This window comes from Bidens hawaiensis, unplaced genomic scaffold, assembly GCF_021521415.1.
Source record: "Bidens hawaiensis isolate Kalapana, Puna unplaced genomic scaffold, B.hawaiensis_p1.1 tig00014522_1, whole genome shotgun sequence".
Lineage (NCBI taxonomy): Eukaryota > Viridiplantae > Streptophyta > Magnoliopsida > Asterales > Asteraceae > Bidens > Bidens hawaiensis.
In genome coordinates, this window is record NW_027492264.1 from 8,271 (window position 1) to 80,359 (window position 72,089).

General features: G+C 36.1%; 4 protein-coding genes across 4 annotated transcripts; 3 read left to right on the top strand and 1 right to left on the bottom strand.

The window, feature by feature from the left end:
- Positions 1–20,024: 20,024 nt before the first annotated feature.
- LOC143546947 (disease resistance protein RUN1-like) lies at positions 20,025–23,767 on the top strand. The gene is made up of 2 exons (XM_077038488.1): positions 20,025–20,739; positions 21,208–23,767. Exons 1-2 carry the CDS (start codon positions 20,736–20,738, stop codon positions 22,329–22,331), a joined length of 1,128 nt encoding a protein of 375 aa, XP_076894603.1. The 5' UTR covers positions 20,025–20,735; the 3' UTR covers positions 22,332–23,767.
- Positions 22,451–23,825, top strand: LOC143546945 (TMV resistance protein N-like). The gene is made up of 2 exons (XM_077038487.1): positions 22,451–22,675; positions 22,767–23,825. The coding sequence occupies exons 1-2, from the start codon at positions 22,451–22,453 to the stop codon at positions 23,823–23,825; spliced, it is 1,284 nt and encodes a 427-aa protein (XP_076894602.1).
- Positions 23,826–51,951: 28,126 nt separating this feature from the next.
- Positions 51,952–52,590, bottom strand: LOC143546933 (disease resistance protein RPV1-like). Its single transcript, XM_077038478.1, has one exon. It carries the CDS (start codon positions 52,588–52,590, stop codon positions 51,952–51,954), a length of 639 nt encoding a protein of 212 aa, XP_076894593.1.
- Positions 52,591–64,010: 11,420 nt separating this feature from the next.
- Positions 64,011–64,442, top strand: LOC143546934 (uncharacterized). Its single transcript, XM_077038479.1, has one exon. The coding sequence runs from the start codon at positions 64,011–64,013 to the stop codon at positions 64,440–64,442; it is 432 nt and encodes a 143-aa protein (XP_076894594.1).
- Positions 64,443–72,089: the final 7,647 nt, after the last annotated feature.

Consider the following 72,089-nt stretch of genomic DNA (forward strand, 5'->3'; position numbering starts at 1 on the left):
AAACGAAGAAACAAGCGAACAGACGAAGAAAAACGGAAGAAAACACAAGAAAAAGCAAGAAACACGCCCCATGCCTCAAGAAACACGCCCCATGCTTCTGAACACCAGAAAAGACTAAAATCTACAAGAAAAGACAAAAACTGGGAACAAAAGCACGGGGTCGTGACCCTTGATCACGGGGCTATGGTCACCTTCAAGAAAAAGACAAAACGAATTTGGCACATGTCATAATAAAGAACGGGGGCGTGCCCACCAAGGCACGGGTCCGTGCTTTTCACTCCATACTGCCTATAAATAGTGGCTCATATTGCACTCATTTGGTGTGCCTTGAAAAGAGTTCTATACGGTTTTTACTTATAAAAACACCCACTAAAACTCATATTGAAGATCTAGTGAGAGTTTGAAGGCTTGGAGGTCATCACCATCAACCATCATCATCATCCATCCATCATCATCATCATTAAGAAGGAAGATTCATTCACATTTGGTTAGATTGTTCTAGTTTAATCATGTGTTTGTTATCATCATCCATTCTAATGTTCACAACTATGCTCATTATGAGGTAAACTTCATTTACCATCTAAAATCTATGAAGAAGCTTTGTTTTACTTTATAATTATATAAAACATGTGGTTTAGTTTAGTAAAGTACATGGTTATCTTGCAATTATCTTTTGATGAGAAATGTTTTACCATCTTAATTCAACAATTCAAAGTTGGTGATTGTCAATTTATTGGCAATCATTCATGATCGATTCATGTTCTTGAAAGATAGAAATACTTTGATAACTTATCAAAAAATGGATCCTTATATTGTACTTAAAAATGATGAGATATAAGTTATGATCTATTTTTCTAAGTTTTGTTAATCCGAAAATGGCATCGCACGTAATTGCTTAGGATATCATGTTATTTAAAGAAATCATATGTTAACGGAATGTGTAATTATAACCTACTTAAATCAACCAAGGGGAGGTTATGTGATAAACTATAACCATCCAAAGTTGTTAGAATTGGTATTTGAGAAATCGAAGTCAATAATAATCTTTCTACTTTATTAAACTACTTGCCAACTTAAATTGACATTCTCGTGGTAGCATAACATTAGGAAATGGTGGACTTTAAAAGCGTATGCTACTTGCTTTTATGTCATAGATGCTCGCTTTGAAATGAGGGGCTATCTATAATATATTATTACTATCATATATTATTACGGCAAGTTTACCACATTTTACATATTAATCATCAATAATAAAATGTAGTGGATTCTTGATCTTAGATGGTAACCTTCATATAATTGAACTACTTATTTAGAATTTCTCGTCTTGGTCACTTATATATTATATAAGTATTTATATTTTATAAAAAGTTCAAAAATAACCCCAATAATGATTAAAACCTCCAGTTAGATTAAAACAACGATTTATTATTAGAAACATTTGTGTCTATAGATCGATATTTGGTTCTTACCAATACTATTCTACATATACGATAGGTACACTTGCCTAGTTTGTGTGTGTTTAGTTTTAGTAGAAATCACTTTTATAAATTTAAAACACGATCTTGTGCAAGAGTTTAAATCATCCCATCTTTTATATTTAGCCGCTACGCACACAGCACATCAAATTAAAGAATCATTAGTGATGTTAATTTAGTTTTAATAAGAACAAACCATGTACAAAGATCAAGCAAAGACAAACTATACAAAACATTTTACAAAACTGGCTCAAAATAAGAAAATTTTCTAAGTATGGTGTAATCTAATGGAAAGAAAAATGTCTAAGTATAATGGATTCTAATGAGATCTTGTTCGATTACAATCTATTGGAATACATGATACTCAAATTATATTTGAGAATAAATGAATTAGATTACATGATACTTAGCCAATTTTCACACAAGACTCCAATTTAAGACAAATTCAAACTCGATCACAAAGATAAATTCGAATACAACTTATAACTTGAATACACTGTTCTCATGGATCATTCAATAGAATACATCACACTTAACCAAATCTCAAAACCAATTGTGATCACTCATCGAAAACACCTTTGAGAACCCCATAAACTCGACTACAATTGACCTCCAATATATTACTTCATCATTTAAAAGTAATAAAAAACCGCAAAGTGATCGAAAATCATGATTGTGATCGACTAAGACCCAAGTAATTGAAAATCCATTTGTAATCAATCAAGATCTAATACAAACTAAAATCAGTTTGTAATTGAACATACAAATTAAAACCCAAGAATTCGGTTACAATTGAAAATCAGTTACAATTGTAACTAGATTACATTATAAGAACATATAACTCGATTACAATTTGAAAACAGCCAACTCGATTACAATTTGAAAACAGATAACTCGGTTACAATTTGAAAACAGCTAACTCGATTACAATTTGAAAACATATAACTCTTTAAAATCCATAAACTAGATTACAATTTGATCCTCAACAATTGCAACACAATTTTAACTCGATTACAATTGTAAACATGTTACAACTGTAATCGATACAATTGGACATGGATTGTAATCGATACAAATCAACACATATTGTAATCGAAACAGATTGTAGTCTATTCAATTGTAATCGAGCATAGCTTCAGTCGATTACAATTATTAAAAAAACACAAACAAATCAGGGTTTCTTTAGAGTATGATCAAAAAAATCGGGTGCTCAAGAACACCTTCAAACCAAACTGGATTTCAACAACCCTAATCAAAACCCCAAAATTAAGAACTATACAAAAGAACAATTATAACTCAATTAAATCACATAATACATTCTTGAGACCATAGTAAGCCATTTACAATAATCAATTAGATCCGTTATCAATCGGTCAAATGACCAAACGGGATGAACAGTGCCTTCGTTCACAGCCAACAAGAATAAACGACAAAACGAACTTCAAAACTCAATTAAAAACACACGATAACTCGTTAATACATCGACAACCAATTTTCAATCATCAATATGTCCAGTAATGAACATAGACGAGGTTAATTGAGAACAAACAGTCCCGTCGCCCTGTTCATCAGTTCAGAAAGGATAAGCCACATACTAGACTTAGGGCGCGTTCGTTTCACGGGATGGAATGGAATTGGAATTAGAATTTGCATAGGATTGGAATTTGAAAGAATTGGATTTAGAATCTAAACATTCCAATTGGAATTGGGGGGAATTGAAATCCAAATACATTCTTAATGTGTTCGTTTGACAAATGAATAAAATTCAAGAAGTTTTTTTTTTTTAACAATGATAACGGCGAAAATATTTTAGTTTTTTTAGATTTTTTGTTTTTTATTTATATTTTGTGTTATGATTTTTTTTGAATTTTTTTTTGGGTTTTCTATTAAGACAAAAAAATATTTAAAAATAATAATAATAAATGAATAACACAAATTATAAATTATAAACAAAAAAAGTAAAAAAATGAAAATGTTTTGTTCGTTGTCCTCGTAAGAAAAAAAAACTCGAGATAAGATTCCAATGAATTTCCTTGAATTCCTTCACATTTTGGAAGGATTTGAAATCCTTGTAATTAAAGGAATTTGAAGGAATTGAATTCCAATTCCAATTATTTGAACAGAACACACCAAAATGGAATTAAGATTCCAATTCCAGCGAAAGGAACACGCCATGTTATGGGTTTTTAATTCCAATTCCTTTGAATTTTCCACGAATTCTGTGAAACGAACACGCCCTTAAAGAAATTTCAAAAGGAAAGTTTTCCATGGTGGATGAAAATTAAAAGTGACAATATAGAGCAGATCTGAGTGTGATTGTGGTTTTGAGGAGTTAAATTAGGGTTTGAAAGGGAAGGGGGCGTTGGGAAAGGGGAGAAGAGAGAGAAAGAGAGATGGATAAGGTTGTGTTTAGAATAAAGTGAAAGAAAAAAAAAAGGAAAAATACTTATATTGTCAACCAAACTCGCGATATGGTCAAAATAAACCGAGATTTAAACAAATTTTCACTCCCGACCCCGAACTCTGAAAATGTTTTCAATTTAAAAACCCCAAAAATATTTACCGTCGAATCCAAGCACATCACATATACAAGATATAATTTTTTCGGGTCTAGACTTAACAAACTTTGCATGGAGGACCTGTTGTTAGTATAAACCCATTTTTACATGGCACTTTAAAAATTAAAAACAAAGTTTTAAACAAAATTGGAAATTTGAATAAAAATTAAGATTTAAAATGAGTTTAAGGAAAAATAAAATAGAAAGAGAAACTTTTATACAGACACAAGATTTAGATATTAAATTTAAACTAAGTTTAAAATATAAAGAAAAAGAAATGAAACTTAAATTGTAAAAATAACATTAAAATGAAATTGAAAATAAAATTAAGAACAGAAAAAAAAATTTAAAATAAATTTAAATTAAGATAAAATAAATTCAAATATTTTAAATTAACAAAAAAGTAAAATAAAAGTTAAGATTTAAAGTGAAACTAAAAATTTAATATGAACAATAAATTTTAAAATAAGTTTAAAGAGAATTTAAAACTTTTTAACAAAAACACAAGATTTATATAAAATTTAAAATAAGTTTAAAATAATATAGAAAATAAATAAGAATACAAATAAAATTAAGATAAGAATGAGATAAAATAAAATTAAAAGAAATACAAGTTAAACTAATTTTAACATGTAAAATAAAATAAAAAAACTAAAAATTTAAAATTAAAATAAGAAGAAAATTAATATTATATTTATTATATTAATTAATTTACAAAACTTTATGGTACTTGTTTTTTATGAGAAAGATTACGACATGGAATCATATTGTCTATAGTGTCCTAGATCACACTTCTATTTGGATATTATTATGCCAAGAACCCAAAGTCGATTATAGATATATTGGTCCATTTAAACTTAACAAGTATTTTGATTTCACCGTGATACGTTAAGGTATAGTTAGGCACAATACATGTGTGGTCCCTGTTAATCCAAAATGCTACATACTTTATCATACCTCGTGCATACTTTGTGTTCATCAGTATCACCCCGAATTGACTCCGACCTCCTAATGATTGAACAAAACATTTTGAGCTTCATTGACTTTTTGAAAACTTTTCTTTCAAACAATATGTAAAAGTTGAACCATGGACTTACTAGCGTTGTTGACTTATGCCTTCATATAAAGTGTTTAGGACTTACTTGTTTGCCCCATGTTACGTGGTTATAATATACCCTTTTTGTTTGATAAAAGTATCAACATTTTTGTTATTGATTTTGAATACTTTTTGAGTATTTTGCAGTTTTTCTGCTTTTTCAATATTTTTTGATGTTTTTCAATATTTGAAGATAAAGCAAGAAATAATTTTCATTATGACCAATCACTAACGGGCTCGTGTATGGCTGACTAATAACATTTTTGCCTTCATCAATATGACTTATTCTGGAGTCGGCAACCGCTTCATAAGAGTGTAACAACTAGCAAAGGAAGATATTTATGTTTATATCACTCTGATACTTACTCATTTGTTAAGCCAATCTACACATCAAGCAATGATCTTGTTGTCTTTTAATCTACTCTTTTCATATGCTAGGATCACCTAAGACAATTTTCTATCATTTTCCAAAGGTCGGATCGATTTCTCAAAATTTTCTTGTATTTAATATTATCAAAACAGGATCAAATACATTTTAATCTTAACATGAAAACAGTGAGAACCAATTTTTTGTTATTATTAGGTTTATTGTTATAGGTGTTTTCTGTTATTTTTTGTTCGTATTTGCTAATTTTTTATTATGAGACGTTATAAGTATTTGCTGATTCATATTTTGTTGTTATTATTAGATTTTTTCTTTTGCTGTTATATGTATTGTTTGTATTTGTTGTTATTATTTGTTCTTGATTTTGATTCTTTGGTTGTAATTTTTAGGTTTTTTCTTTGTTATAACAAATCATTGTTTATGTATATTGGTATTGTTTCTTACGTTCTCATTTTTTTTTATAAATTGGTATTATTTCCTACGTTCTCATGTTGAGATTAAATTGTACATGAATCTTCCCCTATTATCCTACTCCCTCTAAGCAGGAGCTCCCTCTAAATGGGAAATTATATTTTTAAGTGTTTTTCAGATTATCTTAAATAAAATAATAATATAAAATAGTTTTGGAAAGTCAAGTGACTTAATTTTTTGTTTTTCTTAACAAAGGTAAAATCTTTTTGGTTAGTTAAAATTAGCTCATTTTCTCCCTCTAAAATTGTACATATTTGAAGAATATTTACAATTTTATATACAAAAAGATAACAGAAATTTGAAATAAAATGAAATGAAAATTAAAAAAAATAAAAATAAGATGAAATAAAACCAAGGTTTAAAGTTTAAAAAATAAAAGAAAAATTGAAGATAAAATAACAAATAAACTAAGATAAAAGAAAAATTTTAAGTGAAACAAAAATAAAATAAAATGAAATAAAACAATGTAAAATTAAAATAATTTTAACAAATTAAAAAATTAAAAATAAAACTTAACTTTTTTCAAAAGAGATCATGCCAAGTGACTCAACAAGAAACAAAAATCGGGCACGATCAAAAGCTTTGGTAAATAGGTCGGTAATGTTGTAATCAATTTTGACCTGTTCTACTGTGACAAGCTTTCTGTCATAAAAATCACGAATAAAATGTATTCGGATGTCAATGTGCTTTGTCTTAGAGTGTTGGACCGAGTTTTTCACAATACACAGCTGCATCATTGTCACACTTAATCGGGGTGTTAAATAAATTCAAACTGTAATCCAACAGCTGATGTTGGATCCAAATGACTTGAGAACAGCAAGCGGAGGCAGCAATGTATTCCGCTTCATCAGTGGAGGTGGACACGGTGACTTGTTTCTTGCATTGCTAGGAGATCAATCTGTCACCCAGTAACTGACATCCACTCAATGTTGACTTTCGATCCAAATTGCATCCCGCATAATCGCTATCGGTGTAAGCGTGAAGTACCAAAGGAGAGTCTTTGGGATACCAAAGACCTAAGCAAGGCTTTCCCTTGAGGTACCGGAAGATGCGCTTAACAATAATTAAGTGGGACTCTTTTGGATTACTCTGATATCTGGCACACTGACAGACAGGGAACATGATGTCCGGTCTGCTGGCAGTGAGATACATCAGGGAGCCGATCATAGATCAATAAAGATGTTGATCAACAGGAGTTCCTGATGGATCTGAAGCAAGCACAGGTCGGGTAGCGATCGGAGTGAGAAATGGAGTTGAGTCCTTGAACCCGAATTTCTGAACGATGTCCCGGACATATTTCTCTTGAAGAATCAATATACCATCGTCTTTTTGTTCAACCTGAAGACCCAAGAAGAAACTCATTTCTCCCAACGAACTCATCTCAAATCGATTCTGCATGACCTCGGCGAACTCTCTACACAGCTCATCAGAAGTAGATCCAAAGATAATATCATCAACATAGACTTGGACGAGGATCTGATCGTCCTTTACCTTCTTGATGAAGAGTGTTTTATCGATAACACCTCTTCTGTAGCCATTCTTAAGCAAGTGGTTTGCTAATGTTGCATACCATGCACGAGGTGCTTGGTGCAGGCCATACAGAGCTTTGTCAAGATGGTAAACATGATCAGGATCCTCAAAACCTGGTGGTTGCTTCACATATATCTCCTCTTTGAGCTTTCCATACAAGAATGCAGTCTTTACGTCCATCTGATAGACCTTGAAATTCATGTACGAGGCATAGGCTAGAAATAAACGAATTGCTTCCAACCTAGCCACCGGTGCATAAGTTTCATCATAATCAAGGCCTTCAATCTGAGAGAAACCTTGAACCACCAATCATGCCTTATTTCTTGTAATGACCCCTTTATCATCCTTCTTGTTTCTAAACACCCACTTGGTACCAATTGGTTTCTTGTTCGCAGGCATCCTGACCAATTTCCAAACTTGAAGCTTCTTGAATTGCAACAGTTCTTCCTGCATTACTTCAACCCACGAATTTTCTTTTAGGGCCATCCTGTAGTCCTTTGGTTCAACCTGTGAAATAAAACAAGCAAACAAACATCTGCTAATTGTACCGGATTTCCTTCTTGTTTGGATTCCGGCATATGGAGAACCGATGATGTTCTCAGATGGATGACGTCTATGAATAAGTGTCTGAGTAATGTCTTCGACAATGGTCACTGTTTCAACTTGAAGGTTTATGGTGAGACTATCAATGGGATAGAAGATACGAGGAGCACCTTCCAGAAATCGGCAGCTGATAGAACAGAGCGGGGTTGATAACTCTATTTTCTTGATTTATCGGTTCTTCCCAAAGTTACTCACCATAAGGAACAACTATAGTGTTGATAGGAGTCGAAGTAGTGTTATCAGACTCAATAGTGGCAGGTTCTTCAACATGAGTAGCTATTTCAACAGTTTCATTTGCAGAGGGAGGTGTGGCAACAGATTCCACCACACTTGGAGCTACTTGAAGATCAGCAAACAATTCAGTCTAATGTTGTTCAGCATTGTCAGCAGACTGGAAGGAATCATCTGAGTCAAAATCAGATACATCTTCAACTTCCACCAACTCAGTCGAAACAACAACTTGTGGAGCGGCTTGAGGAGCAGATTGAGGTGCTGCTAGAGGAGCAGGGTTGTATCTAACTTGATTATTGACTTGAGGAGGAGGTTGAAAAACAGGTGGAGCAGGCGATGGAGGCATGTTAGACAGATCCACTTCTGACAAACTGTTGACCAGTGTTTGCATCAACAAAGAATCTTGTGACAAAGATGGAACTTGAACTTTAGAAATATTAGGAATAGACATGCCTCGAAACTAATTAAACAAACTGTCGTAGTCAAATTACCAATCTGGTCATGTGCGAGCGTCAGTAGGATTTAGCTCTTGCTAGTCAACGCTGTTGGATTCCAAGATCAGCTTTGTTTTCTTGTTGTAGACTCGATAAGCGGTTTTGTTGGAAGCATATCCAACAAAATAACACTCATTAGCCTTTTCAGCAAATTTAGGATCAGTGAAGTAAGGTGCAAGGACATCCAAATGTTTTGAAGTAGTTGACCAGCGGCTTTGTCTTGTAATAGACTTCATATGGAGTCTTCTTCAGACGCTTGTTGATAATCACATGGTTTTGGATGAAGCAGGCTGCGTTGATGGCTTCTCCCCAAAAGAATAGGGGTAGCTTGGAATCAGACAGCATTGTTCGTGCAGCTTCAATCAATGTTCGGTTTCGTCTTTCAGCAACTCTATTTGTTGAGGAATATAGGATGCACTGAAATGGCGTTCTATTCCATTTGATCTGCAGAAATCATCTACAGATCAGTTGCAGAACTCAATTCCGTTGTCGCTTCGTATACATTTCACATTCTTGTCTATTTTTCTCTCCACCAGTGTGATGAACTTGATCAAGAACTGTGCGGTTTCATCCTTATGCCCTAGAAGGAAAGTCCAGCTGAAACGGGAAAAGTCATCAGTAATCACAAGGCAATGGGCTTTTCGGCCGACTTCCATAGGAGGAATAGGACCAAACAAATACACGTGTAACAGTTGAAGAATGGAATCTATGGAACTTATCGTCTTGGGTTTGTGAGGGAGCTTATGTTGCTTGCATTTAGAGCCTGCATTTAGAGCATGAAAGACATTTTTCAATGCAAGAGAAAGATTTAATAGGCAATCCCCTCAAATGTTCCCCTTTAACCAACTTGTTTAGATTTTTAAAATTAGCATGACCTAGACGACAATGCCATAGAGATGAGTCGTTCTCCGAGGCCTTAGATAACAAACAAGAGGCAGCTTTACGTGAGTAAGAACTATTCATGTCTATTACATAAGAGTCATTGTGCCTCGGAGTACGCATCATAATCCATTCTTCTGGGACCTTAAAACATGGTTTGAGAATCAAGCATTCATTCTCAGTGAACAGTGTGGAGTAGTGTTTGCTACAGATCTGAGTTGACATCTTCAAATGTCATGACTCCATTTGATACTTTTCCTTGTTTTGAAATATTTCCACCCATATCTACAGCAAAAGAAACGTATCCGCCATCGAACGGTTTAATGTCAAATAGAAAGGATTCGTCTCCTGTCATGTGTCGGGTATAGCCACTATCCAAATACCATATACTATTTACGGAGTGCCTTGGCTAACCCTACACGCATTAACAGCTTAATTAGATAGAGGTTTACGAGACTTAGTTGTCTCGGGAGTATCAAATGCCCTTTTCTAATTATTATTTATGAAGTTGTGGGACGTGTCAGAATTAGAAGAACAGTCTTTAGGGTTCCATGCACAACCAGGTTTCCTGTCATTAAAAAATTTTCGTGACTGTCTCCTTCTTGGTTTTAAAACAATATCCTCAGATTTTTCAATCCTTGGATTTCTTTTTTGCTTTCTTTTTAATGAATTCTCAGACTTTTCAGTCTTCGAGTTCCTTTTTGCTCTCTCCTTCTTAGTTATCCGAAAAAGAGGTTTGTCATTCCTTTCATTTTTGGATCTCACGTCCATTTCACTAGCAGAACTATCAGTTTGATCATTTCTATTACTTGAGCTAGGTTTAGCTCTTGAACGGAATTGATTAAACCGACTGTTCGTTTTACTTTTCATATCATGCCAGTTCTTGCAATGCCTTGCAAGGTGAGAAGGGTTACCACACACAAAACACAACTTTCTTCTATTTTCTTTATAGAAACCGTCAGAATTATAATGCATAAGTGGTGGTGAATAATGAGATGGTTGTATGGGAACAAACAAGCTGTCAGATCTATGACCTCGATCATCAAACACATTTGTATAGAAAGAATTAACATAATATTGTGGATAATAACCATAGTAGCTTTTTTGGACAAAAATCTGCTAAGGATAATGTATCCAAATCTGTTATGTGAGGTTTAGTGCTAAAATGATAACAACGATTATATGAATCAAAATGGAATGAACACCGAGATTTGTTGCGAGGAAAAACCCTTTAATATTGTTCAGATCAAAAAAAAAAACCCGGGTGATGACAAATCGTCTATCACCACTTTATTAATCACAAAAAAGGGTTACAATGGTTTGGAGATTATGATCGATATTACAGAGTAAGCTAGTGCGTAGAGAGAGTAATTGTTTCTGCTCTAGTGTGTGTGAATACAGTGAGTATATCTAATCGATCGTATCTCAATGAATATAAAGAAAATACACGTAACTAAAAGTCGTAACTATCCACCACTATTCCACTACTCTTCCAACGTTCGTTTAACCACGTGCGGGTAGCTTCCAGTAGCGAGATTTAAGGTTGACCAAGTCCTTTAGCCGTTACTCCTGTTGAATAATAATCTACACATATAAAACAATTGTTAACAATATTAACCTCTGAGGATCCTTGATCTTCGACATGAACCTGGAGCTCTTTGGGAGGATAACTGATCCAGACACATCTTCAAGGATAACGTATCCCCAGCAGAAAAATATCAGCCCTAACAGTAGCTATTATCAAATTGATTGTACAGTTGAGGTTGATAATATTGATTTGGGGATTGATAAAAACTTTTTCTATGAGGTGGCACATATTTACTAGATGTACTTACCTTTTCCTTTTCAAAACGATTTTCATTAAATATAGGTTCCTCCACTTTACAATCATTTGATGAACAACTAGGTAAGTTAATATTCACAAATACGGTTTCATGCACAGTTCTATCAACAACGGTTTCATCAAAAATAGTTTCACAATTACTTTCGGAAACCGAAACATCATTTTCAATTTTAATAGAGGTGCCAACATGAACATCCTCGTCACATACATCATTGTTCAAAATGTTTTTGGAAACAAAATTATTACATACAGGTTTGATAATAGATGAACTAAAAAGCAAATTTTTATATCCATAACCCATGTTTGTTTCCATACACTCATTTTCTTCTACACAACCTGGTACAGAAGATGAATCACTATTAACATTCTTGGGAGCTGCAGGAACAAATGTCTTTGATATGGGCACATGACCAATACCATAGACCATTTCTTTTTCAGGGGGAGAATTAAAATCAAAGTGAGGAAGGCTAGTATAGTTATTGTTAAACGGTGGAGGTACAGCAGAACTATCATAGCCTATACAAGTCTTTAATCTTAATTCCATTTGTGACCCAATTAGTTTGTTCAGCTTTTCGGTGGCTAACTTAAAGTTTTCTATGGCAATCCTCTTTTGGGTTAACTCAATTTCTAATTTAACAATTTCTGCGTTTAGTTCAACTACTTGATTTTCATGACGTTTTGCTAAATTTCTAGCAATTGAAACTTGTTCCCTAAGATCGCCCATATCATTACCATGAGTGTTATAGTGTAAATATTTGCAGCCTTTTTAAGATCATCATTCTGAACTCTAATGCTATCAATTTGTTCAAGAATTTTAGCATTATGGTTTCTATAGTGAATAAATTTATCAATACATTCTTGAGAACAGAGTTTGTGTACCTTGGGAATGAGCGAGGCAGGTGTAGGAATTTCATCTGAGGTGCTTGAAGAGGTGCCAGACTGATTTCGTTAATTCCATCCCAGCAAAGTTAAGTGGATTCTTTAATTCTTCAAATTGATCCCCTTCCCAGTCAGGTACAGTTGACTCGACATTCCTAGCAATCATCGCCTTAGAGCTCGACTCGAAGTTCCCGTTTGATGAGCTTTCTTGATTGTTTCTCTGGACCATTGACCTCGAGGAGTATTTTGGGATGATTCTCTTATCTAGCCTCTTACTACTTTCATTTTCAAACATTTCAGTGATCTTGATGTCTCCCACGGCCATAGGAGGATTTGTGCATTCACGAGCAAAGTGACCTGGTTCCCACAGTTGTAGCACCGAAGCTTGTTTTTCTCAAAACCCAGATTCTTCTCATCTTTGAAACTATCCTTCCCGTACTTCTTCGTAAAGTTTGTGGCCTGATGAACAGCCATGGGCATCTAATAGTTGATATCTATTTTCTACAGATCATACTTGTTGATCTCGGGAAGATCTCTTTGTTCAAACGATGAAGGAAGCAACTTTCCTGGTAACAATTCAACATGACTTGACAAGAAGGCATGAATAAAAGATACATTGGAGTCATCAGTAGGTAGAGACTTTGAAGCAGTGTAAGCTGGAGTGCTTGGAGTAGGCTTGATTCCTTGAGCTTTAAGTGCTTGAGCCACAGCTTGATAAACAACAAATTGAAATGAGCTTGAGTTTGCACTTGATGAAGCTTGCGATACACCAGCCTTCTAAGGTTGAACTTGGATTTTGAGTAGTGGAGTTTGAGTGACTTAAGAATGCTGAACTCACACCTGTTCCATTTGTCATACCTGCCTTTGATAGAGAACTTATGTGGTTGTTCATCCTTAGCTTCTCATCCATCATGAATGACTTGATATCACTGAGGCTAAACCCGACAAACTCATGAGATGAAGGTTGGAAGTTCTCCTGATGGTGATAATGCTGCTGCTCCATGAGTAAGGGAGAGAATTTAGAAGCTTGTCGTTAATCTCAATTTGCTCAAATTCAATTTTCGCACTGTTGATTTTTGTAATCAACGTTTCAAATCTTGAGATGAAACTATCAATTGATTCTCCTTGAATTTAGTTAAAGATGTTAAACTCTCCCTTCAACATCCATTAAGGTTGTTTCTCATTTCCAGGTTCCTTAAAAGTTGTTCACTAAGGCATCCCATAGACCCTTAGCAGTGGTGTAGTCTCTCAAATCAATGCAATTTCTCTCGAAAGGGATACAGTTAGGATACCAAAGGCCTTTTGATCTTCGGCAAGCATTCTTCGATCATCATCATTGTAGTTAGTCACGATTTTGGGAACCTCACCATCAGTACCGGTAGTCAAGGGATGGTGTGGACCTATTTCGATAGGTCTAATAAGATTATAATCAATGATCTTGAGGTAGTTGTAAAACCTCCACTTAAACTCATCAAAGTCACATTCTCATTTCATCAACTTTAAAGGCTTAGAGGTGGTTTCGGCCTCGTTCTCAAACATCACATACTGAACAGCTTTAGCACTAGCAATGGTGGAAATTGGATTTGCCATTTCTTAAAATCAGCTCAAAAACTAAGTCTGATGTAATCTAATGAAAATTGTAAGCTAATCAAGTTTGATTAGATTACAATTTACTTAGAAAATTTTGAACACAAAATGGAATTGTAAGCTAGTGATGAGTGTAAGCGAGTTAGGGTGTAAGTGAGTAAGATGTAAGCAAGTTAGGGTGTAAGTGAGTAAGGGTGTAAGCGAGTTAGGCTGTAAGCGAGTTAGGGTGTAAGCGAAGTGTGATGTGAACGAAGTGTGATGTAACCGAAGTGTGATGTAAGCGAATTGTGAGATGTAAGCGAATTGGTGAGTTGTAAACGAGTCTTAATGTGAGCGACTTAGATGTAAGCGATTTCCCTTTGTAAGCGAGTTGTACTTGTAAACGACTAAGGAGAGTGTAAACGAAATTTCAAACCCAAAATGGAATGCCACCAACCAACTTTCTTGCCACCTTTTACAAACATACCCATATGCATGTTTAACATAACTTTTGAAGTAAATATCACATGCACTACTAAAACACAAATCTTTTAAGATTCACACACCACAAACACAAACTTTTTATCAAAACATTATCATCTTTAACATGAAGACACCAAAATTATTTAAACTTGATGAGCACAAGAACTCGAAAACCAATTATTTTCTTGAAGAATCCGTCTTTTCAGACACAAGACCAAAATCCAAGGTTGTGACCCAAGATCTACAACTAGTTGAGCCCGAAAGCTCTGATACCAATTGTAGGTCCAGTGACCGGATCAAACAACGAAACAAACTAAATACTAGTTGTTATTGGATCAACCTCACAACTAGTTGGTGGAAACAACTAGTTGGACCGAGATCTCGGATCTTGTATGTGTGTAGGTGTAGACCGAAAGTTAGTGAGAAAGAAAGGGAGTTGAGAGAGTTTTTGGTTACGTGGATAAAATGAAAATGCAAGGGTTGCTTGGTGTATTCCATACACACACATTATTAGGGGTGTTCACCGACCAGTTTTAAACCGCGGAACCGTCCAAACCGGTCATTGGTTTGGCTTCACGGTCGGTTTTTTTTACGTTCGGTCGGTCAGCTTCAAAATTTTCAAACCGGCCGTAAAAACCGGACAGGACCGTAGGATTTATTTATATATAAATTTTATTTTTGTATATTAGATTTATATAACTATTTATAATATATCATATTTTTCAAAAATTGGGCTTCTTGTCATAGCCCACTATAACATTCTAGCGTGTTATTTAGCCCAACTTCATTAAAATTCCAGTATCCCGCCAATTCCCGCTATTTTACTTTTGCGTATATTACAATCAAGATCTCCATCATTTGACCATATCTGCCTTTTCATATTACACGTCTTCTCCTCTTCCACCTAACCCTAAATCTGTTGTTTACTCAACCTTCCATCATCACCGATCACGACATTGCCGTCTCAAACTCCCGACATCTCCTTTGAGTCGCTATCATACCAGGTAACATTATTGCGATTTGGTTTAGAATTTTTGTTAAGGTTTATGTTGTTTGTGTTTATACTCCTAATTTGAGTATTATATATGGTGTTTATACAAGTTATTCCGTTAATGTTCTTTCCGTTTGGTGTTTTTCTGTTATGTTTTTTGTTAATTAAATATGTATAAGACTTTATGTTAATGTTGTTTTTGTTTGTGTTCTTTTGGTGTTTATGCAGGTCTTGAAATGGATACACAAAATCTCAATAATCCTATAAACATTGATGATGATAGTGAACATGTCAACATCATTGAGGATGATGATATGGAAGAGGCTATGGGAGATGATGTTGATTTGGAGCATCCTGAAGATGATAACTACCAAAATGGGCGAAAGCCGTCAATTGTTTGGAAACACTTTAACAAACCAAAAAATCGAGCAAAAGGTGCACGCACAACATGCAAGCACTGTAAGCACATCTATGTTTATGAACCAAGTAGGAATGGTACTAGTGCTTTGTTAAATCATTTGAAAAGGTTATGCAAGTTTAATCCACTTAAATGTCAAGATAAAAAACAGAAAACTTTACGTTTTCAAGGAAAAGGCGAGGGTGGGAAATTAGTGTGTGCTCGTTTCACAAAGGAACTTGGTAAACTAGCTATCGCTAAGATGATAGTTATCGATGAACTGTCATTTAGATTTGTCGAAAAAGAAGGTTTTCGTTACTTTTGTAGTGTAATCCGACCTGAGCTAGAGTTACCGAGTCAGATTACAATTGCTAGAGAAATTTTATCATTATATGTGAATGAAAAGAACAAGTTAAAAGAGCTTTTACAAAGTTCGTCACAATCTGTTTGTCTTACAACGGATGCATGGACTTCATGTCAAAACATTAATTATATGGTTTTAACGGTGCATTATATTGATGGAGATTGGAATTTGCAAAAAAGGATTTTGAATTTTGAAGTTATTTCAAATCATAGAGGTGATACCATTTGTAAAATGGTTGAGAGTTGTTTAATTGCATGGGGTATCGAGAGGGTTTTTACAGTCACCGTGGATAATGCAAGCTCGAATGATATAGCTATTTCCTTTTTGAAAAAGAAAATACAAAATTGGGGGCATGCAATTCTAGATGCTCAATACTTGCATATGCGTTGTTGTGCTCATGTGTTAAACTTGATTGTGTGTGCGGGGTTAAAAGATTATGATCCCGCAATTCAGGTTATTAGAAATGCTGTGAGATATGTTAGATCCTCACCTTCTAGGTTGGCTAAGTTCAAGGAATGTGCAAAGATAGAAAAGCTAAATGTTATGGGAACCGTTTGTTTAGATGTTTCTACTAGGTGGAATTCGACTTACTTGATGTTGGAGTCGGCATTGAAGTATAGAAAAGCATTTAATCGTTTGGAAGAAGATGGGCATTATTCTAGGTATTTTAATGTGGGTTCTAGTAGCTTGTTGAATGAAGAAGATGTAAAAAAAAGTATGATCTGAGTAAAATCGGGCCACCTAGTGATAGTGATTGGGATGTTGTAAACTCCTTTATGACTTTTCTTAAGCTGTTCTATGAAGTGACAAACCAATTTTCGGGGTCTTTGTATGTAACTTCAAGTGCTTATTTTCATGATATATGTTCAATGCATGCTCATATTGATGAATGAATTGGAAGTAAAGATGTTAGATTGAGTTGTATGGCTATGGATATGAAGGTGAAGTATGATAAATATTGGGGAGATGGGGAGAAGATGAATCCTTTATTATATGTAGCTGTCGTACTTGATCCTCGCTACAAGTTAAAGTATGTCAATTGGAGTTTAGAAGAAATGTACCCTACTGGTACTATTGCAAACAACATGAAAAAGAAGTTAAAGAGCACTTTGGTTGAACTTTATGACTTTTATTGTGCTAAAGATCCCATGCATGCCAAAAAATCTTCTTCAAACAACAGTCAAAGCTTGGGTGAGGTTAGTGAGAGCCTTAGCATACAAGAGAGGCGAATTCTAAAATTTAAGTCACAAATGGAAGCTGAAAAAACAGGAGAATTAAATGAGTTAGAAAGATATTTGTGTGATAATCAAGAGCCAAGTTATGAGTCATTTTGATCAAAATATAAGATTTTGGCAAAAATTGCTAGGGATGTTTTGGCTGTTCCGGTTTCTACGGTTTCTTCAGAGTCTGCATTTAGCTCGGGAGGTCGAGTCTTGGATACATTTAGGAGTAGTCTTTTCCCTAAAACAGTGCAAGCGCTTGTATGTACTCAAAACTGGATTCGAGCCGAGATTAAAAAAAATGCAAGAGTTGATTACCAAGATGTGTTGAAACACATTGACGAGCTTGAAGAACTTGAAAATGGTAAGTTATTACAGTTTTCAGTTATTATATATTTTTGTATTATTATTTATAACAATTTATTCATGTTATTTTAGATTTTTCAAGCAAATTAAATATTTGCACAGACCATATCGATTGATAGGTAATTTGATTATTCTTTTTTCATTAATTTTTTAGTGTTTTAACTTCAGTTTTCTTGTATATTTTTTTAGTGTTTGCAGCTTAAAGATTGGACTTTTGGAAAAAGTTTAAAGTTTGGAACTTGGACAACAACTAGTAGTTTATTTTGTATATTTAGATATGTGTTTTGATGCATTTGAACGGTTGTTCTAGCTTTTTGGGTACATGGTGCATGGTTGTTTAGGATTACTATTAAAGTTGCTATTGAAGTTTAGAAGTGAACCGTGGACAACAGGTAATTTGTTTAGGACAACTTGCTTTAAGCTTTTTTGTATTTTGACCACATGTTCTAAGCTTAAATTTTGGACAATATGATTAAGTTATGGGGAACTTGCATTTTGGTTATTTAATTTTTAGCTTGTAGTACAGTTTGATTAAATCTGAACTTGTAAATTAGAGTTTAAGTTTTTGACAACAACATATTAAAGCCAAAACCGGGAAACCGGTCGAAGCCAAACCGTTAGTAACGGTTTGGCTTGGTTTGGTTTTTATTTTCAACGGTTTGGCTTCGGGTTTTGATTAGCAAAAACCGTACTAACGGTTTGGCTTGCGGTTTGACCCAAAAACCTTTCAAAACCGGACCGCTATGTGAGTATTTTATACACCATTCTATTAAGGAAATGCTCAATGGGCTTCAAGTACAAAAGGCCTCGGCCCAAAACTTACAAACGTAAACGAACGAAAATGTAAACTAAAATGATACAAATTCGAAAGACTTGATTAAACAAACCCGGACTTTACAAGGATTATTATTGATCAATTCTTAATAGTTTGGACTATTAAAAATCAATTTTCTTTTTCTTATCTTTTTACCATTATTATAAGCCTTGGTTCTTTCGTTACCTTAACAACTGATTTGGGAACCTGGCCAACTTTGTTTCATGCTTGAAGTTGAAGACTTTCTATCACTTTATCAACAGCCTACCATGAACTAATTTTTTTAATGTTCGATAATAAAAAAAACTAGTAAACGTTTCCGCGCGTTGCTGCGGAAACATTGATACACGTAAATCCGCGTGTCGCGATGGGAATGCTAATAAAAGATAAAGCTAATTAAGTTTGTCTTTATGAAATTTAAGTTGACATGAAGATAATTGAAAAAAAACAGATATTAAACCTTATGTTATGGTCACACATTGCAGGAACTTGTTGTATCGAGGCATACATAAAAATATTAACGTGAAAACAATATATTCGAAATTTAGAACAACATTATGTTATGAAAAAAAGGTGTTAAAAGTATATTAATTATATTTAGCTTAAAATGATTTTGAACGAAACTTATATTGAAACGTAGATAAAAATAAAGATTTCAAAACGATATATTTGTTATTTAAGAAAACATTATATTTCGGAATTCATAAGTGGAATATAAAATATATAGATGTTTATAGAAAAAAGAAAAGAATATGCTAAAATAAAATATAGAAAGTGAACTGAATCAAAGGTCCAAACAGAATTAATATGAAAAATATAATAATACTAAATCAATTATGTAAATGTATTATATTTGTAAATTTGTAAATGAAGTGTCATGAGTCCATCTGACAAAATAACCGTTTTACAACAAATGTAAAGAGGCTAGTGGTTCATCTCATGAATAGTGATATTTAATAGTGATATTTGTGAGATAACTACCATTTACCTTTTAATATTTTTATGATTGTATTTTATAAGATGGCCTTAAACCACATTCCTTTTTTATATTAACCCGTTGTTAAAAGTTTTAATGTTAACACCACAATTATAAGAGATGGAAGAATTTGAAATTTCATTTTAGATAATTTTTATTGGATATTCACTATTCATGTTGTATTTGTATATTTTATTTTAACTGAACAAGGAAATGGATATTATTTACAATTTATAATATATGTATATATAAACTAATCATGGTGTTAAGAAAACAATATACAAATAGTAAATAAAACAAGTGGAGCATTAAAAAAAAACATGTCCCGCATTGTCCTCTGCTCGCTATTTTGACTCTCTCTCTCTCATGTATTGCTTTAAGGTCTGTATTTAAATTCAAGTTCTTGGTTTTAGCATTGTTCTATTTTTAAGCCCACTGAAAAAATAATCCCAATTATAATGGATCTATGTCTTGGAAGTCTATTATGATATGTATTTAAATCCCTCTTGGTTTTAGCACTGTTCCATATTTATAGGCAACTAATTAAACAATTCTATCTGATTCTTTATACTGGATCTACACCTAAACAGCTATTAATTTCCCGAAATCAAGTTTTCATTTCATTCGATCCTTCAAACAAATGGCATCTACTTCGGCATCATTTGTTCGAAAGAGCTTCAAATATGATGTCTTTTTGAGTTTCAGGGCGAAGACACCCGTAAGAATTTTGTTGATCATCTCTATCATGCTCTTCAAAAGCGAGGCATTATAACTTACAAAGATGATGAAAGAATTGAAAAGGGGGAAAGGATCAGTGAGCAACTCATCAAATCCATAAAAGACTCGAGATTTTACATCATTGTGTTTTCAAAGAACTACGCATCTTCATCTTGGTGCTTAGAAGAGCTTCTACATATTATGAAGTGCCAGGAGACGAAAGAGCAGACTGCTTACCCAGTCTTTTATGATGTGGAACCCACCGAAGTCCGCAACCAAACTGGAGCAGTTGGAGAAGCCTTTGCCAAACATATGGAGAAAGAAGCTGCTTGGAGATGGATTGATGCTTTGAAAAAAGCAGTTGATCTGGCTGGGTGGGAGTTGAAGACCACTGTTGATGGGTAACTCCATGTTATTATTCTTTAATTATGTTTCCGTCTTGTTTGCTGAAAGATTGACCTGGAACATGATTATATCACTCATGACCAACATTCAACAATTCAAGTGAAAATATTGACAAAGAATAATATACAGAAAGTAATTGAATGACATACAAACTGATGGATTAATCTTTATATACACTATGATGAACGGGTTACGACCATTCTACAACCATTGTGATGGTTTTAATGGAAAACAGATAACCGTTTGGAAACGGTCGTGCTGATCCCCATTCATCCTTATCCTAAGCTAGATAATAATACATTTTGTTACATTTAAATTACAACAATAATAATAAACCTAACAATGTTTATTTCTTCTAATAATCACTATGCTACTGATTCATGTTTGATTGTATGTTATAGTTTTGATATTTATTGTTCACATGGGATTTTGAGTAATCTGATTGAATATTCTTGAAAATACAGGCATGAAGCAAAATTCATCCAGAAAATTGTTAAAAGAAATTTCACGAAAGCCACATTTCATCAATTCGAGCATTGATAAGAAGTTAGTAGGCATGGGTACCAGCGTACAGAATATAGTTTCGTCTTTAGAAATTGATTCTGATGATGTTCGTATTATAGGGATCAAGGGGATAGGAGGTGGTGGGAAGACTACTTTGGCAAGATCTGTTTATGATCATATATCCAATTGGTTTGAAGGTAACAGCTTTGTTGAGAACGTTAGAGCAGTTTCAAACAGCTTTGGTTTGAAGGAACTTCAAAAACAGGTTCTTAAAGATGTGCTAAATGATCAGAGTGTTAATGTTACAAGTATTTATGATGGGAAAAATATGATGAAAAGGATGATGCCCTGTAGAAAGGCTCTTGTTGTTCTAGATGATGTGGATGACACAGAGCAAATTGAGGCCTTAGGTGGTGAGCTTACTTGGCTGAAGCCAGGTAGTAGAATCATCGTCACAACAAGAGATCAACAAGTGCTTGTAGCACATGGAGTGAGCATTATTCATGACATCAATCTGTTATCATATGAGGAAGCACTTTGCCTCTTCAGCAGGTATGCATTTAAGAAAGAGATTCCAAATCAAGGGTATGAAGAGCTATCAAGTAAAGTTGTACATTATGCTGATGGTCTTCCCTTAACAATCAAAGTTCTGGGGTCACATCTTTGTGGTAGAAGTGATCGTGTATGGGAAGATGCCATAGAAAGACTAAAAACAATCCCGAAAGATCAAACTTTGAAAAGATTAGAACTAAGCTATAATGGTCTAGAGAATGACCAGAAAGAAATTTTTCTAGATGTTGTATGCATGCTGAAAGGTTCAGAGAAAGACGATGCGATCAGAATACTTGACAGTTGTGGATATTATGCTGAAATTGGTTTAAGTGTTCTTGAGCAGAAATCTTTGATAACTATTTCTGATGACGACCGTTTGAGCTTCCATGACCGTATAGAAGAAATGGGCTGGAATATTGTTCGTCGTTTGTACCCTAACAAGCCTAGCAGACATAGTCGATTATGGATTAAAGAGGAAATTGAAGATATATTGGTTAATGAATCGGTCAGTTTCAGTTTATATGAAAGGTGAAAAACTAGAACAATATTATTAGTTATGATATAAAGTTCATATCGGCTTATATTTACAGGGTACTGAAAAAAACAAAATGTATAAAACTGGAGAATTTGAATCTACATCCAACAGTTATTATGAAAGGTCTTAGAAAGATGAAGGAACTTAGATCTCTTTACGTGAATGTCGGATATACAAAAGATGCTGAAGGCAGCCAATACTTACCAGATGTTTTACGATCTCTACGCTGGCTTGAATACCCTTTCCAGTCTTTACCTGAAACGTTTCAAGCAAATAACCTTGTTAACTTTGAAATGCGGGGAAGCAACATATCCAAAGTTTGGGAAGGGGGAAAAGGAAAGGTAAAATAATGGTTAATTGTTGTTGTGCATAACACATTTGATGTTATAATTTTTTGTCATTACGCTGATATTCATCCATTGTTTTATGAAGGTTCTTAATAAGCTTAAGTTCCTTGACCTTAGTTATTCAAATTTGAGAACCTTTGACCTTAGCGAGACTCCGCATCTCGAGGAGTTAAATCTTGAAGGATGCGTAGAGTTTTCTGAACTCCACATGCCCGTTAAATGTCCGAATCTTAAAGTCCTCCACCTAAGTCATTCAAAGGTGAGAAACCTTAACCTTGGGCTAACTCCACATCTTGAGGAACTATATCTTGTAGGATGTTTTTGTCTTCAAAAAATTCACGCTACGGTGGGATGTCTAAAAAACCTTGTGGACATTCAGTTAAAACATTGCTTAAATGTTGCATATTTTCGGGTTGACAAAGAGCATGAATCAGCCAGTCTTGAAACTGTAGCTACAATATTTGAAATAGATGTAGGTTGCGTTGATGTATGCCCACTGCATCCTAAAAATAACTTGCCAAGGTTTTGGTTTAGATGTAAATATGACGAACCTAGATCCTCATGGAGTGGAAATCTTGAGAAACTTATATCTTTTGGTCCATGTGTTTGCGAAAACATTGAGTACATTTTAGCAACTATTTGTGGTTTACAACATTTAAGAAATCTGGAACTTGGAGGAGGTATTCCTTGGGATATGGGACAGTTAGAAAGTCTAGAGAAGCCATTTTTGAGTGGTCAACGGTTTCAGCATCTTCCGGATAGCATTTATATGTTGAAAAATCTAAAATCACTTAAACTTGGTTATTGTTTTGCTCTTAAGCAGTTACCTGAGAATATATGCGAATTAGAGCGTTTAGAGGACTTAATCATATGGGATTGCAAATCCTTACGAGATATTCCGAACAACTTATGTAAGATGAAATGCTTAAAACGTTTAGAGCCCTACAATTGTCCAAATATTAAGAAATTGCCAGAGGAACTTGGGAGTTTAGAATGTTTGAAAGAGTTAAGGATAGAAGATACAGACATTAATCGTCTTCCGCGGAGCATTTATCAGTTGAAGGGTCTGCGTATTTATGGGTCCACGAAGCAACTTGAATCCTATGGTTTTACATCCATTTTGGCTGATGAAATCTTAAAATGAACCACGGGATACCAAGTACTACTACGTAGAGCTGTAAATAAGATAGTCAGCCACAACATGAGTATTTGTCTTAATCAGGTACATCAAAACAGAATAATCACTTCTTTATAAATCATATACGAATTTATACTTACAATCAATTCACAATTAATCATGAATGCTTCATTTTAACGATGTTGTTTGTTTACACTCGTGATTATGAGGGTCATCTGAATCAAATTATACATATTCACGTATTTTTTAATTCATGCACACCACTGCTCGACGAAATGCTTGTGTGAGAATTTTTTGTGTGAGAATTTTTCATCTTTAAATCAGAATTTTTGATAATTGTGACCTTGTTATGCTCTTTCATTTTATATGGTGATTGGAACATATTAGTTCCCGGATACCAAGCGAACTGCTACTGGGATTTCCACCCAGGCTCGGGTTTATCATCAGGTCATTTATTCGGGTAAACCTGAGAACATTAGTAAAGCACAATTAAAAGAAAATGAAGTAGACCGAAACCTGTCATTCCATGATGTGTGTGTTATTTTTTTCTTTCTAAATCGGTATTAATCTCAATAAATACTTATGCTATGTTTGCTAAGTAGTGTTTTGAAACACGTATAAAACTTGTAAATTTATGGTTTGCAGGCCATCTTTGAGGGCCAACACGCATAAAACACGTATACTCATTGATACTCATTGACGGAGCTCTATACTATTAGCTGCAATAATACTCGTCGATGGTGCTAGAGCTAAACTCTCCGTGAGTTTATTTCTGAGAGGCTTTTGTATAATTGAATATTGGTTATTGGTTATTGGTTATTTATTTATTTATTTATTTTATTTGTTTGCTTTCAGCTTCAATTTGTCTTGTGAAAAGAGATATGAGATGCTAAAGAGTCTTTTTGTATTTTGTGATGTGAGCATACATGCACACCACATGTTTGTTAAAACTCCTGTGTGGATTTTGCAACTTCGTATTTTGTTTTTATGTTTGGACGGAATATTTAATGAATGTTGCGCTACAACGTTTAACTTCTATAATACAACTTTGATTTTTCGCCTGTTTGGTTTTCGTGTGTTTGGCTTGATGTTTGAAAAAATTGTTTCAGAAAACTTCTTTATAACCAATTCTGTCAAAAACATATTTACAGGTGACTATGAGGCTGAATTGAATCTAACTCTACATATTCAAATCGTATATAATTAGCGCACACTACCTGCTCGACAAAATGCATGTCTGCGAATTTACATCTTCAAATCAGTATTTTCAATATTTGTTGTCCGGACTAACAATCTTATAAAACATAATAGAGTTTATTATTATTTTTTTTGATATTTTCTTTAAATGGATTTAATATTCGTAAATAATAACATTGTAAATAAAACAGATTAGACTCAGTAAACATGTCAAGCATGTCAAACATGACAACTGTGTGGTGTGGATCTATGTCCAAGTGAGAAGGGAATAGGAACCATCAATAAAACCGTTCAGCTAGAGGATATACGCTAAATGAAACCTGTTAGTGTTGGTTCCTGACTGGTTTGGTTTAATTTTTTGCACTACCGGACTAGTTTGGTTTTGCTACGGGTTTACACTAAAGTTACCTTTTAACAAAATTCTCAAGAAACAACTAAAATTAAATGAATAATCCTGACAAAATCCACGTAAGACATTTACTATAGTGGTACAAAGTGCTCAAGTGTTCCTAAAAGTGCTCGGGCTTGAGAAGTGTATTTGTTTTGGCTAGAAATTTGTGTTTGAAGTTGATATAGTGTATTTCGGGTTCTCAGCGTGTTCAATCGAGTTTCCTAAAGTGGTACAAAGTGTATTGGCTTGAAGATCCGTGCAAAAAGTGAAGATTGTACTTATGAGAATTCGAATCGAAACTCAAAACCAATCGAATCAAATCGAAATTTGAATTTAGTTGAATCGAATTCTCAAACAAACCCAATCGGACTTTAATTCGATTTAGTTCATTTGAAAACTCGATTCGATCCTTTTCAAACTCAATTTGATCCAATCCAACTCGATTCGATCCGTTTATACTTTTAACGGAAGCTGTTGCAAGACTGTTTAATTTGAAGTTTGATTTGCAAGATGATGACTGATCGTGAGATGTTGATCGCAATGTTTTGATGAATTCAAGTGGATTTCAAGAACTATCTAAGAATTAATGAACTTTCTCTTCTTAGATCAATTGAAAATGGTCCTCACCAACCCACTACTGTAATTGCTGATGGACCAGTTGATAAACCTGTCGCAACCTATGATGATGATAACTAGAAGATGATACTTGATGATCAAAAGGCTTATGATACCTTGAGTGTGTGCTTTTCACTGGTTGATAAGTTTGTAGGGAACTTGAGAATGAGAAATAGTAAAAAGGCAATGTTAAAAGGTGAATTCAACACATTCAATCATATCCAAGGAGAAGTTGTTTGAACTCTCATCAATAGATTTGAGACACGGGCCACCAAAATGAGTAGTGTTGGGATCGTTTATGACCGATCAGAAATCAATGACAAGTTGCTAAATTTCTTGCCCTACATATGGAACAGCAGTGTAATCACCATCAAAAGACCAACAAATTTGGATAGAACATTGCTGTGTAACAATCCCAAAAATAGGGCCAGAATATTTTTTAAAGAAAACTTATCGTTTGTATTGAGCATAATATTGGTTAAATAGTCGAAGTGAACCGTACGCTGATGGGCTTGGCTCGAACTGTCAAAATTATAACTAATGGGCTCGACCCGGTGACTTTGTAGGCCAGATAGAATAGGGATAAGATCAAAAATAATACCTTGCGGCCCAATTTAGTCAAAGGAAATGGAAACTCGTTTAACCCAGACGAACCCGATAACTCAAAAAAAAGTATGAAGTATTCCATAAATATTTAAATCATAGAGGGTGGATGTCCAAATTATTTAACCCAAACATCAAATGGTTTATTATATCATTACCCCGTCACCGAACCCCAAAGAAACAAAAAACTGGTTGACATTTAACATCCAAACAATAAATGGGCATGGCCTGATAATCCGGATACTAACCCGACACAATACTATGTCGAGATATATAATAAATATTTAAATCTTAACCTATATCTGAAGATTGTATAATTAGCCGAACCGTTTAATCGTTTACCTCTAAACCGGTCCAACCGAACCAACGTTTGAGAGAAAAACGCCGGCCACAGAATTGGCGGTGTGTCGGCGGTAGCAAGAAGAAGGTCGATCATCTAAGCGGCGAGGTGTCACCTTAAGGCTTCACGAATGTAGACTAAATCATGTAAATGGATGGAACGGGAACCAACAGCGGTTCCAACCAAGTCTCATCAAATTAAAAAGAAAAAAAAAAAAACTGAAAAGAAAGTTGAAGCAACATCCTATGAATTTACAAACACAGTAAAGAATACACTAAATGTTTTACAATATTTACAACATCCTATTGTTTCTCCAAATTTACTCGTTAGCAAAAGATTCTCTATCTCCTCCAATCATATTCACTTACAACTACTCTTTAACTATAATATAGAGGACCCACTCAAAATAATTTAGAGGACATGATGAAAATGCTCTAACTTTCTAACCCACTTAAAGTTTCGGTGTGATGTTATTTTTAAAACGTTCTAGGTGTATATTTGAGAATTATATGGAATTACGTAACCATAATATTTTTTCTTTTTACGGAATTCAACAAACATAGTAGCAGATAACACAATAAATGCAATTTTCATAATTTCACTAGCCATAAACGCAATAGTGATTAATGTTTTCTATACAACTAACTTTCATGAACATTTTAAGTTTAGGTGCGAGATTACTTTTAAAACATTTTAGGTATATGAGAATGATGCCGTATAAGGTAACCATTATATTTAATGATATTTAATTACTACTCCTATATATAACCATGGCAGATCGATACACTATGTATTAACATCACGTACAAGAACATCATAAGGGTAACTCAACATGACAAGCTCTATCTCCAGCATGCTTATTCTATTTTTCTTGCTCATAGGTATTTCTATATTCTGAAATAAATATTATTAATTGACTTTATATGTAAAATGTGTAAAAGTTGCCTAAATATTTGAGTTTAATGATTAACGAATGAGAAAATGCAGTCTCGTTTGCAGGCATTACCGCAGCTAAGACATGTAAAGCGGTTATTGTAGTCCCTGCATGTGAGCATACTTCATGTGATCTTAAATGCCTTAGAAAATTTCCATGGAGTGGTGTCGGGACATGCATAGGGTTTTACAATTGCCTTTGTGAGTATCCACGTTCGGCAAAGAAGATAGTTATCTCTCCACAACCATCAAACCGCAACTATCTCACAGTCTCTTCTCATGTCAATAATCTGTGATTATTGTGTATTTGCCTCTTTTAATTAATTAATTAATGCTATAAACATTATTGGGAACTTTTCCTTTTAATTATGTGTCGTGGTTATTGCTATGAATTCTCAATGCCCTAAAGTAACTCGCAATAAAATCACCGGATAATAAATGTAGCATATAAACTGTGTTTGTGGCACAAATTAATTAACAAATAATAATTTATAATATTTTATATATTTCCGTTTAAAAACATTGTATACATTTATAAATTAAGAGAAAACACGTTAGACGTATATTTTATAACTAGAGAGGCGTCCTCCATGCAGGATGCACACACTCGTTATCACATAACATGTTATGTTTTTTCAATTAAAAAAACTATAAATCATACTAAAATTAAGATAATAAAATTTAGCTCCTCTAGACTTTCAAATTAGTTCAAATCCTTGGACACCTCCCATATCTTGCCTTGGTACTCTTAATTAGATTGTGTCAACCAAAAATGCTTGATAAAAAAAACTCAAGGTTTGTGCATATTGACCAAAAGAAATAAGCTTCTCTTCTCATTTATTTATTTATTTATTTACACGTCACCATTATAATCATTTGCATTATATTAGATCAAACACTATAAGAATAAATATGTAACATATGTTTTATTTATACGTGACTATTATAATAATTTTCATTATATCAGATAAAATTATTAATATACCTTATTATATGTGATCATTATAATCACTCTAACCAGAAATCCTATAAGGTTAGTAACCGGTCCACCACTAACTAGTTTATACCCATTTTTAACCGTCGTAAACCTGGTTATAATATTGATCTCTGAAACCAACTCAATCCGATTATTTATTTTTTTTATTATTCCTAAAACTAGTTTTTTTTGGGTTATTTACTTGTAAACCGGTTCAGTTATACCCGAAATCGTTATACCAGATAGGTAAGGGCGAAGGTTCGGTGACAGCCACTGCCGTTTTCCGGTTAATAAGTTAAATTTTGCGTTTTTTGTCCGAAAATTTTTATAGGTATTGAGTGTGGGTCACCCATAGTGTATTTTTTCAAAACGCTAGTGGTCACCACTGAAATTTTTTTCTTTATAATATCCCGGCGTTTGATTTTTCTTTTTATAAAACATCATATTTCTATAAAAAAATACTCTCAAATACTAAAAGCTTTGTTTTATAAAACTCAAATTTGAAGGGGGTTATTTGTAACTATAATAATAAACTTGTTTTAAAAAAAAATATTGCCAATGGAATAGGGTTTGGAAACCATCTAACATTCATTTGATCCAGACCTCAAAGCACCGGAGACCATCGACCACTAAGCACGCCGCCCCTACGGTCGGCCACCGTCTTGGAGACCACCACCCACCAAACACAGACCAACCTTAGAATACCACCAGGGGCGGACCTACATAGTAGCCGTCGGGGTCCCGGGACACCAATGTTTTTTAAAATTTATTTAGAAGCGATATAGAATATAAATTATCACTTGGACCCCATAACAATGTTACAGATCTGCTCTGCTGGGAAAGATCCTTGTTTTGGGTGTGGAATGTCCCAGGTTCAAGTCTCATCCACAATCCGTTTTTCTATGATTTTGCTATTTTCTTTTTTAGTCAAATAGTCAATATAATAATTAGGGTTTTTTAAGTTTATAACATCAACCAGAACAGATTTGAACGTTGTTGCTCAACCTCAACTCCTCAACACTGCTCAAGCCTCCGCAAGACCGCCACCAACCCACCACCTGCCGCCGCCGCCCTTCTCAGCCACCATCCATCCCTTTGGCGCTCCTCTGTCTTCATTGCTTTCTGATTTTGCCACAACTTTCAGGTAATTTTAAACACTTACTCCATAAAATAAAGATATCCAATTGATTGGTTTTATGCAATTATTTACTTAGATTAGTAACTGTATGTTGTATATTATTGTTAGATTACGACTTTGTTGTGTCAAAAACTTAATTTTAAGGTTAGTTATGCAAGAATCATTGAAAAGAATGGGAAAGGGTTTGAAGATGGGGTATTGTTATATATATATATATACACACACATATATATATATTATAGATTTAGAGAAGAGCCATGCTATGGAGTTAGGGTTTGAGGAGAGTAGCACGGTTTAGATCGTGCAAAAACGGTTCATTTAAGAGTGTTCAATTTGGCTCGGGTCAAAACGATTCTTTTTTCAAAATTTTAATTTTGTTCAGGTCGAAACTGGCTTTGACCACTAGACTCTTGTTGAATAGAGTTGTAACATAATAAGTTAATTAAGCATAACTTAGATGGTCTAGCTATTTACGAGTATGAGGAATTTTGTGAGAAACGCGGTAAATATCTAAAATGGGTTTAGTCATGTTAAATTAGTAGCAAAAGAAATATTTGGAGCCTGTATTTATTTACTTTCTATTTTGTAATGGCAAAGCTTTGATTTTGCAGATGGAAGCATGTAACTTGTTCATATCATGATTGTAATGTTTTCTTTTATCGTTTCGAATGACATCGTATTGTGTGTGTTTTATTATAATGATATTGTTTTCTATTATGTTTCTCCACTCGACTCGACCCGACCCGACCCGACCCAAACAACGACCGACCCAAAAATTTGAACGCCGAAAATAACGGGACCCCGTTGTCAAAAAATCATGGGTCCGCCACTGAATACCACACACGTTACAACGCCGAGTAACCACACATCATAATCACTAATGAACAAGATAAATGTTAATTTTTAGTTTATTATTCCAAATTGTTGAGTTGTTAAACATTGTATTACATCAATATTGATTATTGTTCAAGGGTTATAAGATTATGAATCATAATTATGGAATTGTGGATTTAAGGAAATCGATCAATTAAGCTTATAATTGGTATTGTATGGTGAAATTTTTGGTTTAACTATAGGATCTTTTTAATTAGGTAAATCATGCGAATGCAAGATATTATTCAGTCTTTTTTCAAAAAAAAAAGGATGATGAACAAATGGTAGGTAATCACTCTTCTATTCGCATTATCATGAATATTTTAGGTGTGTTGGTTAAACAAATATCAAGTTTTTGTTTTTTATTATTGTAAGACTAATCATTTCAACTTTGAATGAATGAAGAAAAATTAAATATTTAGATTTCATATTGTATGACCCGACCCGATCCAAATCGTCGACCCAAACCGAATCTCTAACCCGAAAATTTTTGGTCCGTGAGTTCGGTCACCGCTATGACTATGGCCAACCTTTTCCATTGCGGATAAGGGTTTCTTGTCTCAAAACTGGTTAGAACCTGATCCGATTAACCGTAACAAGTTATTTGACTGTTGACCACGTACTAACCGGTTTTGAAAATAACCAGTTTCAACTAACCGGTTTGTGCACCACTAAGTTGGACAACTTAAATTACACAGCCCGTTCTCCCAAAAATGGCCCGACTTTGTATTTGCATCAGCTAGTCGTTTTCTTAAAGGTTTGTTATTTGTTAACTCTAACTGAACCAATTGTACTGCACTTATGAGGTCCCTTCACTGTCATCTTTGGCTATAAATGACTTGTTATAAAGAACAGAAAAAATAAACAATATCGAGTTGAAGTTGTACAATGCCTACTTCTAATACATTGCTTAGTGTATATTACGAAACTCCTACACTGGTCGCAATTTTTGGATTGCTTTTGCTGTATTTTCAAGGTGGCATCGCATACGTATTGTTGGCATATTCTCTTAGTATTAATAACCTATTTTGTTTTATATATCACTAGCTTTAAAGATGGATTCTGTCAAGGTGACATCACAAAAAAAAATTTACATGGTTCGGTCCCAACATCCAGGGATCTACATCAAGGGTTACAACTAGACTCTTTCATTATTAATGTACAAGATTACAATTACCGTATATATATATATATATAAAGAATAGATTAGGGTTTTTAACTTGGCCCCAAGAAACCTAAAGTGGGCCAAAATCAGGCCAAGATCTTTAACCCTTCACATATGTTAAATGTAATGCCTAATTCAAGTCATGATTTAAACTACTTAGGCTATACGTAGTGGGGCGACATGGGTGACAAGGGGCGCGAACACCGCCCCTCGGGGCGACAAGCGATAAGGGGGTGCTCAACTAGTTTTTGTCGCCCGCCATGTTTGTTTATTATTATCAAAATAGTTTGTGCGTATGTGATATATATATATATATATATATATATATATGTTCGATTTCTTTTAAGAACCACTTTGAGTTTTAAGAACTTGAAAAAACTCAACGTAACAATTTTTTTTTAAATATTTTTACACATATGTAATACGTAAGTGTAAGTAACGTAAAAGAATTACAGTATTTTTACACACCAAATCGACTTATTACACATGTGTAACTAACATTTAAACTTGTGTAATCATCAAAAATACTTAGTCTCTCTCCTAATTAATTTTTTAATCAGATTTATTCTCAACCACAAATTCTATACTCATTAAATTAAATGTGTAGTCCATATTGATTTCTTAAAGTTCTTACGACTTATAAAGTTTCTCAAAAGACAGAATTACAGAAATTGTCCTTTATGTTTGTATCAAATTTCACTTGTTATCCTTTATCTTTAAAATTGATTTGTTTCATCCTTTATGTTTAAAAATCTAACACCGTTTGTGCTTTAACACTAACCCAATTAAATTTTGTAGTTAAGTCAGATCAGGGAAGTTAAGTCAATTTACTTATCTAATTAAAGGTATTTTAATTAATAAAAAAAGTCAATAAACACACCAACTCTTCATCCACCCTCTCACCGCAAAGCACCACCGCCACGATCCCTCCCCGCCGGAGTTTACCATTAAATCCCGCCACTATTTTACCACCATCGCCACCGCCGGCTATGACCATGCCACCACCACAACACCATCGCCGGCTACAATTACTCATGGGTAGAATAGGCTGACCACTGCTAGTGTACTGTATTTGGGTCTCGCCGGAAAACGAGTGGAAACTAACGAAATCATAGGGCTTTTCCAATAATGTACCGGATTTGGGTTTCTTTAATCAGATTAAGCCCAGATCGAACCACTCCCGTTTCAGCTCTCAAAATCAACAAATTAGAGTTTACATATTTCAATTTAGAGAGAAAATATCTCCACCGGAGACGTTGATGGAGAAGATATCGGACAAAGTACACGACCTAAAGCACGATTCTTCCTTAGTCTTCCGATTCGGACAACGATTGCAAGATATTCGCGATGAAGTCAAAGGTTTTTCACCTATTTGATGAGGGAGAAACCGGTTCATAAGGTGTTCGGCGGTGGATAGTTCTCAGTTCTCACTAATCTATGTATCTAGGTTTGATTTTTCGTAAGAAATTTGTTAGATCTGCTTGTGAAATTAAGAATTGTGGTTTTGGGTTAGTGGTGGTGGTTGGATGCACAAGAAAGAAACAGAGAGATATAGCTTACGAGAGAGAGAGAGTAATTATCTTTTTCTAATTATTAAAATGTTTTTAAATTAATAAGTAAAATGACCAAATTTCCCTCATGTGCTAGGCACATGATCTGACTTAACGAAAAATAGTAACTGGGTTAGTGTCAAACGGTGTTGGATTTTTAAACATAAAGGATGAAACAAATCAATTTTAAAGATAAATGATAACGAGTGAAATTTGGTATAAACATAAAAGATAATTTATGTATTCTGTCTTCTCAAAATATCCCTTCCCAGCATGTATATATATATATATATATATGATAATATGGGGTATAACATCATGTGGAGGGTTATTTTGAGAACCTTGATGAGTTGTAAGAACTTTAAGAATTCAATATGGACCATACATTTAATTAAATGAGTGTGAAATATGTGACTGAGAATAAATCTGACACAAGTTTAAATGTTAGTTACACATTTAAAAAACATTCAAAAATTTTTTTGTTACGTTGAGTTATTTCGAGTTCTTAAAACTCAAAGCGGTTCTCAAAAGAAATCAATCCCATAACATCATTACACTCCGAAAATAAAAACTCACCGCGTCACATGGCGTAAGTCGCCCCATTTTGTAGTCCCTCCACTACACATTGCCTAGGGAATTCCCAACTCATCCTGTATAGGGTGATGTTTTGAGTATAAATATAAAGATTTTCATGGGGCTCTTATGAGCTATTTAGACTCTCTAACCCATTTATTACAACCCATATATACAATAAAAAATTTAAAACAATGTCTATTTTCAATAAATTGTTTTTAAGAAAACAACACCATAATAAATTGTGAACCAATGCACAATAAATTGAGAGAATTAAGATGACCAAATATAAATTGTGAACCAATGCATAATAAATTGAGAGAATTAAGATGACCAAATATTTTCTTTAAAGTAGTCACTTCTTTTGTGATTGACTTGCTACCAACTGCAGTCGGGTTTATCAGAACGAGACCGAATAACTGACTCAAAAACCCTGAGCCTGGACCAACATCTCAACAGTTCAGTTAGTATCTGGTTACTGATCTGGGCATAAATCAGTTTTGGTTATGGACCATGGAAAACCGAAAACTTTAAACGGTTTTACATATGTGTTAAATGTGATGCCTAGTTCAAATCATGGTTTAAACTACTTGTTTAAATGTTAGTTGTAAACTTCAGGGGCCTTTTTGATGAAAGTAGTGGCATATCATCTTAGTTTGTGTAGAAATTGATACTTAGTGTTTTGTAAATAAACATGAATACATAATACATTGATATAACTACCAATATAACCCTGGAATGTTTCTAAAACAAACCAGAATTACAAGAAATTTAAAGTAAACAAATACACCTGAACTATCTTGATAATCAGCAACAATAACCAGATATTTATTCCTCTTGACACATTAGACCTCCAACTTTAAACAAACGCGCCTTCCAGTCCCTCCATAAAATACAGCAAAGCCCTTCCCACAATTTAAATGACACTTTGCTCCCTCCAGTATAGAAGCACGACACCTCATCCAAAAATATAAACAACTTATATCAAAATATATTTGACACAATAAAACAAAAGTAAAATATCTTACCAGCACAAAGTAACAAGTTGAAACGAACTGACCTTTATGATTTTAACAGGCCTTTCACTTGAGAAATGACCGTTGTAAAACCACATTACTCAAGTTGCTCCCTGGACCCAGGAATACGCAAACCTTTCAATTCATTAATCATCTGCTGAAGACGACTGATGCCTGAACTTATTATACCTAACTCTTTCAAAGATTCTAACTCCCAATTTCATCTAGCAATTTCTTAATTTTATAACAATCCACGAGCTCTAACAGTTTTAGACATTTCATCTTGCATATGCTGTTAGGAATATCTCGTAAGGAATTGCAATACCGTATGGTTAAGTCATCTAAACACTCTAATATGCATATATTCTCAGGTAGTTAATAATCAACTTTAAGTGATTTTAGATGGTTTAACATACAAATGCTATCCTTAAGATGCCGAAACCATTGCTCAATCAAAGATAGCTTGTCAATACAATACGAATGATCTTTAAAAAAACAGTTACGGGTCAAAACTAAAAATGTATAACACTCGAGGAATATTTATGTACGTGAATGTGTCATATATGTCACTTTAATTGGACCCTGGTCGAATCAATATTAAATTGGAGGAGATCCTACGCATGCGTCTTTCCATACGCTCATAATCGCCTAAAATCAGTTCGCGCAACGATTGTAAACAAACAATACTATAAACATGTCACGAAAGAAACATGTCACAACAAAAGATGTATGCCATGATTACCAGACTAAAATTTGTCTTTCTATCTGCCTTGGAACCTTTACTTATTATCTTCACGACGGTTCAATGAATCATCGGAATCTGGAAAATAGCAAACACCACAAATATTGCTCGAGTGTTATACATTTTTACTCTTAGCCTTTCTAATATTAAATTTACAATACTAATGGGCTATTTATAGCCTTAGATGTGAAAAAAATTTTGAAATTCCTTTTTTCTTTTTGTTAAATATATTTTATGTATTAACAAAAGAGTTATGAATTTGCTTTTAGTTATTAAGCTAAAAATAAACAGATGTTAACTAGTAACTTCCAAATAACATGGTTTCGTGTAGGTCACAAATTCAAATAACATGGGGTTAGTTAATATCTTTAAAATAATACATAAAATTAAAATATTCAGTTTGCAAAATACCTAGATTTACACATCACACGCAATTTAACCTTAATTGTTGTACATAATTACGTAATCACCAAGAGAAATATTGGTCTCTAGTTCTTTTATAAAAAAAACTCTACCGATAATGGATATCAGCCCCTAATTCTTTATCTACGAAACGCTTCAAAAACTTATTATTAGTTCTAAATAAACTTCCTTGCATGAATTTCTAGACCGTTTTTCAGCCTCCAATACATTCCTTTAAATGGTAATATTTTGTCAAACAATTGGGGACTGAAAACCGGCCCTTGATGTTTTCATATACAAATGGCATTTAACACTGAATATCAGTCCGTCCTTAATTCAATTAATTTAGGAAATATTAAATACGGATTTTTAGTCTCAAATATTTTCCCTCTGTATTTGAGTATTTGAGATCGAATACTAGTCGCCAATACATTTGCGCTATTTTCCAATATAGAGGTAAAGTATTTGGGACTGAAATTATGTCGCCAATACGATTCCCTCCAAAACCATCTATTGTACAAACACATTTAGGACTGAACTTTAGTCTTAAATTAGGTGTCAACATATTAGCGACCGATTATTAGTCACAAACATAAATCACATAAAAGTCAGTCCCCTGTTATAAAATTCGTCACTTTTCAAACCCGAAAACTCGACCCATTTTAAATTTTCGGTTATATTTATGAATAAATATACAAATATAAATATATTTAAAGATTTGTCTTATGTATTTATATTCGTTAACCCAACACGATTTGACATTTCGATGTCTCGATGTATTCGTATATTTTGTTTATTAGCTATACATTATTCTCGATAATTCAAGTTATAATTAAATTTTCAATTCGTTTTGTTTAATTTACTTGAATTCAAAACTCTATTCAGGTTGATGTTGAGGGGCTGTTTTGTAAATATGAAATTCATATATAATATAATAATAATAAAAAAGGATGCAGCAACAGCCCGTCCCCTACCCTGGCATCACGGTTTTCCGGCGAGACCTCCGGCGGCCGGAATCGGCGCCGGAGTAAACCAAACGCCCCATAATAACTCTGTTTGATCCGGTCAAGTATTCTAAATGACTTCTCCTTAAACGACGAACAATAATATACAATTTATTTCGCCATTTAACTCATAATTAACTCGTATTAATCAACCAATAACTGGATTATAATAAAGAACGCCATTAACTCGATATTAACATCAATCGGATCTTTTAAGCCTATAAATACAAACTACTCGTTCATCTAAACTCGCTCACATATTCATCTCCATCTAATATACACTCTAAATCCCATAAACCGTTCGTCAAAAAGTCGATTCCGGCCACCCTCCGTTCGCTATCATTCCGGCACCAATCGAGCTCATGAGATTCGATCGTTCGGTTTCATATAATGCGCTTTCCGTTTGGGTTCCAAGTTGTATTCCTATTTATAGGTGAGTTTCTCACACACCCCTTTTTACCATTTTTTACTATTTTGGGGTAGCATATATATCCTATCAAAAATTCAATTTCGTTTATTTATTATTTACAAACTACAATTCGCATCATGGACTTGTGTGTTTACTTGTTACTTGCTACAAATTACTTGCTCATGGATTACTTCAAGATAGTATGATCATACGCCCCTTTTGCGCTCAATACATTTGTTTTTATGAGTGGAAAAGGGCCTCATTATCCGAGTACGTTGGTGCACAATTCCAACTGGAAAGGACCTTACTTGCGCTTATCTGAGTATACTGGTGCACAATCCCAGTTGGAAAGGACATTGCTTGCTCATTTACACTTGTTCATGGAATTGTATGATTTTTACGTACGTATAACAAAAACTTGTGTGAACTCATGAATAGTTGACATTATTTTATATATATGTTACAGGTACATCTATTCGAAGTTGACACATGAAGAAGACATTAGAACTTAGGGCGTGTTCGTTTCACGGAATGGAATGGATTGAAATTGGAATTTTCATAGGATTTGGAATTTGAAGGAATTGGATTTGGAATCTGCACATTCCAATAGGAACTGGAATTGGGGGGAATTGAAATCCAAATACATTCTTAATGTGTTCGTTTAACAAATGAATAGAAATCAAGTGTTTTTTTTTGTTACAATGACAACGACGAAAACATTTTAGCTTTTTTAGATTTTTTGTTTTTTATATATATTTTGCATTATGATTTTTTTTGAGTTTTTTTATGGGTTTTCTATTAAGATTAAAAACCCCTTAAAATATTCAAAAATAATAATAAAAAATCATAACTCAAAATACAAATTTAAAACAAAAAAACTAAAAAAACTAAAATGTTTTGTTCGTTGTCCTCGTTAAAAAAAAACTCGATATAAGATTCCAATGAATTTCTCTACATTTTGGAATGATTTGAAATCCCTATATTTAAAGGAATTTGAAGGAATTAAATTCCAATTTCAAATCTTTGAACCAACACACCACAATGGAATTAAGATTCCAATTCCAATGAAACGAACACGTCATGCCATGGGATTTTAATTCCATTTCCTTTGAATTCCCACGAATTCCGTGAAACGAACACGCCCTTAGGGTATATCAATAAATGGATAAGTTCTTAATTGTTCTTGTATTTTTCCTTGTATTTCCTGTTACAAACTTATGTACTTGATGTATAAATTAATTAATGATAATATTGTCACTTAATAGTGTCACATGTGTTTTGGGCAATCTGTACGCCACACTCAGGCGTTTCCGCTTTAACCGGGGTGTTACAGATTGGTATCAGAGCCGTGACTATAAGATATGACATTAGACTTAGTGTTCTAGTTGGTTATAGTTTATTTGCTTAATTGTTTAGGTTGCATGATTAGAAATTATGTGGGTCTTATGTGATTGTTCGAAGCACTTACTTGATACTATTATACTGATGATTCAATTACTTCAATTACACAAGCACACACAAGTCCAAGGCTTATGCCTAAAAATAAAGATTTTTCCAACATTTTCAGTTATTGATTTTCATTGTGGTGTTCCGATATTTATTCTTCTTAAAGATGGTTCATTATGTCGGGAATGTAGTAACTGTAAGGGGACGTGCCTGTTTTCCGAAACTCTTGACACCAAGGTTATTAATACCTAAGAATAAGCAATGCGTATAAATCACAATCAGATGCGGGACCCGGTTGCTTACTTGGAGAGTTAGGAAAGAGAATGAACTTTATTAAGCCAAAGCATACCACTTTCAACGCCATATGAATCACAACTTTAAGTTTTCAAACGCGACCATGTTCTCTTTGTGAAAAGAATATGGTTGCACTCCTCTATGTTTTACAATGTGTTTTAACTGGAAGTCTGTACACGAATACCCAACTTTCGATTCAATTTAATTACGCATTTTTTAACGAGAATAGTTAAGTTTTTTTTTAAAAAAGTTTTGTGACACGTTTTCATTGTTTATACGCTCATTTACGGTTTAAACTTTTAAAAGTTTCAAATTAATAACCGAATTTCAAACGATTCCTTTGTTATTTTACTAATATGTTTTAGAATTGAAAATTTAAAAAGTTTTGGTGGTACATGAACACTCGATTTACAATTCGTTTCTACAATTTATTGTTAAGTTCAATATTTATTCCATATGATTATTCAATAATTTTTTTAGATTTTCATTTATTGAATGTGAAAAATCATGACGTCTCATGGGAATTCCAATTTCGATTTCAAATTTTGTTTCATATGATTTCTTTTCTTTACTTGTTTCATTGATGTATCTATTAGTCGTTTTTATACCTGCGTCCCAAGTCACGCAAATTCCTCACGTTTCGTATCACGCCTTCTTGTTTTCCTAGTTGTCGCATTCAACCGGCGAAATGACGATCCAAGTTATCAAGCAAATGGCCTCCGCGATCCCGATCACTCCACGTTTAACCACACCCAACTCCATCGCTATAGTAAATTTAAATTCAAACCCAGCACCATTCTTGGAAACACAAACTAAACCAACCGAAAGGCCTCACGCTAAAACACACTCTTTGTATGGTATGTGTAAATCCCACCACTTTACTTCCCTGAAACGTTGATATACTTCAATTTGTGGTATATTCAATTACCACTTATTGCTAAAACCCACCCAAACTCAACGCCACTCGCCCATCTGCAATACATGTACCTAACCATTTATCTCAATCACATGTTTGACCTCATGCTTCAAGCCTATTATAATTGTGGTGACCCTAGCACACCAGCTATACTTCGGAAGGCCTAACTTGTTTCCGCCATACAATATCCTAATCCCGCATTCTTTGTCGACCTTACACGATTTTCCGGTTTCAATACTTAGATCTTTACAAATCTCATCAAACTCGTCTATATTTTTTTTGCATACTTTCCTACAATCTATTAATTTTACTAACACCTCACACCTAACCCTAAATCCTCAGTTATTTTTAACTTTCAATCAAATGGATTTTCTTTAAAAAAAGATTTATTACCTCTATTATTATTATTAAAATTATCAACATCATTATTAATATTACTACCACCATTATTATTAGTACCATTACCGTCATCATTATTTTTATTAACATCATTATCAATATTATTATTAATAAAATTTATTAATACTATTTATTATTATTAGTAATATTATTATTGTTAGTATTATTGTCACCACTAATAATAATGTAATTATTTATTCAAACCATATTTAAAGTAAACTTCTTGTTCCAAACAAATCTTAAGCCCTTTAAGGCTATTTTTCATTCAACAAGTCGGATATTTTGACAATCATTTCTTTCCTTTCTACCTAGGTTGCGGGCCAAAAGAAAACATTTGTTTTTATGTGAAAGTTTCATAAAATGTGCAACTCTTAGCGATAGTAAATAAAAAAACTTTTTGCCTAAGTAAAATAGAATAAATTTTATTTTATCATGAGATAAAAAAAAAAGCATCACGATTTACAACCGATTTTTGTAAATTAAAAATATACGTTGTATCATTTCCTTTCTTTCCCCTTAGTTAACGCCAATGAGTTTCGGCTAAGAAATCATGGCACCACCTCCCACGTCAACCTCTCTTACCCCAAATAAACCAATATTCGAGAAGACAAGCGTCACAAGCAACATTTTCGTTTCTTTAACTTCCCTTTCACGTATTTTTTTCCGGACATAACCCAAAGTATTTTTTCATCCACGTCTTTAGAATATTGTTTACGAAGTTTATTCTAATTGTTCATTGATCTTTGATCAATATTCGTTTGTATTTTACGAAATGTAACTTCGTACATTATTCTTATTCGCTTTATTAAATCGGTTTACGTTTGTTATTTCGAATTCTATGATTTATGACCAATTTCCCATCAACGTAACCGTTAAGTGGAAATTGGGACTACTAACATGTATGTGAACATAGTTACCTAATAGAAACCGTATTTTCATTTTGTTTCTCCATTTTACTATCGGTGACCGGTTCTCTCCAAACGAATTCGTTTACTTAGAAACGGGGCTGTGTCTCATGTACATGCCGAGTTTATCTGATGTTATGTTTTTATACAAATTGTTTTGTTTATTCTTATACTTCTCTTCCACTCAATGTTTTATTTGAACCATTTTATTGTTCTTGATTTCATCAATCTAAGACAAATACTTTATTTTAATTTCGAAGTTCTAATTATATACTTGATAAGCACAAAGTTACTATTGAAAAATTTTCTTTTCACAAACTTAATCGATTTCAATATTTTAGTATAAAAATTTTCGTTTATCCATTTCATTTCAAGTTATTATCAATTTACATGTTTGTAAGATATAATTGTTTATTTATCTCAATGTTGCCATTTGTCACATCGATGTTCTATTGGAGATTTTTTTACATCATGATATTTTGATACTTCAAAGTTCGTTCATTTAGGCTATTCTCGAACCCATTGCGTTATCAAGTTACATATTCATATCTCGTTGGTTAAATGCTATGTTTATATGTCACATTATTTTCGATTCCATTATTTCAATCACATGTTACGATGTTTATAATTCTAAATTTTTCATTCTTTAATTTCATTATCTCGTTTATTTTGATTTTTTAACATCTTTTACTTGGTTTAGACACGATGATTTGACTTAGTGTTTTCGTGTTGTCCTTGGCCAGAATGGTCTATCATTGTGTGTTGTAATGTTTTTATTCATTAAATTCATTATTTTTGATTTTCAACGTTATATATGAGAATTTTATTTACCTATGTAAAGTCTATGTCTTAAAACCACACAGTAGAACAAGTTATATGGACCATCCGACGATAGAGGTAATTATGGGTCGACACGTAATTATCAAAGTCCTCGCATGAAAAATATAATAAGTCCGGTTGTGTGAAATAAATCGGAACTTGAAATGATTTTGGAGAACGGGACAAACACAATATGATAAGAGCATGGTGGATACGTCGCTGGTACATCCTATATATAAGTGTCCTTGTCATATCTCCTATTTGTGGCGTTCTTTCGGGTCATTCAAAGATCGACGTTATCTTATTTTAATTATGTATGTATGTATAAAATTGTTAAAATTTCTAACAACTCTGTATATTAGTTGTTCTCTTTTAAATTTTATTTTTATTTTTAATTTCGGGACGAAATTTCTAAAAGTTGTAAGTTCTGTAACATTCGTCACTTTTCAAACCCGAAAACCCGACCCATTTTAAATTTCCGGTTTTATTTATGAATATATACACAAATATAAATATATTTAAAGATTTGTCTTATGTATTTATATTCGTTAAACCGACACGTTTTGACATTTCGATGTCTCGATGTATTCGTATATTTTGTTTATTAGCTATACATTATTCTCGATAATTCAAGTTATAATTAAATTTTCAATTCGTTTTGTTTAAATTACAAAACTCCGGTAATTAAAGTTTACTTAAACGAATCCCGAGCTACCCAAGTATAATACAAAGAATTTAATAAACTCTTATTTCCATTTCTAATACATTATGAAGTTCAAGGTTTGTTGTGTAATTTACTTTAATTCAAAACTCTATTCATGTTGATAGTTGAGGGGCTGTTTTGTAAATATGAAATTCATATAAAATATAATAATAATAATAAAAAAGGATGCAACAGCCCGTCCCCTACCATGGCATCACGGTTTTCTAGCGAAACCTCCGGCGGCCGGAATTGGCGCCGGAGTAAACCAAACGCCCCATAATAACTCCGTTTGATCCGGTAAAGTATTCTAAATGACTTCTCCTTAAACGACGAACAATAATATACAATTTATTTCGCCATCTAACTCGTAATTAACTCGTATTAATCAACCAATAACCGGATTATAATAAAGAACACCATTAACTCGATATTAACATCAATCGGATCTTTAAGCCTATAAATACAACCTACTCGTTCATCTAAACTCGCTCACATATTCATCTCCATCTAATATACACTCTAAATCCCATAAACCGTTCGTCAAAATCCGATTCCGGCCACCCTCCGTTCGCTATCATTCCGGCACCAATCGAGCTCGTGAGATTCGATCGTTCGGTTTCATATAACGCGCTTTCCGTTTGGTTTCCAAGTTGTATTCCTATTTCATAGGCGAGTTTCTCACACCCCTTTTTACCATTTTCTACTATTTTGGGGTAGCATATATATCTTATCAAAAATTCAATTTCGTTTATTTATTATTTACAAACTACAATTCGCATCATGGACTTGTGTGTTTACTTTTTACTTGCTACAAATTACTTGCTCATGGATTACTTCAAGATAGTATGATCATACGCCCCCTTTTGCGCTCAATACATTTGTTGTTATGAGTGGAAAAGGGCCTCATTATCCGAGTACGTTGGTGCACAATTCCAACTGGAAAGGACCTTACTTGCGCTTATCTGAGTACGCTGGTGCACAATCCCAGTTGGAAAGGACATTACTTGCTCATTTACACTTGTTCATGGAATTGTATGATTTTTACGTACGTATAATAAAAACTTGTGTGAACTCACCAACTATTCATATAGTCGACATTATTATATATATTCTACAGGTACATCTATTCAAAGTTGACATATGAAGAAGACATTAGAACTTAGGGTATATCAATAAATGGATAAGTTGTTAATTGTTCTTGTATTTTTCCTTGTATTTCCGGTTACAAACTTGTGTACTTGATGTATAAATTAATTAATGATAATATTGTCACTTAATAGTGTCACATGTGTTTTGGGCAATCTGTACGTCACACTCAGGCGTTTCCGCTTTAGCCGGGGTGTTACACCAGTACTAACTGTAACCTATAAATCAGTCTCCGATAGTACGTATCTGAAACTGTTAGTCCCTAATACGTTAGTATCTAATGCTCACTTTTTTTGCAGTGTTTAGATCTCAATGTTTATTGTTTGGTGAAGTTTATTCAATTTTATAGAGATGATATTGTAACTCAATCAGATTAGTATGTGTAACTAATTTGTTTTGTTAGTCCAGTATAACATCCGTAGGAACTTTAGATTGAAAAGTTAGGAGATTTTAGAAGACCATGGAGGGAAATGATATATTGTAACTCACTCATATTAGTATGTGTAACTAATTTGTTTTGTTAGTCTAATATAATAGTTGTAGGAACTTTAGATTGAAAAGTTAAGAGATTTTAGAAGACCATGGAGGGAAATGATATATTGTAACTCACTCAGATTAGTATGTGTAACTAATTTGTTGCTTTTGATACATTTGGGTCTCTTGCCCCAATGCTGCTTCGTTTTTAAAAAGAGTTTAGCGGGTCATGCACAGTAACTCAACGACGCCGAAGAACGATAACTATGTTTTTAGTAGGATCGGGTTTCCATTCAAATGGGTGGCGGCGCAGCTTGTTGCCCTCTTACCTGCCTCTCTGTTGTAACTGGATCCTTTTCTTATTATTAAATAAAATACCATATCCTTTTCATATAACAGCCGTAGAAACTTTAGATTGAAAAGTTAAGAGATTTTATAGGACCATGGTGGGAAATGATGGTCTAAAAGTTATGACTGTTGTAATTTGCTAATTTTAATACGAATGTAAAGATATATTACGTCTATTATGAGCTGATTTTGATATATTTTAATTTCATTCCTGGAATTATCTTTGTTGTACATGCATTAGGTCTAGGATCCCATGGAACGGGAAACAAGACGTTATGATTGACAAGAGAATGAAATTATATTGGGGTAAACATTTTATTATATTATATATTTACTTTTAATCATCAATTAATTGGTTTACTTAATGTAATATACTCGTTTATAACTCAGGGAACTCACATAAAAACATAACCGTTTGGCTAAGAGGATTCGAATGATTCTGGCTCCAAGCTTTATACATGATGATGGTGTGTATGATCAAAGTGATGAGAAGAGCTAACACTTTTAAATACATAGATATGTTTCATGATTATATTATTATAATTTCATTAAGATCACATAATCCCCTTTAAAGATTTTGTAAAGCCCAACTCACATGATTTCATTATGCGTTTTCTTAGCTTTATGGTACATGAGTTGCGCTTCTAGCTGGTGATTTTATGTTTGCACATCATCAGAACACCTTGCGAGTTACTAGAAGTGGTAGTTATAACGTAAAACATTTGTACGGATAGAATTGTATATTATTAAATGTAGACATATAAAACTTTGATACGTGCTTAGTTTTTGTTAGGTTACAAAGTAAAGCTATTATTATTATTATTATTATTCAGACTTAACATGCTTAGTTTATGCATCAATAGTCGTTCACTTGCACATTTGGATTCACCTTGGCCTACATTCACGTGGTGTTATTTTATCCGCATATTACATATGGATTACATATGGTTACTTATTTGTCATTTGTATTTTAAATTTTTATCAACTAGTTGTATTTGAAATTAGTTAATTAGTCCGTATCTTGTAACTCTAACGCTGTACCACCACCGTTTAACAATAACTATACTAGCCTTCCTCACTTTGATTTTAACTCTCCTCCTGAGGAAGAAATGGTCTATGGTATTGGTCATGTACCCATATCAAAGACATTTGTTCCTGCAGCTCCCAAGATTATAATTTCAGCTAATTCCTGAGTTAATCCTAATAGTGATTCATCTTCTGTAGCAAGTCGTGTAGAAGAAAATGGGTGTATGGAAACAAACATGTGTTATGGAGATAAAAACTTACTTTTTGATTCATCTATTAACAACCCTGTCTGTAATAATATTGTTTCCAAAAACATTTTGAACAATGATGTGATGTATCTGATGAGAGTGTTCATGTTGGCACGACTCTTGAAAATGAAAATGATGTTTCCATTTCTGATAGTGACTGTGAAACTACTTTTGATGAAACCATTGTTGATAGAAACGTGCATGAACAGGTATATGTGAATACTAGCTTACCTAGTTGTTCGTCAAATAGTTGTAAAGTTGAGGAAACCAAAGTTAATGAAAATTGTTTTGAAATGGAAAAGACAAGTACATCTGGTAAATATGTCCCACCTCATAGAAACAATTTTTATCAATCTACTAATCAATATTATCAACCTCAATTGTACAATCAATTTGTTAATAGCTACTATGTTTATTATCCACAAGATTATATGAATTCCTACTGATACAAATGTTTTTGATGATCGGGGTCATAGATCTGACAGCTTGTTTGTTTTCGTACAACCATCTCCTTATTCACCACAACCCATGTATTATCATTCTGACGGTTTCTATAGGGAAGATAGAAGAAAACTTTGTTTTGTGTGTGGTAGCCCATCTCACCTTGCAAGACATTGCAAGAGCTGGCATAAGATGAAAAGAGAAACGAACAGTAGGTTTAATCAATTCCGTTCAAGAGCTAAACCAAGCTCAAGAACAAGAAATGATCAACCTGACAGTTTTGCAAGCGAAATGGATGTGAGATCCAGAAATAAAAGGAATGACAAACCTCCTTTTTGGATAACCAAGAAGGAGAGAGCAAAAAGGAATTCAAAGACTGAAAGGTCTAAGAATTCATAAAAAAGAAAGCAGAAAAGAAATCAAAAGATTGAAAAATCTGAGGATGTTGTTTTAAAACCAAGAAGGAGACAGTCTCGAAAATCTGTTAAAAACAGGAAACATGCTCGTGCATGGAATCTAAAGACTGTTCTTCTGATTCTGACATGCACGTCCCACAACTTCATAAACAAGAACGAGAAAAGGACATTTGATAACATTGTGGTTAACCCTCCCGAGACAACTAAGTCTCGGGAACCTGTATCTAATTAAACTGCTAATGTGTAGGGTTAGCCAAGACGTTATGTAAATAGTATTTAGTATTTGGATAGTGGTTGTACTCGACACATGACATGAGACGAATCCTTGTTGTTTGACATTAAACCGTTTGATGGCGGATACGTTTCTTTTGCTGGAGATATGGGTGAAAATATCACTAAACATGGTAGAGTGTTAAATGGAGTCTGACGCTTGATGACGTCAATCTGGTGAAACAACTGAACCACAACTTGCTTAGCATCTCTCAAATTTGAACCGAAAGACTTGTCAATAGAATGGGTCGATACTGATGATAACTTTGCAGACCTGTTTACTAAAGCCTTTAATCGTGCCAGATTTATGTTTCTCGTTGACTCACCTGGCATGATCTCTTTAGTACAAAATTAAGTTTTAATTTTTTTTTGTTTTTTCTTTATTTTTTTTAATTTTATTTTAAAATTATTTTAATTTTATTTTGTTTTATTTCATTTTATCTTTATTTTTTACTTAAAAGTTTATTTTATCTAAGTTTTTTTTAATTTAGTTTCCTTTTTAATTTAGCTTAACATTTTCTTTTATTTTAAATTTTAAACTTTTATTTTCAAATTTATTTTTTTAAGTTTTAAAATTTGAAACTTTTGTTTTATTTTTATTTTGTTTTAAAATTTTCTTTTTAATTTTTTATTTTATTTCATATTTCTTTTATCTTTTTGTATATGAAAATTGTAAATATATTTCAAATATGTCACAATTTTAGAGGGAGAAATTGAGTTAACTTTAACTCGCCAAAAAGATTTTACCTTTATTAAGAAAAACAAAATTAAGTTACTTGACTTTCCAAAATATTTTATATTATTATTTTATTTAAGAAAATCTGAAAAAGTCTTAAAAATATAATCTCTCGTTTAGAGGGAGCTCCTTCTTAGAGGGAGTCTGATAACATTAAAATATCAGAAAATTTTGAGAAATTGATCCGACCTGTGGAAGATGATAGAAAATTGTCTTAGGTGAACATAGCACATAAAAAGAGTAGATCAAAAGCCAACAAGATCATTGTTTGATGTATAGATAGGCTTGACAAATGAGTAAATATCACAGTGATATAAACTTAAATATCTGCCTATGCTAGTGGTTACACTCTTATGAAGCGGTTGCCGACTCCAAATAAGTCATATTTATGAAGGCAAAAATCCTAATAGTCAGTCATACACGAGGCCGTTAGTGATTGGTCACAATGGAAAATTATTTCTTGCTTTATCTTCAAATTTTGAAAGATATCAAAAATTATTGAAAAAGCAAAAAAACTACAAAATACTCAAAAAGTATTCAAAATCAACAACAAAAATGTTGAAAATTTTATCACACAAAAATGGGTATATTAGAACCACGTAATGTGGGGCAAACAAGTAAGTCCTAAACATTTTATATGAAGGCATAAGTCAACAAGGCTAGTAAGTCCATGGTTCAACCTTTACATATTGTTTGAAAGAAAATTTGCAAAAAGTCTATGAAGCTCAAAATGTTTTGATCAATCATTAGGGGTCGGAGTCAATTCGGGGTGATACTGATGAACACAAAGTATGCCCGAGGTATGATGGAGTATGTAACATGTTGGATTAACAGGGGACCACACAAGTATTGTGCCTAACTATACTTCAACGTATCACTGTGAAATTAAAATACTTGTTAAGTTTGAAGGTGGACCAACATATCAACAATCAACTTTGGGTTGTTGGCATAATAATATCCAAATAGAAGTGTGATCTAGGACACTATAGACGATATGATTCCATGTCATGATCTTTCTCATAAAAAACAAGTATTAATAGCTTATTTTGTATATTAATTAACATGATTAATATATTATTAACTTTCTCCTTATTTTATTTTAAATTTTAGCTCATTTTTAAGTTTTTATTTTACATGTTAAAATTAGTTTAACTTATATTTCTTTTAATTTTATTTTAACTTCTTTTTAAATTATTTATGAAATTATTTGATTTTATCTTAATTTATTTAATTTCAACTTTATTTTGCAATCGTGTTTTTAATTTTTTTTCTTTAAAATTTTAAACTTTTTTTCTTTAAGGTTTGTATAAATCTTGTGTTTGTCTTAATTTTTAATTTGAAATTTTTAATGTTCATTTTAACTTTATTTTTTATTTTTAACTTTATTTTTAAATTTTATCTTTACTTCTAACTTATTTGATTTTATCTTATTTTATTCTTATTTCTTAAATTATTTTACTTTTGTTTTCATCTTTGTAATTACTTTAAAACTTATTTTAAATTTTGAATAAATTTCATTTTTGTCTAAAAAGTTTCATTTTCTGTTTTATTTTAATTTAAACTTTTAAAACTTTATTTTACTTTAAACTTATTTTAAAATTTTAATTTTTAATTTTTAAATTTTATTTTAATTTTTAAGTATTTAGTCAAAATGGGTTTTTGTTTACAACAAGGTCCTCATTGCATAGTTCGTTAAGTATTGACCCGACAAGAATATATCATGTATATATTCAAATTGCTTGGATTCGCTCGTGACGGTGCTGATGAGGACGATGATGACGAGTCTGATAGTGGAAACAGTGATGGTAGTGGAAGTGGTAGTGGTGATGCCACCTAAATTAAGGCGGCTGACTTTGAGCCGTCAAAGGAGGCTGAGAAAACGAGGGAAACGGAAGCTGCGGTGGAGGCTGAGATCGCCTCTTTACTTAACTTCTGCTCTTTTGCATGTACCGTCCCTACAGTTGAGAAAGTCGTGGATGAAGATAATGATGAAAGTGATGATGGCATCAATTATTCTCCTAATCCCGACACACCGGTTAGGGAGAATGTTGAGTCAGCCGTTGATAAACATGTTGTCACTCATGTTGCTGTACCTGCTCGAAGAAACTCAAGAAAAGGAACCAAATTCTATAGCGTTAGTAGGATGGGAAACATGTGAACGAGGTCGAAGTTTCTTCACGACTTCATTGCATGGGAATTCGACAACGAATATGGCGAAGTTATCATAAATTGCACTCGCAGTCATGAGCTCACGTTCTTTGATGAGCTTGAACTGCAGGACTTGGACTTCGGGACCTCAAGAAGCTAATAGAGTCACCCCTCTGTTCAGTTGAAGATGTCCGTCGTGACAACACGAACGCCATCGTTGGAAAGTTCAACAAGTTCGCCAGAATACTTGTTGAAAAACAACCATTTGAAGAAGATCCAGATGAGGTATTCGAATATGAGTCGGAATGCGAGGGGTGAGAAGGAAATAAGGCAAATACAAAAGACTAGAGGGAGATTGTAAGGTCCATTTCGATAGTAGTCTTTCGTATTTGTAACTAGTGTACGTTTAAGTTGTTTATTTGTTTACATTTGTATGTTTGGGCCCGAGGCCTTTGTATTTGGAGCCCATTGGACGTTATTAATGAAAGAGGTGTATGAGTAAACACACACATATATAAGGTGTGTGTGTCTCATACACCAAACTAACCTTTTCACAAATTATTATCCAAGTATTCTTTAACTCCAAAACTCTCCCTAACCTCTCTCACTTTCGGCCTCCCTTACCCACACACACAAGATCCGAGATCTCGGTTCGACTAGTTGTTTCTGCCAACTAGTTGTGAGGTTGATCCAAGAACGACTAGTACTTAGTTTGTTTTGTTGTTTGATCCGGTTTCGGGACCTACAATATTTCCACCACGCATGTCAAGGTTAACAAGCATATTTGCTTGAAATGTTTCAGGTAAGGACCGAAAAGGGTATCCATGCCAGCATAGAGATTGTAAGGCATCTGGTAAGCATTGGCTAACTTCATCGTTTTCTAAATATAAATATCTAGAATCCATGTAAAGTAATCTAAGTTCCTTCATCTTTCTAAGACCATTTATGTTAATGATTTCTCGATCAACATACGTAAAATTTAGTTGTATACTTCGTGTTGCTTCGGTGCCCTGTAAATAATAATAAAAAGAAGTTGTTATGAAAATGTGAAATAGAAAATGGAAAACATCCTAGTTTTCCACCATTCATATAAGCTTGAAACTTACCAATTCATTGACCAATATATCTTTAATTTCCTCTTTAATCCATAATCGACTATGTTTGCTAGGTTCGTTAGGGTGCAAACGCCGAACAATATTCCTGCCCATTTCTTCTATATGATCATGGATGTCGAAACCATGTCCATTGGAAATAGTTATTAATGATTTTTGCTCAAGAACTCTTAAACCAATCAAGCATTAAATCCACAACTTTCAAGTATTCTGATTGCTCTGTATTTCGTTTCACCTTTCAGCACGCATACAACATCTAGGAATATTTCTTTCTGGTCATTTTCTAGACCATTATAGCTTAGTTCCAATTTTTCTAGAGTTTCTTTCAGCGGAATATTTTTTAATCTATTTATGGCATCTACCATTCAAGTTCACTTCTACCACAAAGATGTGAACTCAAAACTTTGATTGTTAAGGGAAGACCAACAGCGTAATGTACAACCTTTTCTAATAACTCTTTATACCCGTTAATTGGAATCTCTCTCCCAAATGCATGCCAACTGAAGAGGCAAAGTGCTTCCTGATCTGATAGCAGATTGACATCATGAATGTTGTTCACTTTGTGTGCTATCAGCACTTGCTCATCTCTTGTTGTGATGATGATTCTACTTCCTGGCTTAAACCAATTAGGCATACCTGCTAACGCAGCAAGCTGTTCGATATGATCCACGTCATCTAGAACAAGAAGAACGTTTCTACCATGTATCATCTTTTTCATCATACATTTTCCATCATAAACACTATTTACATCAAGTTTTTGATCATTTAAGACATCTTGAAGGACCTGCTTTTGCAATTCCTTCAAACCAGAGCCTTGTGAACGTTCCCGGACATTCTCAACAAAGCTTTTACTTTCAAAATGGATGGATATATGATCAAAAATAGCTCTGGCCAAAGTCGTCTTTCCACCACCTCCCATCCCCCTGATCCCAATCATAAGAACATCATCGGAATCAAGTTCTAGAGATGAAACCACGTTTAATAGCCGGGTCTCCATGCCTACTAAGTTGTCATCAACATTCAAGCTGATTAAATGTAGCTTTGGTGAAATGTCTTTAATAATTTTCTCAATGAACTTAGCTTCATGCCTGTGTTTTAAAGAAGATTCAATCAGATTAGTGATAATCCCAAATGGACAGTATATTTCAATTCTATATCAGAGCACCGTTATTGGACCCACCTTCTACGAAAGGCACACTACAAAGATAACTATTGAAAATATTTTTTCGTTAATGGAAATCAGACAATCTTGGGATTTTATAGAAGAAGTATTTTTGAATTAGTGATCCTTCATATAATTCACATTAAAACTTGAATCATTTTTGTTGTCATTTTATTAAACGAAACAATATTTGAATAAATGGCGGTTTGGTAAATCTCATGGGTGGCCTTGAGGAGATTTTAAATAATAATTCACTTATTATCTATTAATTAATAAGTTAGTCTTATTTCAATTTAGTCTTATCCTAAACTCTATTTGTGTTAGATACAAATTATGTACTATTTGATTAGGATTAGAACCGTATGGGTGTATGTACAGTGTACACCAAGCCGATAGAGTTTTTGAGTTTGTAATTTATCAATAAAAACATTGAACTGTTTGTTGGTGTATTGTGGTGCATGTTTGATCAGTAGCTTGTAGCCAAAGGTTTCTTTTTTTCGTTCAAGAAGCAATTGCTGGTTGAAGGTTTGTGTTCTTGTAATCTTGTTTGTGTTGCAAAATCTAGCTCTTCTTCTACTGTTAATCACTTGTGAAACCGGTTCTAAGGTTAACACATTTCATATTTTTTAAACAGATTTTAGAAAACCCTTATTTTTATTGCCCCGTGCGTATATACTCATGTTTTAAACTAGGAATATGACAATATAAACAAGATGAAGGTATTACCCATCAAAGGTAGAACTTCATTTCTTCATTGGCGCCATCCGTGCATAAAGCTAGAACTTCATTTCTTTTCAGTTTTTTCAAACTTCTGGAAAGATGGTTAAAGAAACTCCGGTAACCACAACCCCAGCTACTGGGGGGAATACCGACGACTACACAGTTTTTACGAACACTACCCCGGTTACCCAAGCCGGGGCAAGTGCAGTAAATTTTACGAACACTACCCCAGTTATCTAAGCTGGGGCAAGTGCAGTAAACAACCATCCCCTGGGATTCAATAATACCAGGCGGAAAGACAACAGACGAGACTCCCCCGCCAAACACTTGAACAAGTTAAAGCATGGGCGGAGGCACGTCAGAAGGAATTCCAAGCTGAGTTGGACGAACGCTTGCGTTCCGTCCAACAGGCTGACGAATTCGGAGAGTACTGGGACAATGATTCGGAGGAATCCGATAGTGACGCAAACCCTCGTCATAGGGCGAAAGGGAAGCGTAAGGAAACGGACTCCCAACCGATAAGGCATTTTGAAGAAACCTTCAAACCAAAAAACACAGGTGGAAATCCACGTGACTTCTCGAAAACATTTACACCAACTGCTGCAAAGGCGGGAACGTCCAAATTTGCAAGGGACATTGCGGAAGCAATCGTCCCCAAAAGTGCCAAACAGATGTCCAACATCGGCACTTACGATGTATATCTGATTCAGACGATCATTTGAACAGGTTCATAGCGGGGGCAACCGTCAGTAGTTGGACGGAACCTACGTGGTGTTACATGTTCCAAATGACGCTTCTTGGGGCAGCTAGAGCATGGTTTGATCGTCTACCGGTCCACCACATTTACGATTGGGAAGACTTCCAGCAGAAGTTTAGCTAACACTTCAGCCAACAAAGAAAGTATACCGAGGAGCAATGGACAATCCTCAATTGCATTCGAGAAAAAGATGAATCTTTGCCAGACTTCATCACTCGCTTCAACTCAAAGAAGCTAAGTCTGGGTAATATCAGCGAAGATCTTGTTCGCGCTGCTTTCATCCAGGGCGCGAACGACCCAGAACTCATCCGCACCTTAACGGGTAAAGATGGCATGCCATCCACATGGGATGCCATCATGACAGCAGCAAAACGCTTTGCGGAAACGGAGAAGCAACTGGGTAGAGATCTCCCACAGAGCACAAACCTCTACACCCAAAAAACAAGAGAAGATAACGTCCTTACCGCCCGATTAAATAAAAAGCGGAAGCTAGGCATTTGGCAGTCAAGGGTAAACTTTGACACCTCATCCGGCTTGCAACATCGGTTAGGCGGAAGGGATAACGAACGGTCAAATCAGAACTCCAGATGGACGCCACTCACCAAAAGCGTCACCGAGATATTCGCCACTGAGGAGCTCCCATGGCCAAAGGCTCCAATAATCCGACATCGTCACAATGCTGATCGGAGCAAATACTGTGACTTTCACAGAACAAAAGGCCACAACACTGAAGAATGCATAGACGTAAAGGACATGGTCGAAGCATTTGTCAGAGATGGGACCCTCGCGCACCTCGTGGCGCAATGAACGCTGAGCAGGCTGATGCGTGTAGAACCCCAGTTGGGGAAAACACGAATAAAATTGCAGCTTCAATGTTGGAGACTACATACTGCGCAAGCAACGAGATCCCGAACCAGGTGCATATCGGCTAGATGGCACTCCCATCCCAACAACATGGAAGGGAGCTCAATTACACAGTTTGCATGTAGATCAATTCCAAATTTGTAAAGAAAAGGCCCAGAGCCACTTCTAATGGAAATGATTCTCCTTAGAACATCGACGCTGATGATTTTACATTTATACTTTTAAGAACTTTCAACACGGATATGCTGGTTTTCATCGCATAATTACGTGGAAAGTCGTTGCGTGGGGAAGGCGGCAAAACCCGCATAAACCCTAAAAACGGCAAACCTTCACGCAGGTCAGTCATAAGTAAACTTTGGTCAACTAAATGAAAGTGCCGGTCCTAACCGCACAAATCATGAGAGGAAACCAAACCTATTGACAACCGCGCGTCGAACGGATAACTTATTCAAAACAGAGAATTTCTAACAAAAGGATGAGGAAAACCTCCACGCAGGTCAGATGTAGGTAAAGTTTAGCCATTCTACTAAGTGCAAGTGACGGTCCTACCCGCACAATCACGAAAGAGGAAGCAAAACTTCAACCTATTATCTACCACGTTCAAAGGTTAACTTATTCTAAACACTTGGAAAATTGCTAATTTAAACTAAAGTATGCAAGTCATATAACGTTTATAAAGCAAGGAATCCAGTGAAAATAGCGGTCTTACCCGCACAAAGATTTATATTTCATAATATTCATTACAAGAATGGCCGGGTAACTACCCGCCTACAAGAATATAAATCTATACAAGCTAAACCTATCCTAGCAGTGGGAAGGGATCTTCAGGATCAAGCTTCAGGGCCACTTCCACTTGGACCAGCACCATCAGTAGAGCGTGGCGGTTCAAGGAAAGCTTTAAGGATAGCTAGCCCATCATCAGCAGCAGCAACTTCGTTCACCTTCTCCACCACCGGATGCGGGAAGGCGGCATACTGATTCACTGCTTGGTCGTATACAGCTTCAGTATCCACATCAAATAAAGGGAAGTTGGAAGGCGGGATGCCTTTCTCAATGAACCCTAGACCAAGCAGGAAGCCGGCCTTTTCCCCATCCTCATGAGAAGCGTTGAGGGCTGCGCTCATAGCATCGTCATAAGACGTATCCGCGAAGACCCGATGCACAACCTACAAGAAAAAATACAAGTATCAAAACCTTTTCTATTTACAAAGAAAAGCGTAAAGACATGAAAAGCTTACATGAGACAACGCTTCTCGAATAAGCCATTCCTTGGCAACCAGAGCTTCTTGGAGGGCAGCTTGAGCTTCGTTACGGGCGCGTTCGGCTTCACTTTTGTTGAGGTTGGCAAGCAACACTTCTTTAGCCGCAGCCTCTTCGACGCCCTTTAGCTTCCGCTCAGTGTGGTCAAGCACCCCCCTCTGGTCCAAGATCTCTTGGAGCTTTTTGGCGTCTTCCATCGCCAAGGCATCATGAGCCTGCTGGAGAGCCTCTAATTTGGCTTTAAGCTCCTCATTCTCCACGCGTAGAGGCTCAGCAACAGCTTCAGCCTTGGTGGCCCTCTCGGTTGCGTTCCTTGCAGTTTCCTTGGCCAGCCGAAGCTGTTCGTTGACAGCTTGGGCAGCCTTGGAACGGGCCTCGAGCCGGGCCTGAACTTCAACCTCGAGGGCCTTGAAGGCCTTCTCCTTTTCCGCAGCCACTGCGGTAAGCCTTACGTTCTCCTCCCGGACAGCCCGCGCCCGAGCTACTTCTTGAATGCGAGCTGCTTTTAACTTGTCGTTTTCACGACAAAGCAGCTCGACTCGCGGCTGCATCCGGGCCAGGAGAACCCGAAGCTCATTGGTTAGCCTACCCTCCTGGTAGCTAGCCATGGCTTCCCCCAACGCACCACTGGGAGCTGCGTGACGAGCCCACTCCACGCACTCCACAGGTGTGCGAAGGGTTGTTCCTCGGCGGATGTTCCATCGTGGAACATACACTTCATTGGAATCCGACACTGCAAAAAACAAAAAGCAGTTAGGAAAAGATGATATATAAAAAAAAAAAAAATAGGCCAAAAGAACCCTACGCACCTGTAGGGTCAATAACAGGCCGATAGCCGCCAAACCCATCACATGAACCCAAGGGAAATCCGTCCAAGAGGTCAGGTAGATGGGAAGGAGGCAGAGGTTGGCGAGAAGCCCCATGCATACCTGAAGGATCGGCCGTCGTTGCCGATGACGGAGGAGGCATGGTAAAAGCCGCCGCGGTCGCCGCTGCGGAATCCGCAGCAAAAGTAACCGCCGGCTAGGTGAAAGATGCGGTAAAAATGGCACTGACGGCCGGCGGTGATGTCATCACAGCTGGAACAGTTGGCTCAACGGAGTGAGCAGCTGAACCAGCGGAAGCAGGCGTAGGCGCAGCCGCCTGGGTCGTCGCCTCAGGTAGGCTGACCAAGCCTACCGTCATGGGCGGGGAGGTACTCCTCCCCGCTCCACCCTGGAATGCGTCAACATCCATGCCTGCACAAAGAAGAAGTATTAATGATGGAAAGCTATGAAGTTAAAAATAAAGTTTGTACTTACGTGTTTTCTTGAGCCTAAAAGTGCGGACAGGCGGGGATGAACCCGATGGAGCCGGCCTCTTCACGCCGCTCACCGTTGTCATCCTGGGCTCTCCGGAGGTGACAGTCCCAGCCTCCGGAGCAGTGGTCTTATCACCACCGGGGTTCCCCGCCACCTCCTCGCTCTCGGCCTCTGAGTCAGACCGAGGCACCGGATCGGCAGTGGAGGCCACCTTTTCCTTCCCCTTCCCGCCGGCAGCCTTCTTCTTCCGCACCAACGGAGGACCATCTGCGGATTCCTCATCAGAACATAAGATTAGAGGAATTCCAGCAGAGGTTTCAGCATTGAGGGGTCGAGGGTTGAATAACGCTTTACCTGGCCGCCTGGCGCTCAGGATCTCGTGGCCTAGCGGGTAGACCTCCACGAACCGATCCGCCGTCTGTTCAAGGATGGGCAACTCGTTCTCATCTAGAGCGCGAGTACCCATCCGAGCGGGACTGTCAGCCTCCCGCGGATACAAGAGCGACTGCAAGTTGTTCCCCTCTGAAATAAACAGGAAAGAAGTTAGAAGAGATTCTAAATCAACAAAAAGAAACAGAGCAAACCGTAAGGAACAGAGTTCGAACCGTATTCAAGGACGATTGGGATCTTTTGCGCATCCGCATCCTTCCACACCCGGCTCATCCCGAGCATCACCATCCCGGACTCCGCAAACCGGTAAACCGGAGATTGGACTCGGGATATCTTCGAGAACCATTCCGCCTCCTGGTAGTTGGAGGCGTGAAGGCTGGGAAGTGCTTGCCCATTCTTGAAATTCATGGCATGGGGGATGGCGCGAGCGGAGATAAAGAAGAACTCCCGCTTCCACGAGCGAAGACTGCGCTCGGTTGCGCAAATCTTCAAACCCTTAATCCGGGTTATCAGCGTGTACCACCCCTGGATGCACCTCCAAGAGTAGAAGGTCATCAGGCGGTCGACGAAGGGCTCAGAATCCGGCACACCCACTCGAAGTGGCGAATCTTCGCTATCGCCATCGGGTGCACCTCAGTCAGGTGTACACCATGCCTCTCTAGGACACGGTACACAAACTTTGTCAACGGGAACCTAAGATTCCCATAGACAAAGAATGCAGCATATACCCCGATCTTGCCTCTGGGGGCATCATACACCGTCTGATGGGGTTCAGGAAACTCAGGCTCGAGAGACTCGAGCATGAACTTCCTGACGATGTACTGATATAGATCGACAGGAAGAGCACACTGGCACTCGCCAGCAGTACTCTTGTCATCGGCGTACACCCCAGCCTCCTGGGCTGTAGCCTCAAGATCATGAGAAGACATCTTGCAGATGAAAGAAGAAAACGATTTCAAGAGAATGCTCGACTGAAAAGGTGAGTATTCGCCGGAAATCGTTTTGAGGATGAAGAGAAAAGTGAAAGTGTGGATTACAAAGAACCCTCTCCCCCCTTATATACTAATCGCAATTAATGCGATGAATTTAATGCGGAAGATAGAGAAATCGAAGGTGCAATGAAACTATGACACGTGGCAAAAAGCAAGCTGGCAACAGCTGTTGAAAGGACGCGTACCATTAATTTCGCGGCCACGCGCCCGAAAAATCGCGCTCACGCGCCTGAAAAAGCGTCTGGAATGACCAGGTACTGTCACGTCACAATAACTTCCTGCACGTCCTGACACAGAAGAAACCGTCGCACGACGTTTCAGAGGTTTGGACTGTTCTTATCCTTTCGCCAACTCTTCGAATTTCAAAATTAAAAAAGATTCAAAAGTAAGCGGGAAAATACCCCTTACCTTGGCAACCAAGTAACTGTAAGACAGGTGCGGGTACAGTGTTAAGGCAAAACCCTTCACATACTTAGCACCTGCAGGGAATTGAAGCCAAGAATACCTCGGCAACCAAGTAACTATAAGACGGGTGCGGGTACAGTGTTAAGGCAAAACCCTTCACATACCTAGCACCCGCAGGGAATTGAAGCCAGGAATACCTTGGCAACCAAGTAACCATAAGACAGGTGCGGGTACAGTGTTAAGGCAAAACCCTTCACATACCTAGCACCCGCAGGGAATTGACGCCAGGAATACCTTGGAAGTAAAGTAACTGTAAGACGAGCGCGGGTACAGTGTTAAGGCAAAACCCTTCACATACCTAGCGCTCCGCAGGGAATTGAAACCAAGGATCTTCTGGGCAATGCTTGCGGAAACGGGAATAACATCCCCGCATAGCGGGAACGTCGAGAACTACATTGTTTGAAGCTCCAGGAAGGAATTGGTGGTTTTAACATAATTGATCACTATGTTCAAAACTACCAAAACCTCATGGAGAATCCACAAGTGGGACTCAACGCTCCTGACTTGCGAGGAGGTTACAGACCTACCCGCATCATACCCAAAGATCAAGCAGGAAAGTCGGGAATTTCTGCAAGTGACATAAGGACTTCCGCGGGAAGAATCCCCATGGAAAACCTTAAAACTATACCCTTTTCAAAACCCTTTGCTTAAGTCCAAAAGTTCACCCCACTTTATTAAACATTCATGAGAAGAACATTGGACTGGGGGGACTTGAAGAGGTAGGTCCCAGCAGAGCCCAATTGGACCCGCAAGACTCACCTTGAAGAGAGACGTCTGCGCAGAAACCAACTGGATCCGCAGGACCCACCATGCTCAGAGACGTGACGTCCTTACGCGCAGTACGCAAGCTGTTCCCGCAGGAAATGCCTCCCAATGGTGTACTCTGCCTGTTCCCGCAGCTGCGGATACAAGCCATCAGGGAAGGCCACCCGCGCAGCAAGGCTACAGGCACAAGGCACTTAGCTCTCAATAATTCAGTTGTCACCTGAAGGAATGAGCAAAGCCGGGAACAATCCCGCACAGAGGCGGGAGGGGGAATACTCCCGCCCAAATAAGCCAGTCCGTACGGTCGGGAAGATCTTCTGTACTATACCTGATGAGGTATGGGCAAAAGATCTGACCAAATATACGACAGCTCATTGACAACAGTATGCCGAGCAGCATGCTCCTGTAGTGTATCACTATTAGCCGCTGCCTACTCACCAACTCCTGTCATACCACGTGCACAGCCGGCAGTTGGTGGAAAAGGAATAGTACACAGCAGGCCTGGTCACTGTCAGCCGCTGCCAACCCACCAACTACCAGCATGGCACGTGCATAGGCCATAGTTGGTAGAACAGGAATACTATTCAGCCGGCAATACCTTCTTGGAAACCTACCTTCGGCTATAAATACCCCAAATGGTATGATCATCTCATCTTATCATCTTATCATCATATACTATCTCGTATTACATATTATACCTGATATCTGCTCTAGCAATCTCTTAATATACATTTATATTCAAGAGCAATCTAGTCTGATTCTCACGCCGGAGGGTGGTCACAAGGAGGAACCCCCCCTTCTCAGTGACGAGCTCACGGTGTCTGTTTTGCAGGTTATCAGAAGAACCATCTTTTCCGGGGTCTAACCCCTCGTGGGAAACATCTATCTAACCCCCAGGTTATCTGTAATCTGCCCGGGGTCCGATTAGTGTTTCTTCAATAAACAAGATGAAGGTATTACCCATCAAAGGTATTCGTCTATTCCCATCTTGCAAGACTGGTTGCCTCTTCCATGGCACGTCTCCATCTTGCAACATCATCTTCATTTTCCTGTTTAACAAATTGCAAAACTTTCTTAGTATTAACTTCTACAACTATAAAACAAAAATATTTTTATTTTTTCTATTAGCTAATGCAAAATGCAATGATAAAGATACTACATCTTCCACCATCCTCTTCCTCTTTCGTGTGAACCACTTAAAGAAGGAGAACAGCCCGCTGCCCTTTTCATGTTTGGCAACAAGTTTTGCAAAGGCTTCTCCAACTGCCCCACTTTGGTGGCGGACTTCGGTGGGTTCCACATCATAGAACACTGGGTAAGCAGTCTGCTCCTGCGTCTTCGGGCACTCCATAATCTTTACAAGCTCGTTTAAGCACCATGATGAAGATGCATAGTTCTTGGAAAAAAGAATGATGTGAATTCTCGAGTCTTCAATGGATCTTAGGAGATGCTCATTGATTCTTTCCCCTTTTTCGATTTTTTCATCATCTTTGTATGTGGTTATGCCTCTATTGCAAAGCGCATGATACAGATGATCAACAAAGGTCTTACGGGTGTCTTCTCCCGTAAAACTTAAGAAAACATCATATTTGAAGCTTTTTTCAAATGATGAAGCTGAAGTAGAAGCCATTGAATGTATATTAGAACTATAAACATCATTAGATTATATTTTCTATACTTAGCATTTGTAAATAAACATTAGTACTTAGGTTATTGTTATTATTATTGTAACATAGGTAGTTGTCGGTTAACCTTGTCACAACCAATAATCGGTTATCTTGACGGTTATTACAGTTACTTATAACTGCCATAGCGGTTTGGTTAGTTGACAGTTAAACCGCCAAAAACCTTGTGTATATAAGGGTGAGGGCCGACACCTTTGTTGTTGTACCCAAGATTGATCTTAAAGTTAATAATACAAGAATCTTAGTTTATCAATTGTTGTTGTTATCATAAATCGTTCAACCTGTGTTCTTTGATTTCCAATAATGTATGCTTCAAAGCCTTCAAGGATCTTAATAAAACGAAAACTGATTGCAATCAAACTTGTAAGAAATAATAGAATAACTCTTCAAGGGTTGATATTTAAAGTGGAAAAATACGTGCACTAACGTGGAGAGAGTAAAGCCTCTTATTCCGTCAGATAAGATTCATGTTCTTTGTAAGTTGTAATGCCTTTTGGTGGAGGGAATTCTAGAGATCATACTTGAATTTAAGCTTAAAGGCGGATAAAACGAAATCTGTATTAACAAAAAAGAGAGTATTAGTTACACAAATAACACATAAAGTACATATGTAGAGAGTAGATGCCTTCAAGAGCTGATATTTACAGTGGAAAAATTGTGCAGGTACATGTGGAGAGTAAAGGCAACTTTTTTTGTCAAGATAAGATAAGATTCCTTGTCTGCTTATATAACAAATAAATAAAAAAATAAAAGGAATATAAAGAATTAGTTACACAAATAACACAAAGTATAAATGTTAAATAGCCTTATTACTGTTCAATTTTCTAAGTAACTCCTGAACTATATAAAAATATAAAAATATTTGATGTATTTTAGGAATCATAACAGGGAAACAAAAACATATATTTGATCTAGGTCTATGATTAAAAAACATATACATTGTATGAAAAGGAAGTGACAGTTTAAATAAATTACAGACCCTGCCCACTACTTACTTCTTCATTGACTTGATTCCTAAATGTGGTGGCGTTGTTTGCCGAAAGACAAGGGTACATGCGGTGTCCCGATGGTTGAGTGTTGCGTGCCTTATGTCCAGGCTTGATGCAAAACTACTATCGAGCCGGGGTCTCACCAGAAGCAGCCTCTCTATTCCTAAATGCTAGAGGTAGGGCTGTCTACATCTTACCCTCATCAAACCCTACCATAGCTTTGCTATTTGTGAGATATAGTGAGTACGATGATGATGATTTTCCTTCTCTGACTCTAGGATTCGGTTACACAGTCGCTCAGTATATAAAGTCAAATAACAAAAGCTTGTTGTATTCGATCAACATGGTTACAATTAAGAAAAGTAAGTAACTCTTAAATACCTAACAACGGCCTAAACAGCTACCCGTTTTACCCTGAACCATTTAGTATTCTTACCCACAACCTTTGGCCCGTAACCCGTTTGACCCAACATTAAGTTCTAATAGCATTGCATATTAATGATAATTATCTTGTTATTCATAATTCAAATATACGTAAATATATCCCTAAAATAGGGGATTCTATGTATTATATATTGACATTGGTTAATGTGAAGAGGCAAGGGATTTTGTCCATCTTTCATGGTATCATAAGCCAGTCTATCTCCTTCCTTTTCTCTCCCTCGCACCCTCCGCTACAAACTATAACAGTCGGCCCTACCGTCGCCGGCAACCCATCTTCTCATCCTTCATTTCAAAACAGCGGCTCCCATGGCATCCCTTATTCACCCAGCGATCAAAGTCACCAACATTAGGCACTTAATTACGATCACTCTCGATAACGAGAGTGCTCAATACGTAACTTGGTCGGAATTATTCAAAATCCACTGCACAGCGTTTCTTGTCGCTGACCATCTCGAGCCGTGACAACAGTCATCGTCTTCCTCCTCTGCGGATGCTAACAAAGACGAAGAAAAAGACCCAGCCTCAACACAAGACTCTTGGAAAAGATTGATGCTATCGTCCTACAGTGGATATACAGGACGATTTCCCCCAACCTCCTTCAGACCATTCTCAAGAAAAACGCCATGGCGTACGACGCGTGGATCGCTCTCGAAAACCTTTTTCAAGACAACAAGAGTTCGCGTGCTCTGTATCTGCAGGCTAAGCTCACTAACACACGACTCGAGAATTTCAAAGACATGGCTGCATATTGCCAGAAGATTAAGATACTTGCTGACCAACTTCACAACGTTGATGTTCCTATGTCCCAAACACAATTGGTTTTGAAATTACTTGGTGGCCTAACAGAACAATACGCCACCATTTCTATCGTGATCTGTAACAAGGAATCGTTGCCCGATTTCAACAACTGCCACTCGCAACTATGCCAGGAAGAAACTGAAAGAGCAGCCCTTGCACTCCATGCAGCCAACTCGACAACCACTACCTTACAGGTCAGCTCTAACGACAGCAAAAACGCACCCTCCGATCAACGTGTGGAAGCGAGAAACGAATAGGGGACGGGTAAAAAGCAGCAGTTACAGCCGCAGACGCGGCAAGGGTAGAGTTCGTGGGAGAAATATGGCTAGTCGCGGGCCTTTCTAGCAGGTCGGGTATTATCCATCTGCGCCGTTTCCCGGCATGTGGTCTAACCCGAGAGCAGGGGCGTCTCAATGGCAGCAGTGGGCGTCATCTCCACCTTGCCCATATCCGACAACTTCACAGCCTAACTCATCCGGCCATGGAGTTCTTGGTCCGAGACCATCTCAGGCCTATACCGCCGGCTACACTCCCACTGACATTGAACAGGCTCTTCATACCATGGCCCTTAATCCTCTTGAGCAGCCATGGTTCATGGATACAGGTGCCACGAACCACATGACCAACAACCCAGGTAATGTCAATTCTTTTTTTAATAATGGCAATTCACGACATATAATTGTTGGTGACGGTATTACCATTCCCGTAGTCGGACAAGGCAACCAAACCCTAACACCACCGTTCCCACCCGTAAAACTAAACAACGTTCTCCTTGCACCTAATATTATCAAAAATCTTTTATCGGTTCTTCGTTTAACTACGGATAACCAAATTTCTATTAAGTTTTCCCCTTTTGGTTTTCTTGTGAATGACCTCAAGACCAAGGCGCGTATCCTACGCAGCAATAGTATCGGGTACCTCTATCCGCTCACGCCTCAAATCATCTCTAAAATATGTTATCCTTCCTTCACCGCTCTCGCTCAAGATGTTTGGCATCAACGCTTGGGACACCCGGGGGCAATTATGTTTTAAATAAATCTATTTCTATTCAATGTAATAAGATTAATTCAAAACTTTGTCAACCATGTGTTTTGGGAAAAAGTACTATACTGCCTTTTGTTCAATCTACTTCTAATGTTTATTTAACATTTGATTTGATACACAGTGATTTATGGACATCACCAATAATTTGCACCAGTGGTCATCGTTATTATATACTGTTTGTTGATGACGTGACAAATTTTCTATGGACCTATCCCATTTGCAACAAATCACAAGTTTACACTATTTTTCAAACGTTTTATAAACTAATTGAAACTCAGTTTGAAAGCAAAATTAAGCAGTTTCAGTGTGATAATGAAAAGAAATTCTCTAATAATTCCTTTCAATCATTTTGCAACCAACACAACATGACCTTTCGTTTTTCATGCCCGTACACCTCTTCTCAAAACGGTAAAGCGGAACCCAAAATCCGCTCGATCAACAACATCATTCGCACCCTTCTAGCCCACTCCGACATACCAAATAACTTTTGGCACCATGCGCTAGAAGTGGCTACCTATTTAATCAAGATTCTTCCAAGTAAAAATCATAATTTTCGAACTCCACTTACTTACTTTACAAACGGACACCTTCCTACGACCACCTTCAAGTGTTCGGCTGTCTATGCTACCCGCTCATTCCTCACACCCAGATTTAAAAACTTGAGCCTCGCTCAAAACCTTGTGTCTTTCTTGGTTATCCTACCCAACATCATGGTTACAAGTGTCTTGACCTCTCGACACAGAAAATAATTATTTGTAGACACGTAAAATTAGACAAAACCTTATTTCCATTCAAAACAATAAACAAACCCACACTTTAAACTTACACCTTTCTAACCGGCCCAATACACCCACAATATTGACACTTAACCACAGACCACACTCCCTCACCTAATCCCCCCATCAACAACACACCTACCCGATCGGCTCCCCCACCCCCTATGGCTACTGTACCAACTCCCTTGCGAGTTTAAAGTCGCCGACCACCTAACACAACTCAAAACTTAGTCCCAATACCTAATACCTCTACGACCAACCCACCCATACTAACCCCACACTTACTATGGCCAAAACTAACCACAACCCAAACCCAACAATTGATCTTATCCCTACTGTGAAGAACAATCCCAACCCACCCACCGTGAAAATCCCACTTACAAATACCCACACCATCCGTACCAGATCCATGGACGGAATTTCGAAGCCGAAACAACAATTTAACCTAAATACCACCGCTATCGCCCCTATTCCCCTTAAACCGACCGTTACCTTGTCTACACCTGAATGGCGCCAAGCAATGAATATGGAATTTAATGCCCTTATTAAAAATGGAACATGGGAATTAGTCCCGCGCCAACCACAGATGAATGTAATATGAAGTATGTGGTTATTCCGGCATAAATTTTGGTCGGCCGGGTCCTTGGAAAGATACAAGGCGGGCGATTGGTTTGTGACGATAGAAACCAACAACTGGGTATCAATTGTGGGGAAACGTTTAGTCCAGTGGTAAAGCCAGCCACTATTAGCACAGCAATATCGTTGGCCCTTTCACAGTCTTGGTCGATTCATCAACTCGATGTGACGAATGCGTTTATACACGGAACGCTTCATGAGACAGTATATATGCATCAACCCATGGGTTTCGTCACCGCGATTTTCTGGGCCATGTATGTCAACTAAAGAAATATTTTTACAGGTTAAAACAAGCACTGAGGGCGTGGTACCAAAGATTTATAGACTTCGTTGTCACACTCGGATTCACCCAAAGCCGGTGTGATAACTCACTTTTTGTGTATCAGCATGGATCCGAGACAGCCTATATTCTTATTTACGTTGACGACATAATTCTCACCACCTCCTCAGAAGCTATAAGACTTCACATCATGACCAAACTTACTTCTGAATTTGCAATGAAAGACCTTGGTCCACTTAGTTTCTTTCTTGGGATTTCGGTCAAACGAGACGGTGATTCTATGTTCTTATCTCAACGTAATTATGTGAATGAAATCTTGGAAAGAGCAGGTATGTCTACATGTAAATTGGTACCCACGCCTGTTGATACAAAACCGAAGTTGAGTGATAACGACGGGTACGACTTCAAAGACCCAACTTTCTACCGAAGCTTGTTCGGGGCTCTACAATACCCCACATTTACCTGCCCTGATATTTCTTACGCAGTCTAGCAGGTGTGTGCATTCATATGCACTCACCCAAGGTCTCTCACTGGAATGCGTTACTTCGGATTTTGCGGTACCTCCGAGGGTCCTCGGATTTCGGAATCACACTCGGTTCGACACTGACACTTGCACTACGGGCATATACTGACGCGGACTGGGCTGGTTGCCCAGACACTTGACGATCGACATCCGGCTATTGTGTTTACTTGAGAGATAATCTTTTATCTTGGTCGGCAAAACGCTAGTCGACCGTATCATGTTCTATCGCAAAGGCTGACTATCGGGGTGTAGCCAATGTCGTGGTGGAAATTTTGTTGGCTGCGGAACTTACTTTTGGAACTACATCGCCCACTATTGGTAGCGACCTTAGTGTGTTGTGACAATATAAGTGCGATATATTTATCGGGTAATCCAGTGCAACACCAAAGAATGAAACACATCGATCTAGACATACACTTTGTTCGCGAGCAGGTTCAGCGAGGAAAGGTTCGCATTGTACATGTACCGACATGCTATCAGATTGCAGATATCTTCACGAAGGGACTCCCGAAAATTCTTTTTAATGACTTCTGAGCCAGTCTCAACATTCGATCACCTCCCGCTTCGACTGCGGGGTGTAATAGTATTGTATATTAATGACAATTATCTTGTTATTCATAATTCAAATATACGTAAATATATCCCTAAAATAGGGGATTCTATGTATTATATATTACATTGGTTAATGAGAAGAGGCAATGGATTTTGTCCATCTTTCAAGTTACGGCTTTATTAAAAATTTTTAGCACTCCTATCTCAAGTAACTCAATGAGGGGCAAGGAAAGATTCGTTTACACCCGTAGGTTAATCTAAATTTGTACTAAAGAGTGACATGTTTTAACCCGATATAGGTTTGATCAACAACTCATTTGCTAGCTGATGTACATAAAATTATACATCTTTTTAGCATCAAATAATCTCTAAAAACTGCAATTTCTATCAAATAACATAGCACATAAGGCTACTTATCATAATAAAATGTAATTTCAGGTGACACCGAGCCCCAAACAAAGAAACAAGTGAAAAGATGAAGAAAAACGGAAGAAAACACAAGAAAAACAAGAAACACGCCCATGCCTCAAGAAACACGCCCCCATGCTTCTGAACAACAAAAAAGATAAAAAATGTGAACAAAAGCTCGGGGTCGTGCCCTTGACCATGGGGCCTTGGTCATCTACAAGAAAAGACAAAACGAATCTGGCACATGTCATAAAAATGCACGGGGTGTGCCTACGTAAGAACGGGACCGTGCTTCACACTCCAGATTGTCTATAAATAGTGGCTCATGTTGCACTCGTTTGGTGTGCTTTGAAGAGAGTTCTATCCGGTTTTCACTTATAAAAACACACACTAACACTCACATTGAAGATCTAGTGAAGAGTTTGAAGGCTTGGAGGTCATCATCATCAACCATCATCATTAACCTTCATCATCATTAGAAAGGAATATTCATCCACATTTGGTTAGATTGTTCTAGTTTAAGCATGTGTTTGTTATTATCTTCCATTCTAATGTTCATAATAATGCTCATTATGAGCTAGAATCCATTTACCATCTAATATCTATGAAGAAGCTTTGTTTTACTTGATAATAATATAAAACATGTGGTTAGTCTAGTAAAGTACATGGTTATCTTACAATTATCTTTTGCTGAGAAGTGTTTCACCATCTTAAATCAACAATTCAAAGTTGGTGATTGTCAATTCTATTGGCAATCATTTATGATCGATTCATGTTCTTTAAAATTAGAAATACTTTGATAAATTTACGAAACATGGATCCTTATATTGTATTTAGAAATGATGATATATAAGTTATAATCTATTTCTCTAAGTCTTGGTAATCCGAAGATGGTATTGGTTAGGATATCATGCTAGTTAAAGAAATCATAATTTAATGGAATGTGTAATTATAACCTACTTAAATCAACCTAGGGGAGGTTGTGTGACTAAACTACAACCACCCGAAGTTTTTAGAATTGGTATTTGAGAAATCGAAGTCAATCCTAATATTTCTACTTTACGAAACTATTTGCCAACTTAAATTGACATTCTCGAGGTAGCATGACATTAGGAAAGGGTGGACTTTAAAATGCGCATGTTGCTCCTTTTCTGTCAAAGATGCTTACTTAAGTCTTAAGGAGCTATCTATCATATATTATTACGGCAAGTTTAACTCATGTTTACATATTAATTATCAAGGATAAAATGGAGTGGATTCTTGATCTTAGATGGTAACCATCCTATAATTAAACTACTTGTTTAGAATTTCTCGTCTTGGTCACCTATATATTATATATAAGTATTTATATTTTATAAAAGTTCAAAAATTAACCCCAAAATGATTAAAACCTCCGATTAAAGTAAAACAACGATTTCTTATTATAAACATTTGTTTCCACGGATCGATACTTGGTTCTTACCAATACTATTCTACATATACGATAGGTACACTTGCCTATTTTGTGTGTGTTTAGTCTGTATAAAAATCACTTTTATACATTTAAAACATGCACGATCTTGCGCAAAATCATAAATCATCTCATCTTTCATATTTCACCACACTAACGCAGCACGCATCAAGTTTTTGGCGCCGTTGCCGGGGACACGGTGCGTTTCTAAGAACGATCCAAGTTTTAATTTAATCATTGTTTATAATTGTACAAATTTTTAACTTTCATTTTATTTTACTTTTTTAATTAATAATTATATAATTTTATGGATAGCCTAATTTTAACCTTTATTCAACTAACCTCTAATTTAGCTTAATTAATTTAGACCTTAGTTTAGTTTAAAATAGCTTAGCCTAGCTCGTAGTTTAACTTCTACTAACCTCTACTAACCTTTAACTTTAACTAACTTTTACTTTAGTTTTAATTTTGATTTAGTCCCATGTATGTCCTATACTTTTGAGCCTGAGCTTGTTTCTTCAGTTTTTGAACCGGAACGACTCTTTCATCGACGAGCACGTAAACGGACTACAGAAACCGCCGAAGCAATCAAAGACGAGTCAATAGACGCTACCACATCATGAGAAAATCAAACCGAAGGCTACAGCAATGGAGTGACTCCACCCGAAATCACCGAAAATTTTGAAATTAAATCAAGCACCATTCATATGGTATGGTCTCCTCGACGAAGACCCTCTTTCTCACATATCTCGTTTCCTACGAATCTGCAGAACCTTTAAAATTCAAAACTATTCAGACGATCATATCAAACTTAAGTTCGTTCCTTTCTCTCTAAGGGGTCAAGCTCTGGATTGGATAGAATCTCTTTCCTCTGGTTCCATCACCACTTGGGACCAGATGGTTGAACAGTTTCTCCTCAAATATTTTATGCTTGATAAAACTGCCAAATACCGAGCCAGCATTACCAGATTCCGGACCGATGATGATGAGTCGTTGCACGCAGCATGGGAAAGATACAAAAGTCTTGTAAGAAGATGCCCACATCATGGACTGAGTGTATGGTTACAAGTACAAAGTTTCTTTGACGCACATTCAGTCAAAACAACAGGCCTTGACCAAATCGCTGGTGGAAACCTGGGATCCAAATCACCTAACGAAGCATTTGAAGTCCTGGAGAAAGCCTCAAAGAAGAGTTTTGCTTACAACCCACCAAGATCTACACCTACCCATAAAGTAATACATCACGTCGATTCCAATACTCTTGTCACAGCACAGCTTGAAGCCCTTTCTAAAAAATTCGAACAACTTCAAGCCTAGCTATCAAAAACCAGACTCACATGTGACACTTGTGGAGGAAATCATAAGGAAAGTGACTGTAAACAACTCATCATGGCCATGGAAGAAGTCGATTCCATCGCCCGACAGAATAACGCTTTCAGCAATAACTACAATCCAGGATGGAGGAACCACCTGAATTTCAGTTGGAAAGACGGAGGTAACACTCAACCCTTACCCGGATTCGAGAAATGACCGATGAATCAATCCTTCCGGCCTAAACCTCAATTCCAAGATCAAAGTTCTAGTAGCCATTAAAACCCGAGCTACTTAAAGATCGAAGAGATGTTAATCTAACTCATGACCAAAACAAATGAAGCAGAGAATAAGGCCGACTCAAGAGCTGTTGATATCAGCCGAGAATTATTAAAACATGAAGCTAACCTCAAAAGTCAACAAGCATCAAATCGGACAAATTGCCTGACAATTATTCGAAAAACCACCCGACACTCTTCCAAGCAACACAATCACCGACCCGAATGCAACAACTAACGTTGTTACACTCAAAAGCGGTACAACCACTGTTGCCTCACCAACTTCAAACCAGTTACAGAAAAGGAATCTACTGATAAAACACGGGAAAAACTGACCCCAACGGGCACCGTACAACCCGAGGAGCCAGTCCGAATTTATGTTCCACCTATTCCATACCAGGAAGGCTAAAGCAGGAACGATTGGAAGCTCGATATGGGAATTTTTTAGAACTCTTTAAACAAATCCATATCAACATCCCTTTTGTCGAATCCATCGCTCAAATGCCAAAATATGCCAAGTTTCTCAAAGAAGTACTGACAAACAAAAGGAAGCTGGAGGAACTCTCGCATGTCACTCTGAGGGAAGAATGTTCAGCAGTCCTCCAAAGCAAGCTGCCAACAAAAATGACCGATCCAGGGAGCTTTA

Excerpts from the sequence above, each read along its gene's own strand:
- LOC143546945 (XM_077038487.1), top strand. The coding sequence starts at position 22,451 with ATGAAAGGTCTTAGAAAGATGAAGGAACTTAGATCTCTTTACGTGAAT. Across the intron at positions 22,676-22,766 it reads GGGAAGGGGGAAAAGGAAAG|GTTCTTAATAAGCTTAAGTT; the intron begins GTAAAATAATGG and ends TGTTTTATGAAG.
- LOC143546933 (XM_077038478.1), bottom strand. The coding sequence starts at position 52,590 with ATGGAGACCCGGCTATTAAACGTGGTTTCATCTCTAGAACTTGATTCC.
- LOC143546934 (XM_077038479.1), top strand. The coding sequence starts at position 64,011 with ATGGCGTACGACGCGTGGATCGCTCTCGAAAACCTTTTTCAAGACAAC.